Source organism: Schistocerca gregaria, chromosome 4 (genome assembly GCF_023897955.1).
Source record: "Schistocerca gregaria isolate iqSchGreg1 chromosome 4, iqSchGreg1.2, whole genome shotgun sequence".
Classification (NCBI taxonomy): domain Eukaryota; kingdom Metazoa; phylum Arthropoda; class Insecta; order Orthoptera; family Acrididae; genus Schistocerca; species Schistocerca gregaria.
This window is the reverse complement of record NC_064923.1, coordinates 721,744,353-721,816,441: the sequence shown is the minus strand read 5'-3', so window position 1 is coordinate 721,816,441 and position 72,089 is coordinate 721,744,353. Positions and strand designations below refer to the sequence as shown.

The following is a 72,089-nucleotide window of genomic DNA, read 5'->3' as shown; positions in this document are numbered from 1 at the left end:
CTCTCCCCTCAGGGACTGGGTGTTATGCTGTCCTCATCATCATTTCATCCCCATTGTCAACGCACAAGTTGCCCAATGTGGTGTCGCACTCAATAAGACTTGCACTTGGCAGCCAAACTTTCCGACTGGGAACTTCCGGCCACTGATGCCATATGATCATTTCCATTTGTTTCCACCTAGATACAAGACCTGTCCTACACATTCTCCCATCACCACCTACTCCATTCTGGTCACAAGCATCACTAGTCCCATCAGAGGCAGGACTACTTGTGAAACCAGTCACATGGTCCACAAGGTAACCTTCAATCACTGCGCTGCATTCTATGTGGGCATGACAACTAATAAGCTGTCTGTCTGCATGAATGGCCACCGACAAACTGTGGCCATGAAACAGCTGGACACTCATTGCTGAGCTTCCGCCTAACAGAACATTCTTCATTTCAATGACTGCTTCACAGTCTGTGCCATCTGGAACCCTTCCCACCAACACCAGCTTTTCTGAATTGCACAGGTGGGAACTCTGCCTGGAATATAGCCTACGTTTCCGTAACCCTCCTGGCCTCAACCTTCAATAGTCTTTGTCCTATTCTCTAGCCCCTTCCCTGTTCCCATTCCAGCACCACACAGTCCTCTATTCCACCAATGTACCCACACTCTTTTTACCTCTCTCCTTTTCCACCAACCCTCCCCCCTCCCCCCCCCCCCCCCTCCGTCCTACTGTACTTAGCTCCTCTTCTCTCTCTCTCTCTCTCTCTCTCTCTCTCTCTCTCTCTCTCTCTCTCTCTCCACCTCATCCCTGTATGCTCCCATAAGCGGCACTCTGCTGTCCCCCACGACATCCTGCTCGCCCTCCACCTCCTCCTTACCCCCACCACCCATTTGTGTCTCCCAGAATGCGCAGCTGCTTGCAGGGTGGCCTAAGCAGCCAGAGACTGTGGTCATGTGTGTGTGTGTGTGTGTGTGTGTGTGTGTGTGTGTGTGTGTGTGTGTGTGCGCGCGTGTGTGCGTGTGCGTGTTTTCTATCTCTGACGAAGAACTTGTTGGCCAAAGCTCTCTTTCTGACAGCCTTTTTATTGTGTCTGTCTGTGACTCAGCTTCTCCGCTGTATGGTGAGTAGCAACTGTTGTTGTTCTTGTTGTCGTCTTCAGTCCTGAGACTGGTTTGATGCAGCTCTCCATGCTAAGCTATCCTGTGCAAGCTCCTTCATCTCCCAGTACCTACTGCAACCTACATCCTTTTGAATTTGCTTAGTGTATTCATCTCTTGGTCTCCCTCTACGATTTTTACCCTCCACACTGCCCGCCAATGCTAAATTTGTGATCCCTTGATGCCTCGAGACATGTCCTACAAACCGATCCCTTCTTCTAGTCAAGTTGTGCCACAAACTTCTCTTCTCCCCAATCCTATTCAATACCTCCTCATTAGTTACGTGATCTACCCACCTAACTTCAACATTCTCCTGTAGCACCACATTTTGAAAGCTTCTATTCTATTCTTGCAAAACTATTTATTGTCCATGTTTCACTTCCATACATGGCTACACTCCATACAAATACTTTCAGAAACGACTTCCTGGCACTTAAATCTATACTCGATGTTAACAAATTTCTCTTCTTCAGAAACGCTTTCCTTGCCATTGCCAGTCTACATTTTATATCCTCTCTACTCCGACTATCATCAGTTATTTTGCTCCCCAAATAGCAAAACTCCTTTACTACTTTAAGTGTCTCATTTCCTAATTTAATTCCCTCAGCATCACCCGACTTAATTCAACTACATTCCATTATCCTTGTTTTGCTTTGTTGATGTTCATCTTATATCCTCCTTTCAAGACACTGTCCATTCCATTCAACTGGTCTTCCAAGTCCTTTGCTGTCTCTGATAGAATTACAATGTCACCGGTGAACCTCAAAGTTTTTATTTCTTCTCCCTGGATTTTAATACCTACTCCGATTTTTTCCTTTTGTTTCCTTTACTGCTTGCTTAATATACAGATTAAATAACATCGGGGAGAGGCTACAACCCTGTCTCACTCCCTTCCCAACAACTGCTTCCCTTTCATGCCCCTCGACTCATAACTGCCATCTGGTTTCTGTACAAATTGTAAATAGCCTTTCACTCCCTGTATTTTACCCCTGCTACCTTTACAATTTGAAAGAGAGTATTCCAGTCAACATTGTCAAAAGCTTTCTCTAAGTCTACAAATGCTAGAAACATAGATTTGCCTTTTCTTAATCTTTCTTCTGAGATAAGTCGTAAGGTCAGTATTACCTCATGTGTTCCAACATTTCTATAGAATCCAAACTGATCTTCCCCTAGGTCAGCTTCTGCCAGTTTTTCCATTCGTCTGTAAATAATTCGCATTAGCATTTTGCAGCTGTGACTTATTAAACTGATGGTTCGGTAATTTTCACATCTGTCAACACCTGCTTTCTTTGGGATTGGAATTATTATATTCTTCTTGAAGTCGGAGGGTATTTCACCTGTCTCATACATCCTGCTCATCAGATGGTAGAGTTTTGTCAGGACTGGCTCTCCTGAGGCCGTCAGTAGTTCTAATGGAATGTTGTCTACTCCCGGGGCCTTGTTTCGACTCAGGTCTTTCAGTGCTCTGTCAAACTCTTCACGCAGTAAAGTACCTCCCATTTCATCTTCATCTACATCCTCTTCCATTTCCATAATATTGTCCTCAAGTACATTCCCCATGTATCGACCCTCTATACACTCCTTCCACCTTTCTGCTTTCCCCTCTTTGCTTAGAACTGGGTTTCCATCTGAGCTCTTGATATTCATGCAAGTGGCTCTCTTCTCTCCAAAGTTCTCTTTAATTTTCCTGTAGGCTGTATCTATCTTACCCATATGCCACTTCCTTACATTTATCCTCTAGCCATGCCTGCTTAGCCATTTTGCACTTCCTGTCGATCTCATTTTTGAGACGTTTGTATTCCTTTTTTCCTGCTTCATTTACTGCATTTTTATATTTTCCCCTTTCATCAATAAATTCAATATTTCTTCTGTTACTCAAGGATTTCTACTAGCCCTAGTCTTTTTACCTAGTTGATCCTCTGCTGCCTTCACTACTTCATCCCTCAGAGCTACCCATTCGTCTTCTACTGTATTTCTTTCCCGCATTCCTGTCAATTATTCCCTTATGCTCTCCCTGGAACTCTGTACAACCTCTGGTTTAGTCAGTTTATTCCAGGTCCCATCACCTTAAAGTCACACCTTTTTGCAATTTCTTCATTTTTAATCTACAGTTCATAACCAATACATTGTTGTCAGAGTCCACATCTGCCCCTGGAAATGACCTACAGTTTAAAACCTTGTTCCTAAATCTCTGTCTTACCATTATATAATCTCTCTGATACCTTTTAGTATCTACAGGATTCTTCCATGTATACAACCTTCTTTTATGATTCTTGAACCAAGTGTTAGCTATGATTAAGTTATGCTCTGTGCAAAATTCTAACAGACGGCTTCCTCTTTCATTTCTTAGCCCCAATCCATATTCACCTACTATGTTTCCTTCTCTCCCTTTTCCTACTGTTGAATTCCAGTCACCCATGACTATTAAATTTTCGTCTCCCTTCACTACCTGAATAATTTCTTTTATCTCATCATACATTTCTTCAATTTCTTCGTCATCTGCAGAGCAACTATCCTTTTCATAATATTGTTACATTCAATCCTGGATTTTCCTTTGTTGAATGTTGGCTGTTTGTGAGATGGTAACACATCTTGTGTAAGGAGGAGAAATGTCTACCAGCATGTGTCAGAATTTGGCAGTGAGAGGATCATGGTCTATTTAGGATATGGTTTATTGCTCCACAATATTGTTGTTTACATTGATCATGATTGCACAACTGTCATGCGAATATGGGATTGGTGGTTTAGGTGGGCCAAACTGTACATTGGGGATAGCCAAGAATTTGGCTCGCAGACCATGCTCTTGCACGAGTGCCATAGCACTCAGCCTGGCTAGCACATTTGCTTCTCCGCCACACCACACTGATCATGGGGAGAGGAAAGTGCAAACGTGTAGCATTTAAATGGCATTGCAGTCACACTTTGTATGACTTGGTTTTATATTTCACATACCTCAACAGCGTAGTTAAAAAAAAATCAGTATTATTTACTTAATTTTTATCTTGTACGAACTGTCGGCACAGGGGACAGAGAGAACAATTTCACAAATTTGCACACTCAAGTTGTGATGTAATCAGGTCTTATTTAGTTTCACAATTGGTAAAAAAAAAACATTATTCATACACATATGTTGGTTTTCTCAACTTTTGCAACCTCATTATGGAGATGTAGAAACTCTACCTGAGGAAAACAATGTAGACATCCTGACACCTTTAACATTAAAGAAATTTGTTTTCAAAAATGGGAATTACCTTGAAATTCAATCAGTTCCATCTGCACATGCACAGGGGCACTTTCAACTGAAATGGGAAATGGCCTCGAAAACAGGTCGAAATCAGATGCAATACTTGTAGTGCCCTCAAAACATTTACAAAACTAACCTCACAATTCCTTCAAGGGCATAATGAATTCTTCCAACCTCACATTTTCTTTGAAGTTGGTGATCTTAGGGAACTGGACTCTGTCCCAATTTGTTTCTTCTAGAATGCAATTTTATTTTTTAATGTAACCCCATCAAATCAGAAATAAATTATTTCTCAGTTTGCAATGTCTTGCTGTGGACAGCCAGATCCACCAAAATGTGAGGTCTGCACTCCTTTTTCCTTCATGAATTCAACAATATAGAGTTTAAAATAAAAAAATCATTCCAAGTATGCCCCTCACTTTAACCAACATACTTTGCAGTAATATATGAAGTGCCAGTACTCTTCAGTTACATCAAAACCTATTGCAAGTGACAGTGGAATAATGTGTGTGATGTCAGAAATTTTACTAATCATACCACCATTTTCTTCACGTCCTCCATGCCTGTAAATTTAGCACAAAGTTCTTCGTGATGTACTGATCAATGAATTTCATCTGTCAATTGTTGTAATTTTTCACTCTTTCCTTGCCAGTCAAATCTTTAAATTCTTTCTGTGTGGTGCTGTAATATCATTTGCTAGCAAATTTGCAGGACCGTTGCTTATGCGACTGCGTAATACTGGTATCTATTGAGAACTATCATACCTCCCTTGTGTCATTCATTTTTAAAGGTTTGTGATGACAGATCACTAGATTGTACCTTTTAGTGCAAACAGCCACTGGACTTGCGAACCTCCTCCATACCGCGAACAAGTAGCACTCACTGACACTTCAATTCTGCCATAATGAGGTGTGTTGTGCCGATCATAGAATGCCACACCGCAATACTCAATGAAGTGTCATAATGCACCAGGTACTTTCAAGAAGGACCAAACAAAGCCGAGATAGGCCAGGACTTGGCCCACCTGTGAACCGCACCCTCTGCATGTGTGAAGTTTTGCATGCCAACACTTTTCCTGCCCTAGATCTAGCAGGATCTGAATGACTCCATGCGACTACTGCCCAAGAGGACAGACACACTGTTTGTTTGGCCGGATGGGATTGTGCATTCACATCACGTACCTTGAGTTAGAAAATGAGCTTGTTTGCAGCAAGACAAGTATCCATGTCATGCATGACGGACTGCCAGCACGGTGACCACTGTCACAGGCTCCCGCAAAATGGCAACAGAGGTGTGTATGGTGGTGGTGTTTGTGACAATGTTGATCACAGAAGTGGCACCATTTTGTATTTTTAGATGAATCCCAGTGCCTTGTACAGCATCATGATAGACGGTCCTGTGCGTGGAGACTCCAAGGAGAATGAACACTGCCATATTGTACTTGTCATCATTGCATGGGCTCAGCAACTGGTACGATGGTAGAGAGTGCTACTGGGTACACAACATCACCTATGGTTTGAGTGGTTGGTAATTTGGACAACCACCATAACATTTCTGATGTGTTAAGACCAGTGGCTGTGCTCTATTTTTGATGTGTTTGTGATGATATCTTTAAACATCGTAATGCAGGATCGCATGCTCATACTGGTAATGCAGGATCGCATGCTCATACTGCCCTGACTTACTTAGATAGAGAGGGTGTTCGACTGTTTCCCTGGCCAGCATGTTTTCCTGGTCTCTCATCCACTGAAAATGTCTGGTCATGGGTTGCCAAAAACTGGGATGCCACTACTCACCAGCCACTATGATAAACTCTGGCGTAAGGTTGAAGCAGATAGATGACATCCCTGTATCTATAGTTCAAGATCTTCGCTGCGCTGTTTAATATAAAATGTCCAATCAAAACACTTTCAACTTTTTAAATTTCCAGTTGTTGTTTTACCTGAGCAACTAGTTTCAGCATTACATTACACCATCTTCAGACACCATGACCTACGTATAGGAAGAACTGCAACTCTGGTCCAATCAAAACAGGGGTCATCATTCAGTGATTGATATCCATAGATTTCTACTTGACACAGCGAAACGTTCAAACATCATTTGAGTCAGCTAGTAATGATCGAAGGGATCACTGTATCAATTTGGAATCTACAGATACTAATCACTGAATGCTGCCCCTATTTTGACTGGACTAGAGTTGGGATTCTTCCTGATGTCAGTCATGGTGCCTGAAGATGGCATAATGTAGCACTGAAACTGGTTGCTTGAATAACATAATAACTGGAAATTTAAGACAGCTGAAGGTATTTTGATTCGATATTTTACATCCCTGTATCTGTCATGCAAGTTCAGTTCAACATGATACCCAGCTGGACTAGGGATGCTGATGCGGCTAGAGATGACAGTTCTGTGTACACCCAAATCACCTATAAATTTTTTCATGTATTCTTGCTAATCTACTGTACACACAGAATAAGTAAACTTTCATTATTTTCTTGCTCCTTGGTGTTGCATTCTTATTGGTGGGCAGTGTATGTTAACACATGCTCTTTTAGACGAACCCTTGGTCTTCTTCAATGAAACTTATTCCACCCACGGGTGCCTAATAGACTGAGGAGCAGCACAGCAGCCAAATACATATTCAACCGCTCACCTTTAGCTGCAGAGCATCTCTTAAGGTCATCTTATTGTCATTCCATTTCTTCTTCATATCTATTGCTGATAGGGATCGATGGCCTTTGCAGTCTGATGCCTTCAATCCCCACAAACCAACCTATTGCTGATGCAGGGATACCATTGATGAACTGCTTACAGCAGGAAAAGGATTGTGGCACTCTACACCTAAATTATATCAACAGTATTTGCCAGAACTTATTTATTTTAGATCTTACTATTGAAGTATTTACAGTTCTTACTGTACATCAGGCACCAAGCCAAGAAAGCCACTGCAGTCAACAAAGACTCCAGAGTTGTATACCTTTGTGATACAATCCTAAATGATATTGTAACCATGAAACATACCTGTTTTCAAGTGAGTTCTGTGGCTACAGTGTAAAATGTGTGTACTGTTCCATTCCACTGTGTTTTAATCATCTTACTGAAACTCCAGTGACAAATGAGGTATGAATGTACAAAGTCTTGGTGAAGGACATAACTTTGACTGTCATCATGCTCGGAAGGACGTCCTATCCATGATACTCCTCACCCCTCCCAAAGTGCTATCTGCTGTTCCCACCCCCCCTTCCCCAACCAACATAACATCCTGTATCAAACCTACATTGCTTTCATTCCCAATCCTTTCTGCATGGTTCATATCCCTGTGAAAGACCACATTGCAAGACCTGCCCAATTAACTTTCCCAGCACAACCTACTCCAGTCCTGTCACAGGCTTATTCTACCCCATCACAGGCCACTTGTGAAAGCATCCATGTCATATACCAGCACTCCTGTGATTTCTGCATTTTAAATGTGTACAACCACCAACCAGCTACCTTCTGTCCACCAGACTGAATGGTCACCACCAAACTGTGACCAAGCACAGAATTGACTACCCACAAGCAGAATGTGCTGCTAAGTGCAACAGGCTCAAGTTCAACAGCTGCTTACAACCCGTGCAACCTTGGTATTCCTCCCCTCTCCTCTCAGCAGCACCTTTTCTGATCGGAATTATGCTTGCAACACATCCTTTATTCCCATAAGCCTCCTGGCTTCAGTCTCTGCTAATCCATTGCACCCACACCGTCTACACAACTGCCTTCCTTTGCTTCACCCTGTCACCTCATCCAAACCCACTCCTTCCTATCATCATCATCATCGTGTGCCACACGAATTAACTGGCTCCAGTGTCTTTGTGTTGCATTCCTATCCTGTGCAACGGATGTCCTGAGCTCTCCCTCTCACATACCTATCCATCCTACACACCTGTTGCCTCTCTTCAAGCTGTCAGTCACTCTTCGCAACTCCTCCTCTCACTTCCTGTCCCTTTTTCCTTTTAATCACCCTAGACACCTTTTGCCTCCCTTAGAGACCACAGTCTCCCTGCTAAACTGCATTCCCAGCATCATGTCCTCTGTCAGCATAAAGTAGCTGCAGAGGGAGGACGAGGGGTCACACGCCGCTCTTGGGCTCATAAATGATTAGTCCTAAAGCTAGCAAAGTTTTCATTCTTTTTTCTGTGCCTGCATACAAACGTGCATCCAAACTATTCCATGAGTGGTCTCCTTTAGTCAGAAATTCTATATAATAAATACACTGAAGTGCCAAAGAAACTGGCAATGCATGTATATTCAAGGACAGAGATATGTAAAGAGGAAGAGTACAGCACTGTGGTCTGCAACGCCTGTATCAAACAACAAATGTCTGGCGCAGCTGTTAGATTGATTACTGCTGCTACAATGGCAGGTTATAAAGGTTTAGGTGAGTTTCAATGTGGTGTTACAGTTGGCACACAAGTGATGGGGCACGGCATTTCCGACTTAGTCATGAAGTGGGGATTTGCCCGTATGACCATTTCACGAGTGTACCATGAGTATCAGAAACCCAATGAAACATCAAAACTCCGACATCGCTGTGGGCGGAAGAAGATCCTGCAAGAACAGGATCAGAGATGCCTGAAAAGAACCATTCAATGTGACACAAGCGCAACCCTTCTGCAAACTGCTGCAGATTTCAATGCTGGGTCAACAACAAGTGTGAGCGTGTGAATCATTCAAAGAAACATCATCGATATGGGATTTTGGAGCTGAAGGCCCATTTGTGTACCCTTGATGACTGCATGACACAAAGCTTTTTTAACATTACTATCATTTATTCTTTTTTAGTTAGCTCATTGTTACTTGAAGTTTGGGTGTGAGGTTTACTGGTTATTGTGGGACGCCCTGAATATTGTGATAGTATTTTGATAGACACACAAGTTGTTCCTCTTAGATCCATTTAATCCTTGAGCGAGCACATCTATGTATAAAACACATCAGCTACAGATAACATTGTCTTGAACCATTCCATTGTTGTTCCACAACAGCAAGCCCATAACTATTCCTTCATTATTGCTTCAGCTAACTCAGTGGAAAGCTGTGCTGTCATACATCCAAGTGAGCAGTAGTAATATAAAATAAACAGTGAGCTTGGTGAGAAAAAAAATGATCTGTGCAAGAAAATTATCCAGATTCTGAGCTGGCAGTGCAATCCCACAATGAGGCAGATAATTAGCAATCGAATAAGTGGCTGGCTGGGATCTAATGCAACTGTGCTATTTAATGCTACGCTGGACTCACATTCAGGAGGACAATGGTTCAAACCCGTGCCTGATTATCCTGATTTAGGTTTTCCACGATTTCCCTAAATCGCTTAAGACAAATGTCGGGATTGTTCCTTTGAAAGGGCATGCCAGTTTTTCCTACGCCATCCTCTCTAATCAGAGCTTGTGCTCCATCTCTAATGATGTTGTTGTCAACTGGAAATTAAACCCTAATCTCTTCCTCTTTAATGTTTTGAGTGGGTCATTACTGTGAGGCAACAGAGTGATACAATGAATGTTTATTTTGTTACTGTTTAATCAAGCAGTAATAATGTAAGTTTATTTTATTGTTGTTTAATTAAAATAAGAATAAACTGTGATTTTGCTCATACATGTTTACCTTGGTAACATAAAGGCAGGTATTCTTTACATGCATACAAAGTACACTATGTACCCACTCTTGTCATGAAAAATGGCATCCCCGCGTGAGTGTATACACAAAGTTATGAGCAAAAATTTCCTGAACAGCAATGCCCTTTTCACTTAACTTTCTCTTATCTATCAAAATATAACTATTGTTCTGCTGTAAAGGAACTAACTTTATTTATTTATCTTAGTTTCTTGAATTTCTTCTAAACAAATTCTCTCCCATTCATCATGAATTTTCGTGTACTGTTTTAGATTTCTATTGCTGATTTATATTCCATTAACTAGTTTCTACCTAAAATTATAGGAATACTGAGTCTCTTAACTACTGGCAATGATAGCTCCATTTTGAAATCATCCAATTTCAAATTTATTAAAACTGCTACTTCTACTACTACATATGTTGCCCCCTGTAATTCCCTCTATTTGTACACCAATTATTGGGAATCCTTTAAACTTTCACCTTTCACAAAACAATTATGTTTAATAATGTTGCATCATTTCCCACATGCAATATAATGTCTACTGACTGTGCACTTTTACTTGGCCCTTGAGTGGAGAATACTGGGAGGGAAAAAAAAGAGGAGAGAGAGAGAGAGAGAGAGAGAGAGAGAGAGAGAGAGAGAGAGAGAGAGAGAGAGAATTTGTAATGGATTAATGCACCACAAAAGTGACATTAAAGTTGATGATGACTCACTAGAAGGACCAGACACAGCCTCTTCACTCATTTCTGTAAATAATATTAACAATCACTAAGCACAACACCGCACACAGATCAACACTGCACTGACAATGGCTACTTATTGTAATGGTACACAATATTTTACATAGCTAATGCTGACAATAAGCGTAAACTTTCCAGAGAAGGATGAAGTCCGGTGACTTCCAATGAGCACAGAGGCACTAAGTAACAGTGTGTGACCAGTAATGTTTCATTGTCTAATCGCCCTTCAACCAAAAGCTTGCTCCATTTTATAGTAGGTTCTTCAAACAATTAATCCTGAAGTGGGAATGTTTGGGTATTGCCGATTACATGTCAGTCACGCAGGGAACCAGCTTTATTATCGCACTCACACACTATGTTCAGGATACAGCTTATGATGATGGTGTGATGGCGAGTACACTTTTCCATAAATATATTTATGCTATAACAAAAGAGTCAATGAACAACTGACAAAATAAATTCTGATTGCAATGTCCATCAACTGGCCATTGTGATAATGGTGTCACACGGTAGTTCCACTCGAACATTGTCCTGGACGGTACACACTCCTCAGTGATGAGCATGTAAACCAATTGCTTGACTGTGAGACAACAATGGGCAAGCAATGAAGCAAAATTTCTTAACAATTGTGAGACACCGTGAATTTTGTGGACACAGTGAAACAAAAGAGAAAAATGAATGGAGTGTGCCAAACAAACTTCTGTGTGTGTTGGTGAGGAGTTTCCATTAAGTTCATCCCACGCGGTCTGTGGCTTGCAGAAATATGTGTATCATATGATGGCTCAGCTTGCATTACTTGTTACTTCTACCTGACATGTATACGTGTGTGCCCACAAAAGCTGCCGGACTTTTGCCTAATGATGGAGTGTGTGTGCGGGCAGATATTTGACACAGCTAACTTGTGCAGTCTGGTCCATTCACACATTTTTGTAGCCCGACTGCCATAATTTCTTAAATTTGCAGGCTCTTAGCACCTAATCGAATGTATATTGCACTCTTGACTTGGAATATTTATAATGTCTTCTTGTTATGTTCTATGATAATGCTAACTAGATGAATTCTTTCTCTATCTTGGATGTTTGACATATGAAACCTGTTGATGTGAAAATCCAAGAGTGGTGTCACCTATATCATTACTAACCACACGGCTGTGTCTACATTTCTTTCCCATTCTTTATGTATCAAAGCACCTTTCTTATTTTTACTCCCTAATTTCCCCGATGTACCTAATTGTTATACATATTCCAGTAATGAAGAAACTTTTTCCCTAATCTCTTGCCAAATGTTTTTCCCATAATCAAAATGATAATCTGTTAGGAACTATTTCAAGAAGGTTCTCCCCCTGATTTCGATTTATTAAGATTTTATTTGATAAAATTGGGAAACCTTACTATTTTTTTAAAGTAAGGCATTGAAATTAAAATTATAATTGTAGATTGTGTTATACACCATCGGTATCTTTTAAATTAGTTTTTGAAATCATTGTTTTGTGGTCTTTGGTCTGAAGACTAGTTTGATGCAGCTCTTCACACTACTCTATCGTGTGCAAGTCTCTTTATCTCCGATAACTATTACAACCTACATAAATTTAAACTTGCTTATTGTATTCAGCTCTTTGACTCTGGGCACTGACAACATCTGCGTTGAGCACCCGTAAGCTCCACACACACTCTCTTAATCCCCCACCTCTACAATTTTTATTCCTCAAACTTCCCTCCAATAGTAACTGATGATTCCTTGCTGTATCTCAGTGTGTCATATCAACCAATCCCTTCTTTTAGTCAAGTTGTGCCACAAAATCTCCCCCCCCCCCCTTCCCCTCCCCAATTCCATTCTGTTCCTCCTCATTATTTACCCATCTAATATTCAGTATTCTTCTGTAGCAGTTATAAAAAAACACTGTGTTCTACAGACAAATGTCCTTGATGGGTGACTGAACAGACATCTCCACATTTTTAAATTATTTTTATTCGGTTTTAACGTTTTGAACTCAGGTGCCACCCTTGTGAATACTTGCTACAACCCATGGGTCTTTTTCGATACTCCCACCCAACACTAGGTTCCCTGGATTCCAGAGATGTGAACTGGCTGTCCAAGAAATTCTTACATCTTGTTAGGCTCATGGACTCCATTAGGAAATTCCCTCTCCCAATTATTTGTTTATTTGGTAGTATTTCTGTATTTACTTAACATTATTGTTATGATATTATGTCGGGGATAAACACTGGAACTACTAAACCAATCTTGATGAAATTTTGCAACCATGTGTAAGTTGGTCCAACTTAGAAGATTGGATAGTTTTTATCTTGATTATTGACCTCAATATTTGTTACTGCAAATTAAATGTTTATTATATGACAATACTTTGTATTTATTTGTAAATTTTATGATTCCTAACAGACGACATCACAGTGTCGCGCATGCACAAAAAAACCAATCAGCTCTGCCACAGACATTTGCAGCTTGGCCTAAGACTCTATCCCCAGAAGCAATGAGTGCACATACACTTTTCAGGGCCATTTTGAAACACTTGTTGGCTCATAGCGGTGGATTCTTTTAGCAAGTTCCCATTTGCTGTGCCTATGCCTTCTACCACATCACATAGCGCCATTCAAGCATTGTCCTCCATATTTTGCATAGCAGATCTTCCAGAAATATTTGTGTCAAACATTGAACCATAGTTCACTTCACGTGATTTTGAACAGTTTTGTGAATGAAATGGCATTCGTCACCTAACAAGTGCTCCATTTCACCCCCAGTCCAATGGAGAAGCAGAATGCTTCATACACACTTTTAAACAACAGATGGCCAAGCTTCACGCCACCCACACACAGGAACAGGTGCTGCAACTCTTGCTCACCTCCTATTGCTGCATCCACAAGACGGACTATAAAAGGTGAAACTTCCGCATGGCCGTTACCATCGGATGCTGCTACACTTGCTACACCCACTGCAGCATCCTGCGTCTCCAATGATCTGTAAGTATTTTGTTGTGCCATACGATCTTGTTCTTTTCAGAGATATTAATAAATGGTTTAAAGCCAACTCACTGACATTAAACTTGGAAAAGACTCACTATATGCAATTCAGAACCTGTAAGAGGTTTTCACCCAGCATATGCATAAAGTATGAAGAAGAGCAGATAGAAGAGGTTGATAGTCTTACATTCCTGGGATTACAACTTGATAATAAATTCGGTTGGGAGGAGCACACCACAGAACTGCCTTAACAAAACTGTATTTGCAATTCAAGTGTTAGCATACATAGACGACATAAAAATGAAAAAGCTTGCATACTTTGCCTACTTTCATTCCATAACGTCAGATGGAATAATATTTTGGGGTAACTCTTCAAGTCAAACAAAAGTTTTCAGAGTCCAAAAGCGTGTAATACATATTATTTGTGAAGCAAATTCACGGATGTCCTGTAGAAACCTCTTCAAAGCACTGGGTATACTAACCACTGCCTCTCAGTATATTTACTCCTTAATGAAATTTGTCCAAAATAATATCTCTCTTTTTCCAACAAACAGCTCAACTCATACATACAATATCAGGAACAAAAATGATTTGCACAAGGACTTAAAAGCACTTACTTTTGTTCAAAACGGGGTCCACTACTCAGGAATACTCATCTTCAATAATTTGCAAGCAAACATTAAAAATTTATTCATGCTTTCCTGGCGATCTGTTGACATCTTGGATATTCGGGAATCCAGCCGGATGTTCGCGTTGTTCTCGCACGATATTTCAACAGCGTACCTCGCTGTCTTCTTCAGGTGCTACCTGAGACTGGTCCTTGGGTCGATCGAGTCCAGTATTTATGCCTGGGAGGAGCTGGGCGTTCCCTAATCGGTCCGCGCCGAGTCGAGTGTTCCATCTGTGGTCCGCGCCCGCCAGACTCGGCTTCAACGGACCCCTCCAATCGCGGATGTTCCGACTGCCGTCGGCGCCGGTTTTGGCCGTCCTCAACGGTTGTGGTTGTCATTTGAGGTGTGTCAGACCCAATCTGAGATGTTGGGTACTCTATCTCGTGACTGTTACTACGGTTTCCACTTCTGTTGTGTGCTGGGTGCTCCCTAATCGGTCTGCACCGCGTCATGTGTTCCATCTGAGGTCCGCACCCGCCAGATGCGGCTACATTGTCCCTCTCTGGTCGTCGGTGTTCCCTCCGCCGTCCGTGCCCGGCCTGGACGTCTTCTGAAGTCGAGTTCATGATCTGGGGGTGTGTCAGATCTGGTCTCTAATGTCCATCACCTTGTCTCACGGCTGTTTCCTTGGTCTCCACTTATATTTCTTACAGAATCCCGGAGTGTCCTGCGTTGAGTTTTCACAAGCTCAAGCGCAGGATTCCAGGTGGTGCTGATTTGGTATCCCGAGTCACGGTTGATTAGATTGTCTGTGACCTTAATCTCAATTGCTTCTTTAATGACACTGTCCCAAAAATCTTGAGGTCTGTGTCACAATCTTGATGTCACTGTAATCCATTGAATGACCAAGTTCCAGACAATGCTCTGCTATGGCTGATTTAGTTGCCTGCCTGAGTCTGGTATGTCTCTGGTGTTCTTTACACCTGATGTCCACAGTTCTGGTGGTCTGGCCAATGTATGAATCCCACACTGGCATGGTATGTTGTAAATACCTGGCTTGCGTAGCCCCAGGTCATCTTTTACATTCCCCAGCATAGCCCCAATTTTGGTGGGTGGGCAAAATATGCTCTTGATGTCATATTTCTGGAGAATCCTGCTGATCTTGGTAGAGATAGGTCCGGCATATGGTAAGTATGCCATCTTCTTTGCCTCTTCTGGTTCTTCTTCTGGATCCTTTGGCCGGTTGGCAGGTTGAAGTGCCTTCTGGATATCTCTAGAGGAATACCCATTCCTGCTGAACACTGACTGTAAGTGTTCTATTTCTGTGGCCAGACTATCAGGATCTGACAGAGTTTGTGCTCTGTGGACCAGTGTTTTGAGCACTCCATTCTTCTGTGCCGGATGGTGGCAACTGCTGGCTTGAAGGTATAAGTCAGTGTGCGTAGGTTTGTGGTACACACTGTGTCCAAATGTGCCATCTCCCTTTCTCTTCACCAGAACATCCAAGAATGGAAGTATTCCATCCTTCTCCATTTCCATTGTGAACTTAATGTTCGGATGGCAAGAGTTCAGTGCAGTTGAGCAAGTGGCCAACACGCTTCCTTCTAGTGGGGCCGAAGAGATCCGAAGAGAGACCTGCAGGGCGCTCACCAAGACCAAACCACCCAAATCCAACATTTCAGGTGATGAAAGGGTGCACACTGAGGCGACTCTGTGAGGATGACAGCATTGTGGTGTTGCCCGCAGACAAGGGGAACTCCACAGTCATCCTACGAAAAACAGAATATGACAGAAAGGTGCAACAACTTCTGGAGGATCCTGCATACAGGTCAATAGCTAGTGACCCTACAGAGAAGTGGACAAAAAGACCAGGGCTCTGTTGAAGGAGACAGACCTGCCTGAACAAGTCATCAAGAAGCTGCATCCCAAAGCAGCAACACCACCTAGACTTTATGGACTCCCCAAGATTCACAAGGATGGGGTTCCACTGCGACCTATTGTCAGCGACATTGGTGCAGCAACTTACCCTACTGCGAAATACCTGAAGAAGATGTTGACACCACATGTGGGTAAATGTGCACATCACATCCGGAACTCAGAGGATTCCCTACAACGACTGGTCCAGCAACACATCACAGACACAGACATCATTGATAGTTTCGATGTGGTGTCTCCCTTTACACGTGTACCACAGAAGGAGTCACTTGAGCTTATTGGAGAGAAGTTCGATGGGGCTCTCCTTGACCTGTTCAGGCATGTACTGACATCGATGTACTTCCTATATGGGGGTCAATTTTATGAACAAACAGAAGGGGTGGCGATGGGCAGCCCTGTATCACCAGTGGTGGCCAACCTATTTATGGAAAGGTTTGAAGAGGAAGCCCTCTCTTCAGCCACATATCAACCCAAGTGCTTTTTTAGGTATGTGGATCATACCTTTGTCATCTGGCCCCATGGTAGAGGGAAGTTAGATGAGTTCCTGCTACATCTGAACTCTTGCCATCCGAACATTAAGTTCACAATGGAAATGGAGAAGGATGGAATACTTCCATTCTTGGATGTTCTGGTGAAGAGAAAGGGAGATGGCACATTTGGACACAGTGTGTACCACAAACCTACGCACACTGACTTATACCTTCAAGCCAGCAGTTGCCACCATCCGGCACAGAAGAATGGAGTGCTCAAAACACTGGTCCACAGAGCACAAACTCTGTCAGATCCTGATAGTCTGGCCACAGAAATAGAACACTTACAATCAGTGTTCAACAGGAATGGGTACTCCTCTAGAGATATCCAGAAGGCACTTCAACCTGCCAACCAGCCAAAGGATCCAGAAGAAGAACCTGAAGAAGACAACGAGGTACGCTGTTGAAATATCGTGCGAGAACGACGCGAACATCCGGCTGGATTCCCGAATATCCAAGATGTCATTAAAAATTTAGTTACAAATAAAGATCAGTTTAAAAGGAGCCTGAAAGACTTACTAGTGGCCAACTCCTCCTACTCCATTGATGAATTTTTAATAGAAACAAATGATGTATTGTATATATATTCAGATTATTCTACTCCATAAAGAATTTTTAATAGAAACAAATGATGTATATTTACCCATACTATTAGTATTGTTATTTCAGTTTTTTATAAAAAAAAATTGACATGTTTCACTTCCACGAGGATCTCCTCAGCATGGATTTATGGAACGAAAATCTAATCTAATCTAATGGCAACTGTGGGCGTTGGGAAAGAGGTGTGATCCAGGAATACACTGGCTCTTTTATGTACTTGATTGCAGCCCCGATGGTTTGCAGTGCTGCCACCAGAACCAAATCCATGTGTGTCATGTGCTCCATGATTCTGTTGCTTTTCTTCCTCCAGATTTGTGGGCTCACAGCACGGCATATCCTTCGCAGCCGCCTGCAGGTGACAACAGAGCACCCCAGGAGGAGCAGATGGATGACGTGCCCTCATCCCCACCTTCCCTGCTCGCCGACCAAATGGACCTGGACCCGCCACCACCATCACTGTCATCACCCCAGGACGTGCCCTCAGGCAGCAGTTTTCCAAAGGATGTTTCTGTTGCCTCACAAGCCAGATGATGGGATACAGTTGGGAATACACTGTCCTCCAAAGTCATAGCTCCTGGCTCACCTCTACATCCAGTTTCCCCTCCATTGTCATTCGCATCCTCCCTACACAACAACAGTGCAAAATTTTGAGGGGGGAGGGGGGGGGGAGAGGAATTTTCTGGCCCAGCACATTGGTCGCCAAAGATGTAGCGCAAAGATCGATAGTAGGCACTGGATCAAGCGTGCCTATCACGAAAGAGACACATCCACAAGCAACACGCCACCAACACTCTCTCGACAGCAAGTATTTAGGCCATCGCCACTGACCGGAAGGTGTCACTGACTCACTCATCCGAGTTGGCATCTGACAGTATATCGCTGAGCGGGCTCAGTACACATAATAGGCTACGGCAGTACACAGCGACCCGGTGACTATAGCAAGAGGACTATTACTGATGAGCCTGTACCACAACACATGTACTCTATTCAAGTTAAATATCCTGTTCATGTAAATATAGAACAGTATTAATACACATGTACATTTGTATTGTAGAAAGAGGATATCAGCCACCCATAACAACATCCTCCCCTTTACTTCCTTGCAGTACTAAACTGAATTTTTCACGTGTCAAAAATCTGATGTGTTCGGCTGATTCACAAAAAACATTATTATATGCCGATGATCCACGCCGCTATTTTACATGAAATAAATTAGGGAAAATATGGGAGCCATGTAAACAAGGGCCGACCACGGTGATCTCGCGGTTCTAGGCGCGCAGTCCGGAACCGCGCGACTGCTACGGTCGCGAGTTCGAATCCTGCCTCGGGCATGGATGTGTGTGATGTCCTTAGGTTAGTTAGGTTTAAGAAGTTCTAGGGGACTGATGACCAAAGATGTTAAGTCCCATAGTGCTCAGAGCCATTTGTAAACAAGGAAAACTGCATGCATCAATCTTAGGCATATTTAAAGCCCAGACATTGGGACACCTTTACACAGTACATCCAAAACAATGTGAATGCCCTTTTTTTTCTTTTTTGTGAATATTCCTGGACCAACATCTTTCAAATTTTTGGGAACAGTTAATGGTCGAGTGTTCAATGGATATCAAGATGCCAGGAGTCACAATTACTGGAAGAAGACAATCATTGGGACTCGACACTTGCTGATGCAGCACTGACATCCACACAGAATAGTATTTGTCATCTGTTTGCAATTATGTTGACGACATGTTATCCAACACAATCATAGACTTTGTGGGAAAAATATAAAAACTATAGGACCAAAGACGTCTTGCATCAAGTAAAAAAAAAAAAAAAAAAAAAAAAAAAAAAAAAAAAAAAAAAAAAAAAAAAAAAAAAACACCAATGTCCAAATTTAGATTTTGCACCAGAAATGTATAATGAAGCATCAGAGTGGATCAAAGATTATGTATTTTAATTTCAAATTTGCCACTTAGTCATTATGGTATGCCATCACCTGATCGCCCAACCACCGATTTAGATTTAGTTAACTGTGATTTGCAATGATAAAAACAGTATAATGACATTGACTTAACTACAATTATTGTGAAGAATGAGCCAATACTGACAGCTGCAGAAAAAAATATTTATTACGGATTATGCTGACAGTTGATGCTGAACCAGGTAGTATATATACATATATATATATATATATATATATATACAACATGGAAACGTTGTGACATTTTTAATATCATTAATCCTTGCGAAGATATGGTCGCAACAGAAAACTGCATTGGCAATTGCATCATCAGGCACTACTGTCACTTTGTTAGATGGTGGACAAACAGCACATTCAGCATTTATGTTGCCATTAGACACTGCCACATTAAAAAAAAGTGGAATTGTTGCAGTGTTGCAAAAGAGTTCAATTATAATTTGGGATAAGTGTACTATGAATCATAGAGATCTACTCGAAGTATTTCATAAAAGCAACAATAAATTTTTATGTAGTACTGTCTTACTACTGTCTGGTTACTTCTGGCACACATTACCAGTCATTCCTCGCTCTACTTTTGCCAATGAAATTACCGCATGTTTAAAACAATTGTTTTTATAAAGAAGTGTCAAGACACTTTGACTAACCACGAACATGCGAGTAGGCATAAGTATTTCCTATCCAATTGCTGGATATTGGAAACAGTGAAAGTGAAATGCAGCAAAATACGAAATACACAAGAGTGGCAAAATACGAAATACAAAAGAGTGCAAGACAATTTCTGTACTGTTGTTGAGACAAAAACTGAACTAATTGAGTTTGTCTTCCTAGGTATATTGAATAATTACTTAGATCATAATTGGCTCAGTAATCGTGTTATTTTGGCAGCAAGAAATGTTGATGTTGACGAAATTAATTTCCAGATACAACAGTTGTTGCCCAGTGATTTGATGTCTTTTAAATCAATCAACACAATAGTTGATGAAAACGAAGCCATAAATTATCCAACAGAATTTTTAAATTCTCTGGATATACTAGGAATGCCACCACATAATCTTCAGTTGAAGACTGGTTCACCAATTATTGTTCTCCGCAATTTAAACCCACCTAGATTATGCAACGGTACACATCTGGTCATTAAAAGGATTACCAGAAATGTTCTCAAAGCAACCATTTTGGCGGGAAAATTTAAAAGAGAAATCGTCCTGCTGACCGTATTCCAATAATACTGTCAGAATCTCCAATACCATTTAGAAGGCTTCAATTTCTGATTCGTTTGGCTTTTGCAGTGACCATCAATAAGTCTCTAGACCAAACAATGTTTACTTGTGGCTTAGACTTGGAAAGTACATTATCTCCATGGGCAACCTTGTCACCAGCTCACATATGTTGGCGAAAGAAAGGTTAACCAAAGATATTGTGCACCAATTAGTACTTAAATAACTGAAAATTTTAAATTGTGATGACTTAAAATAATGGAAATAATAGTTAAAAATCAATGTTATCTACCTCATTTATAAAATACAATTTTTATATGTTATTACTTTATTAAGTATTTTGTAAATACATCATTGATTACAAACTGTAGTTGAATATGAGATGAATAAAATGTAAAATTAAAAACTGTATGTTGGTTTGTTGTTAATTTCAACATTCCAATACATTACCAATCACTTTTAGATTTTGGCATACCATTTCATTCTAAATCCCCTACATTTTAAAATCAGCTAAACTATTTTCAGTTTTATTAGTGAATATTAGTTTCATTATATTGTAAAGATGAGTAGAAAATGAATTCGACCTATTATAACTATTGAGCCACAGCAACACAGGGCTAGGTCAGCTAATGTGTGTGTGATATGTCTCCCCCCTTCTTTTCTGCTTTCCTCTTAGTTCTTCATTGCACTTATCATCCTGTCAACCTGTCTTTAGTTATCGCTCTGTCCTCCAATTATCTCTGGAAAGCACCTGGCATGGTGCTTACTAAAATGTCCTTTGATCTCCTCTCTCATTCTTCTTGGCCGCACACCAGAAGGGGCCCCTCAACCTGCAGTCTGGAGTGTCCTACTTCCCTTCCGGAAGCTATGAATACACATGCACAGAGTGAGTGAATGAGGGAGTAAGTAAGTAAAAGAGACAGAGAGAGAGAGAGAGAGAGAGAGAGAGAGAGAGAGAGAGAGAGAGAGAGAGGGGGGGGGGGGTCTGTCAGAAGTATAGAAGTAGGGATGGGGTGGGGGAAGTTTCTGTCAGAAGGATTCGATGTAGTGTCTGCAAACAACATTTTTTTAATGCACCTTTGTGCTTCAGAGTGATTAGAAGGATAAATATGTTTCGTTTATTTCTATATTTTAATATCATTTTAATAGAACCTCCCAAATACATAACACTGAAATTTACAAAATACATTATGTAAGACGCTGACACGACCACAAATGTGTGGTAATGTTTACTGTCCAATTACAAATGAAACAATAATATCAGATAAAGTACTTGTGCAAGAAGAATTTACAAATTGCTGTATACATCAACATACCTGCTCTTCTGTATGACACAAAGTATACCTGCACAATATCAGCCATCAAATGACCACCTCATTCATTTACTATTTGTCTTTTATGGCAACATTGTAAATAAACTGACTCAGGAACTGCAATTTGTTACCTGCATTTGCTGTTGAGCTATCTCCAATGAAATGACAGCCTCCTCCAGCCCTAATCAGCTTTGATTGGCACTTCCTAAAATAACATTGGGTAGATCTGGAGGGAAAGCATTAGTCAGAAACTATGATTTATTCAACTTTTAACCAGCTTTGTTGATCAAACATAATTACAGTTGAATGCTAGGTCTCTTTCTAACTCAGTATTATAGAAAAAGTAAGCAACTCCTTTTTTATTATTTTTATTATAAAATGAAAACAATACTTTTCCCACACAAAAGTTTGGAATGTCAACAACAAAATTACTATGTTACTAAAGTTTGTCCTTTATTTAATAAATATTCATTCACCCACGCTAAAAAGTACTCAACTTTCTTTTTTAAAAGAAAGAGCTTTTCCTTTGTTATGTCATGGCCATCATACAGAGATTCCTTAAAGCATTTGCTAAATTCACCAGTTTTTCTCTTCAAACCTGAAATCAAATAAAAATAGTAGCATGTACAGCAATTAGCTAAATGGAATTACAAGAATGACCATACCAACCTGATTTTTTTATTTTATAGGCAAGAGTAAACAGTTGATGGATATCACTCAAGCCAGCCTGTACATAGAAATAAGGTCTGCTTTCCTCAGGTCCACAAAGCACTTTCATTACATCATCATAAATAGTTTCTTCAGTATGTCCAAAGCACTGTAATGCACACATAAAATAATGCAGTAACAGCATAATCCACTGTAGACAATATGAATTAATGACAACTATTAAGGTTCTCCTCGAGGATCCTATAACATCAATGACATCGGAAATAGACTGCTGGCTAATTTGAACATGCTTGTAGAAAGAAATCAGCTGTGACCATGCTGAATGATCCGTCATGCAAACTGAATCCCATTCCTCACAAATACAAAGCCTATGTCTTAAATTGTTGCACTGCATCACCTGGAGGATACCATCCACTTGTCATTTCCGTTGCCCCTGTACCATGATATACAAGGTTTTTCACTCAGTGGCCCTTGAGTGATACAGCTAACTCCAAACAACTGAAACATACCTGATGGACTCAAATTCTGCAACTTCCAATACGTCTAAATTTTTAAGAATATATAGTTCAAAGTGTGAACCAGACAAGGCATAGGCAAGATATGGTCAAAGAACAGAAGTGGAAGCTATGAAAGTGGCATGTGGAGCACAGTAAGGTAGGAGGGCAGATTAGAGGGAGAGCACTGGGAAAATAATGTGAGGAGGTAAGATGACTGAAACTGAGGTCCATGAGGATAGGGAGATGAGGAGGAAAAGGAGAGGAGGGGGTTGGGAGAAGAGTCTGAAATTGCTACAATTCTTATTATATATAAATTTTTAATAGCTTTTTGAATATGTACATAATTTCCAGAGAAAATACTATAAAACAAAGAAACAGAACTGTGATGTAGTAGTTAGTTTCATAATTAACCATGGCAGTGGTTGTGCTTGGTATGCTAGACATGGCAACAACAAGGGTGATAGTACTTTTTTAAATTATAATAAAAAGATGTTATCTTTTTCTTAGCTTAAATGTGACACACAAAAGGGAACACAGCAATAATAAAAAATAGTCTGCTTTGAAACCATGATAAGAATCCTTCAGAATTGTAAATAAACCAAGAAACATCTACTGCTTTTCTATGTCATCCACTGTACCTTCTTTGGATTCAGCAAATCATGAGCCGAAACAGATCAATTTGTCTTTTGACTGGCTTCATAAAACCTTTACTCCATAAATGAGTTACTTTCTGCAATATTTTAAAATGCAAAAGTAAACAACGCGGAACTCAAACCTAACTGTTACATTCAGTACATCATCATCGACTTTTAAGCACTTTGATACTCTCACTTGACACAGAGTTTTCAATGATTCCTTTCTCTTTCCACAGTTTTTCCCTCTTTTTGTTTAGCTCTTCACCATCTGCCTAACTCTCCACAGTTTCTCTCTCTCTCTGTTTAACTCTTCACCATTTTTTAATTATCTTTCATTTGTAATGAAGAACTGGTTCTCTCAAACACTCACATAACTTTTCTCCTCCTTTCTGACTGTACCTTCTTTGAACATCACAAATGGATTAAGCACACAGAGGTCACCCACACCATTATTCCTTCTTCATCTGCATTTACTTAAAAACTAATTTCACATTTTGTCTTATTTTGTTTACAGGAATCACATTATTTTTAAATTGTCAGTACAGACCCTCTTCTGTAATACCACAATTGAACAGTAAAAAAGAAACCAGCAGACAAAATACAAACAAATCTCAATTAAATGTAACATAAGACTGAAGAGTGTGTTCAGGAATGAATATGTTAACAAAGAACAGTACCATATAACACTATGTGGTACAAACAACTGGACATCGTTTTATTTAAGGAAGCCTGTCCACTATACTCTACAGCACTTATATGGATCTCTTTACTTACAGAAAGAATATCCTGAACTACAGCATCAACTGCTATTTCTGTCGACTTGTAACTAAAGTTTGCACGTAGAACACCAGAGAGCCGTTCCAGTAGACAAGCAGCTTGGAGAGGTTGTTCTTTATGATCTCCATTGAAATACCTTGCTACATAACAATATGCCGCCAGAACGTTTATAATGTTCCATTTCACATCAGGAGCTGGAGGATGTTTCTGGAAAAAAAAAATAAATAAATAAATAAAAAAAATGTAGATATAAAACACCTGGAGCTATAGGAGTTTTTATCTATTAGTATTAAAAAATAAAACAAACTTATGAAACAATAACTTAAGTCCTATAATTAGCTTGCTGCCAATGTGAGGCTCAGTGTTTAATAGCCAGAAAGGATGACTATCAAAAAACCATCAGTGTGAGGTCGAAGTCATGCAGTTTTGATAGTCATACTTCTGAATCAAGTTGCTGGAAAATTTGACCATCCGCTGCTGACAGAGAGGTTTGTAGCTAAAATGTATAAGCAAAGATGCACTCATTGCAGTGTGTAGGAAATGAGTCTGTTACCCAAAGTAAGCTTGCACATGTCAATCCAACACAAGGCACTGATGATTGTATTATCCATTAGAAAGATGATGTACATAACAAGTTCCAAGTTCGTTCCATGTAGCCATGCAATAAACAATAAATTGTATCTAAGCTTTTAATATGTTAGCATAGGAAGATTGCTGAACTGTAAGAAGACTAATTTGGGAATGTCACAGAATAAAGAAGCATTGACTCTTGCATCACTTACTTACCTGGAAAACATCACACAAATGTTGTACCCCACCAACACTATTGTCACGACATAAAATTCTTCTTATTCTTGATATTTAAAAGTAAACTGAAAGAATATCATTTTCAAAGCATTGATGAGATCCAAAAAATTGCATGTGATAATTTAATGCCTTTAATGGAATGCACTTCAATATGTGTCCTCTGAAAGAAAACATCTTTCAGACCAATTTGTCAAAATAGTAAGGGACTTCCTTGAAGGGCACAGCACTAAAATACTGTACAATAAACAATAAAAGGAAGATTAGGGTCTAATGTCCTACTGATGAAAACATCATCTGTAATGGAGTAAAGGCTCAAATAGGGAAAGTATGGCAAAGGAAATCAGCTGTGTCATTTCAAAGTAACTATGCCATCGTTTGCCCTAAGTTGTTTTGGAAAACTATAGAAAATATAAAATTGGGTGGCCAGATGGGGATTCAAACTGCTATCTTCCTGAAATAAGTCCAGTCTTCAGACAATAAAATGTTTATGGCATAATTTCAGTCCTTTTAAACATCCCTTTATCTAAAGCTTACTGGCAGACTAAAACTAAATGCCAGACCAGGATCTGAACCCAGAACAACAACAAGGCTCTGGGTAAGGTGCTTCTCTGTAGTATTCTTTCTTTCCTGAGTAAGGTACGAAGGAGTGCTTTTGTAAGGTTTGGAGAGTAGGAGAGAGATTTCCTGGAAAAGGCAAGGTTCTGTATTCAAGTTCCTGACCAAAATACAGTTTTACCTGGCATGAAGTTTCAAAAACAGCACACAATCCTCTGCAAAGTAAAAGGTTCATTGTGGGTTCCTTCTATTTATCTGTTCATAAATACGATTCTTTATATATTTATTTTCCAAGGTAGGAGATGAGGTACTGGCGGAATTAAATCTGTGAGGACAGGGTGCGAGTCATGCTTGGGTAGCTCAGTTGGTAGCGTACTTGCCCGCAAAAGGCAAAGGTCCCGAGTTCGAGCCTCGGTCTGGCACACAGTTTTAATCTGCCAGGAAGTTTCATATCAGCGCACACTCTGCTGTAAAGTGAAAATTCCATTCAATTTCATTTTTATTCTGTCAAAGAAAGAAAGGAAAGACATATAATGTATTCTATACATTCTGCAAGAGGAGAGACACAATCACTATATATTGTTGACCAAAAGTAAATGAGGTATTACCTAAACTTTCAACAGGTGTGGTAGCATATTATTCCCATCAACTAAAAAGCTGAACCATTTCACAACTGTTACAGGCAGTTGAAAGAGTACTAGGCCCAGGTGAAAAGTATAACTGCATATCTGAGCAGAGAGGCAATGACTAAAAATAAAAAGAAATGATATCTGTTACGTATTATGACCCAGTAACACTAAGTCTACATGGGTAAATTTAATAAAAATCTTTCTTAATTAATACTCTGGCCAATAAAAAAAATTTGCCCTGCAGACAAAATGACAAGGGAGGGAGGGAGGGAGGGAGGGAGGGAGGGAGGGAGGGAGGGAGGGAGGGAGGGAGGGAGGGAGGGAGGGAGGGAGGGAGGGAGGGAGGGAGGGAGGGAGGGAGGGAGGGAGGGAGGGAGGGAGGGAGGGAGGGAGGGAGGGAGGGAGGGAGGGAGGGAGGGAGGGAGGGAGGGAGGGAGGGAGGGAGGGAGGGAGGGAGGGAGGGAGGGAGGGAGGGAGGGAGGGAGGGAGGGAGGGAGGGAGGGAGGGAGGGAGGGAGGGAGGGAGGGAGGGAGGGAGGGAGGGAGGGAGGGAGGGAGGGAGGGAGGGAGGGAGGGAGGGAGGGAGGGAGGGAGGGAGGGAGGGAGGGAGGGAGGGGAGGGAGGGAGGGAGGGAGGGAGGGAGGGAGGGAGGGAGGGAGGGAGGGAGGGAGGGAGGGAGGGAGGGAGGGAGGGAGGGAGGGAGGGAGGGAGGGAGGGAGGGAGGGAGGGAGGGAGGGAGGGAGGGAGGGAGGGAGGGAGGGAGGGAGGGAGGGAGGGAGGGAGGGAGGGAGGGAGGGAGGGAGGGAGGGAGGGAGGGAGGGAGGGAGGGAGGGAGGGAGGGAGGGAGGGAGGGAGGGAGGGAGGGAGGGAGGGAGGGAGGGAGGGAGGGAGGGAGGGAGGGAGGGAGGGAGGGAGGGAGGGAGGGAGGGAGGGAGGGAGGGAGGGAGGGAGGGAGGGAGGGAGGGAGGGAGGGAGGGAGGGAGGGAGGGAGGGAGGGAGGGAGGGAGGGAGGGAGGGAGGGAGGGAGGGAGGGAGGGAGGGAGGGAGGGAGGGAGGGAGGGAGGGAGGGAGGGAGGGAGGGAGGGAGGGAGGGAGGGAGGGAGGGAGGGAGGGAGGGAGGGAGGGAGGGAGGGAGGGAGGGAGGGAGGGAGGGAGGGAGGGAGGGAGGGAGGGAGGGAGGGAGGGAGGGAGGGAGGGAGGAGGGAGGGAGGGAGGGAGGGAGGGAGGGAGGGAGGGAGGGAGGGAGGGAGGGAGGGAGGGAGGGAGGGAGGGAGGGAGGGAGGGAGGGAGGGAGGGAGGGAGGGAGGGAGGGAGGGAGGGAGGGAGGGAGGGAGGGAGGGAGGGAGGGAGGGAGGGAGGGAGGGAGGGAGGGAGGGAGGGAGGGAGGGAGGGAGGGAGGGAGGGAGGGAGGGAGGAGGGAGGGAGGGAGGGAGATGTGAGACAGTTGAAATACCTTCAAGTTTCAAGAAAAATGTAATAATTACAGTACCAAAGAGGGTGGGTGCTGACATGTGCGAGTATTTCTGAACTATCAGTTTAATTAGTCACACTCATAAAAAACCCTAATAATAATTATCTATAAAAGGATGAAATGACTGACAGAATACAACCTGGGGGAAAGAGCTTTTTGACAGAAATTGACTGAGACTGTCGGTTGATGGAACACGTCCCGAGGCATCAAGGAAAAGTTCATTTGAAAATAGAGGGAGGTGTAGAGGTTAAAACTGTTGAGAGAGATCAAGATTTGAATAATGTGAACAGGTTCAAAAGGACATACGATGCAATAGTTATGTGGATACAAAAAAAGTTACACAATGTAGACTAGCACACACAGCAATATCAAATTGTTTTCGGACTGACAACGATGAAAATAATTAGTGTTCAGACTTTTATTTTTTAAATTATTCTTGCTGCTCATGTAACTAAATTATAGTGTAACTTAGCTATATTTTAAGTAACATAGTAATTAATGGATTCAGCCTTTGTATTAAGCAAATGGGCAATTCAGAACATGCAGCACCAGAACTGATTTATAATGGGCAAAAGAGATTGTGTTTGCAAAATATATTGTTGCAAAAAAATCATGGTGTAATGTTACTCAAAACCTTTGTTACAAATTGAAGTTAAAAAGAAATGACCAGTAAAAAGTATAAACTGAATTACCACAAAATATTCAGAAAGAGAAGTATCTATAATTCACCGATAAATGTGAAAAATGAGGGATGCCAGTCTTTAGCGGAGGGCAAGTTTTTATGTATGGCTCCTCTTCAGTACAACATGCTTCATCTAGTTCCTGCACAAGAGCTCTCTCTTTTCTGTAACAAACAAACAGATTACCTGGAGTTTCCATTGTTTGATTTTGACAGACAAATAGATTAGGTATATAAACATGTATATCACATTCGAAAATCAGGAAACATTCAAAAGTTAAAAAAGGTAATGTTAGAGTCATAAGAAGTTTTGTAAAAATATGAAGAGTAAATAGAATAACAATCATGCCATCTATATTTTAATTATGTTTATCATGATACATGACACAAATAATTGGAGTAGCTGTTGAGGAAAAATGGCTACTAAAGTAAACAATTGACATATTTTATTTAAAAAGAACATGACAGGGAGGAAATTCAGATGTAGGCTTTATTGTAAACAAGAAAATTAAAAACAACATTACAGTACAGAATATAGGACTCGTTTGAGGAAAAAAATCATTCAAACCTGCTCATCAATGTGATCACATTCTGATACAGAGGCAGAAACTCCTACAGAGACTGAAAGAAACTGATAAATGACAAAGAAACCCACTTCAAGATGAAAACAGAATATTTTAATTCAAAAATTCAGTAACAACAAGAATAGTTCTTCAGAGGGAAACTGTATGACAACACAGAACCTAACAATTATGTAAGCATTATAGGAACAAATTCAATGCTTAGTGTAGTTAAAGAGAACTATCACATACACACTGTTAATAATGAAAATAAAATTTCAAAAATCTACATTCCTAGTGGAGTCACCCAAGAGTCAGTCTTCCTACATATAGCTCACAAGAAAGCCCATGAAAGTAAAATTAAAGAGATTTAAACTCATAAAGATACTTACAAACAATTGCGCTTCCTGTGGACGATTCGTGACTGGAAAAGGAAAACGGGAGGGGTGGGTGGGGGAGAGTGACAATGGTACACAAAGTTACTCCCTACCCTGCACCATAAGGTGACTTGGGCATCACAGATGTAGATGTAGCTCTAAAAATTAAATTCCAGAAGTAGTGCCACATGAAATGTTTACAGCCGTTCAAGGTTTGAGCAGCGGAAAGGCACCAGGAGGTCACAGTGTTTCAACAGAAAAGGTTAATGCTAGATGCAAAGCAATACAAAAGTAGCTGACAAAACTAACATACAGAACTTCTGTAGAGGAAGAGGACAATATGCAAAACATTTGTTTTTAATCAATGAAAGGAACAAGCTGCTTTTGGAACTGGGTACAGACAAAAGTCATGGACAAAACCGCAAAAAAAGAGCAATATGTGTGAATTAATATTTTTTTACATCAGTTCAAATGTTTTGAGAAAGCTTTTGAATCAATTTCGATAATAACTGAAGTAAAAGCCCTTCAAAAACTATGCATTCACTCAACCTATATTATTATTGAATGTTGAAACATGTTTTGATCACCAAAATAATTTTATTTATCAACACATAATGCATTTTGGGAGAACCCTTCAGATCTGAGGCATGAAACATGAAATGCATGACAATACATTTGCAAGAACACAGTGAAGCTGGGAAACTGCCTTTAAAATAAATATTTCCGTAACACTAACAGAACCCAAGTGATGACATCTGGACAGTTCAAAATGGTACAAGATAAGAATTTTACCAGTAGGAGGAATTAGTGACAGTGATGCCTCTGATAACAGGCATAATTGTTATACAAAATACACTTATTAAAAAGTATAAACACACACACACACACACACACACACACACACACACACACACACACACGAAACCAGCTCAATAATTGCTGAAGTATTGACCGGTGTTATGTCTCCTGTCTAAATTCTGAAGACAAACTAATCATCACTGTATTACTGGAGTCAAAAAATGTGGGAAGATCACATCTTCTATGTGTTGGGTTCATTATTTGAAATTTGTCACTACATCAAGTTGTAGCAGGAAGCCATACAACGAAGAGAAGCAGTACTACTACTGAGGTAAAATCTAGGTCAGTACCTTGAAATTGGTGCCTGTCAGTTGAGAATGGGTTTCCACCTTGGCACCACAAAATAATCATGACTGTAGGACTACCTGGACTGAATGTGGCAGTGAAAAATGTATTGACAGTGATATTAAGCTTTTACAAAGATTTAACGGCAGATGCTGAAGTGAGGAGCAGTTACTTATGGTTGTATCACACAATCAGTGGAAACAAGTCAAGATTTTGAAGCTATGCAAGTGTTCAATATACAAAGTGGGTATATTTGTGATAAGACTGAACAGTGCACTGACAAATATAACAGAGGAAACAAGTGTAAATTTGATGCCTCACAGATAAGCTATACAAAGATTTTCAACTGACAAGCAGAAGGAATTTACCAACCAAAGGAAAGCCACCATATTGTAAGGAGCTCCAGCCAACAGCAAGACAAGGAGATCATCACCATATTTAGAGAGCAGCAACTAACAGAGAGATGATTTGATGTCAAAAATAAGCTTGCCAGGAGGAGAAAATACATTGTATCAACAACCAACACAGAGAAAAGTATAAAGCAAAAGTGTTTGATTTTTTGTTAAGCGTACATTAGCTATTCCCAAAATGAGTGACAAAGTTCAGAATAATGCAAAAATTTGAATCATATTGGCGGGATACATCCAGTTGATTGTCATGCTGTCCAGACAGTTGCCATAGTTGCTGGTGCCATGCTCCCCTGTGTTTGTTTGAAATGGGCCTGACTGCCACACATTTATATTCCCACAATCATATGCTCACCCCTGACCGATGAAGCTTTACATTTCAAAACTGGTTGTAGCCTAAATTAACAAAATTACTAGCAACTGAAGTGGATTTTTATTCTATAAATAGAAAGGCAAATAGTTAGGACTGATGCAAGTAAAGCTGAGAAAATGTAAGCCATTAGGGAATGAAAACATTGAAGTAGTATTATGTGATGGTGATGAAATTACCAGCAGTAAATGTATTCAGAATTTCTGACTGTACAGAAGGCATATGTGATGTTTAATGGAATGGTATTTGTGAAATCGGAAATATTCGAAGACTTCTATGTGTTCGTATTACACTTAGATGTAGATTATTAATAAATGTAGAGTTCACTTATTGCTTTAAAACTAGGTTGGGGAGCACGGACTGATGAATTTTGAGCAAATGAATAGTATGAGGTTTGCTGATCTGTAGTGAATAAACTACTTGGTAAATAGTGCCTTCCGAGCTGGGTGAAGTCATTCTTCCTTTTTTAGTTCACTCTCTTCTTCTACTATTCATCAGCTGATCATAAGAGAATGTACTGTAATAATATTTTCAATCAGAATAAGTACTAGAATGTAAATGTAATTTTTGTGTGTTGATAAGCAATGAAAGTTTTCAACAGATAGAAGTAAAAAATTTTTAAATGTTATGTCAGTTAAATGTTGTGAAAAATGTTTTATTTTATTTCGTCTTTGCGTCCAATAATAATGAAATAATGAGTCCCTTTCAGCCAAAAAGTATGGTAAAATATGAGGTAAGTCACAATATGAAAGAATGAGAAATTTAACAAAATATAATATGGGGAAATTGAACATAATTTTGAGTGTACAAAGTTGTCTGAAAGTATTATTAGCAAATCAAAGAAAACGGTAAATATGAAAAAGTGACAAGGAATTTGCACAGCATGTAAGGATTCGCATATGTGCTTGGTGGTAAATGAGACTTGGTGATATGCATCCTTACTACTGAATTGAGACTGCGACATTGTGTGTGTGTGTGTGTGTGTGTGTGTGTGTGTTCACAGAAATCTATGTAAGGCTGAGATTTGAACTGCGAAATACCACATTTAAGTAATAATAGTTATAGGCAAAACGAAATTATCTTATGTTTGGATTGGTGTGGTGGTTTTATGTGGGAGATATTGTTGGGGCACTAGACAGCTGCACGTGGTGTTAAGAGTGGGCAGGGGCTCAGAGTCTGCAGAGCAGGGCAGTGTGCCATGGACCTCCATCCATGGAGAAGTTCCACGATCATGGGACTTGGTAATTGGGGAGACATATGTATAACACACAACTAAATGCGACTCAGAACCATAAGGAGAGTTTGTTCTTGTTATTAGCTAGTTGTACAAAGTTACTATCAATAGACTGGAATAATAAACCCTATCTATGAACCTACCAGTCCCTCTTACTATGTACTAGTAGTGATCTCACAGGAAAAGGTGGGGTCCATCCAAAATGAGTAAGAAGATCACATCAAAAAAAGAGAACCCTCAAAAGCAGCAGTAATTTCAGTTGCCTATATGAAAATGTATTTTGAGTAACATGCCCTTCAGGCAAGAGTGAAGAAAAATATATTGTTTACAGTGAAATAATGGTTGGGTTACATTCTATTTTGTCAGTTATGTAAAGAAATGTGAGGTTTATCAGTAATATTCTTTTTTGTTGCTGTGCAGTCATTTTTGTGAGCAAAGCAAAGCAGCAATTTGAAGTTCAATGATGAAGTAAATGATGTACTGAAGTAGCTTCTGAAATAGTAAAGTACATAAAGCAACAAGATATAATTGAGTATCTGAAGTAACAAGGCATATGAATTATGCAGAGTAATGATGTGTTGTGCCATGCCTTGTCTGGAGAACTGAACTGCCTGGTACCAATGCAGCAAAACGACATCATAGTGGGTGACGCGCCATTACTATGGTGACTGTGAAGTAAAAACCCAATGCAGAAAAACAACGCCATAGTGGGTGAGGTCATTATGCTGACTGTGTACTGTGAAGTAAAAAGAGATACTCCGAATATGAGGATACATAAGTACACCAATGCTACAAAATATGCCCACCACAACCACTGAAAAGCGAAGCTGAACCACCTTCCAGCCACAACAGAGCACCTGGGAAAGCTGACCGGCCAAGAAAAGCATGCCAAGTGAAGTCACTATTGCTTCACGGTGGCAAGTGACTGTTGTAACTTGTTACGGTTTCCTGGCTAAAGCACAGACAAGAGGAAAGCACTAGCTGGTCTGGTTTGCATAATCAGATACCTGAATCAGACCCTCCCACTCTCTGACTGTCCCCAAAGGTTCTCATCCAGGTGTGTAGGTGATGCTGACCTATGCTGCTAGCACCAACCTCTAACTTTGAGATGAAGTCTGTTTACAGTACACGGTGCTGCAGCCACTAACCAAATATGGACTTACACTTTGGAAGTTGCCGGCATTCACCTGAACAAAAGAGTGTACACTAGCTGCATGTCATCTTCTCACTGCCGAGTCACCTACTGGATGACTACCTCCTGAGGACACCCCCACACCTGTGGGCTATGTGTTCGAGTCCAGACTGGTAGCTGCCTTGCTAACTTGGCATTGCACTCCAGTCCTTGTGGACCACCTCATTTCTGACCGCAAACCAGTGCGGGCACACGTCTTCGATGTTGATCATGCTGCAGGCGATGGTTTGAATACCTATGCTGTAGTCTAATGGTTTGAAGTGGGCAAGCAGTCTGGACGTGGCTGACACAATCGGCTGCAGTGCACATTACCTGTCACTTCTGCTGACATCAGTGGGTGATACCTATGCACATCACCATACAGATAGACCTGCGGATGGTGACTCGCCGAGCTTCTGTGTCTCATTGCATTATCCCCAGGCCAAAAGCCTCTGAACACATGTAAAGCATACCAGCAGAAGACACAACCAATATCTTCCCCACATGATAAAAATGGTGATGTCACTGATGTCAAGTGCCACTAAAGCAGAGTAACTAAATACAGTTTTCCAAAACTCCTTTACCAAAGAATATGAAGCAAATATTCCAAAATTAGAGTGTAAATTAACTGACAACATGAGTAACTTAGCAACAGATATCCTCACCATAGTGAAGCTGCTTAAATCATTTAATAAAGACAAGGCCTCCAGTGTGCACTGTACACCAGTCAGGTGCCTTTCAAAGTATGCCGATACAACAGCTCAATACTTAGCAATAATATACAACTGCTTGCTCATCGAAAGTTTTGTACCTAAAGATTGGAAAGCTTCACAAGTCATACCAATGCCCAAAGAAGGAAATAGGAGTAATCCACTGAATTACAGAACCACATGACTAACACTGATTTGCAGTATGGTTTTGAATGTATACTGTGTTCACACATTATGAATTATCTCAAAGATAACAATTTATTGACAAACAGTCAGCACAGACTCAGAAAATATTCTTGTGAGACAGAAGCAGCTCTTTATTCTCATGAAGTAATGAGTGCTATTGATGGGGGATGTCAAATTGAGTCCATATTTTTAGATTTTGAACCCATTACTCAGAAACATCTTCTAATCAAATTGCATGAGTACGGAACATGGCCTCAATTGTGCAACTGGATTTATGAGTTCCTGTCAGAAAGGTCACAGTTTGGAGTATTTGATGGAAAGTCTTTGAGAAAAACAAAAGTAATATACAGTATTCCCCTTGGAAGTGTTATAAGCCCTCTGCTGTTCCTGATCCATAAAAATGACATAGGAGACAATCTGAGCAGCCATGATGCTGTCATTTACCATATTGTAAAGTCATCAGATGATCAAAACCAGTTGCAAAAGGATTTAGACAAGATATCTGTATGATGTAGAAACTGCAATTAACTCTAAATGATGAAAAGTGTGAAGCTGTCTGCATGAGTACTAAAAGAAATCCACTAAATTTCTGTTACACGATAACCATAAAGGCTGTAAATTCAATTAAGAACTTACAGATTACAATTACGAATAACTTAAATAGGAAAAATCACTTTATGTTGTGTGTAAAGCAAACCAAAGACTGTGATTTGTTGGCAGAACACTTAGAAAGTGCAACAGGTCTACTAAAGAGACTGCTTACACAACACTTATGTCCTCTTTCAGGGTACTGCTATGCGTTGTGGGATCCGCATCAGATACGATTGATGGAAGACACTGAAAAAGTTCAAAGAAGGGTAGCTCATTTTTGTATTAGTGTTGAAACAGGGCAGAGAGTGCCACAAACATGAGGTATGAATTGGAGTGGCAGTTATTAAAAAATAGCATTTTTTGTTGCAACAGGATCTTCTCATGAAATTTCAATCACCAACTTTCTCCTCTGATCGCATAAATATTCTTATGGCATCCACTTACACACGGAGAAATGATCATTGTGATAAAATAAGAGAAATCAGACCTCACACAGGAAGATTTAAGTGCTCATTTTTTCTGTGCACCATTTGAGAGTGGAACGGTTGAGAAAGAGCTTGAAGATGGTTTGATGAACCCTCTGCCAGGCACTTAACTGTGAACCACAGATTCATCATGTAGTTGTAGATATTCTTAGAGTCATCATTTAATGCCAGTTCATGAAACTTTCTAACAAGACTTTCTCGGGATGGTTTCAGGACAAACAAATTTGTGATCATCCATGCTGACCTTTTCTGTATATGTTCAGTATTCCCTGTTAGTCTATTTGGTAAGGGGGCAACACACTTGAGCAATATTCTAGAATGTGCTGCATGACTGATTTTTAAGCAATCTCCTTTGTAGACTGGCTGCATCTTCCCACTATTCTCCCAAGAAACAGAGGTATACCACCTGCTTTACATGACTGAGCCTATGTGATTATTCCATTTCATATCCCTGTTAAGTGTAAGACTCATGTATTTGTATGAGCTGGTCTGTTCCAACTGTGACTCACTGATATTATAGTCATAGTATACAATGCTTTTTTTGTTTGTTTTGTGAAGTGCACAATTTTACATTTCTGAAAATTTAAAGCAAGTTGCCAATCTTTGCAGCACTTTCAAATCTTATCAAGATGTGACTGAATACTTATGCAGCTTCTTTCAGACAGTTCTTGATTATAGATATCTGCATCATATGTAAAAAGTCCGAGGTTACTGTTAATATTGTTCACAAGGTCATTAATGTACAATGTGAACAACAAATGTCCCAACACACTTCCCTGGAGCACTTCTACATCTAACAAAGATTCTCCATCCAAAATAACCTGCTGTGTCCTCCCCAACCAAAAAATACTCACTCCAGTCAAAAGTTTTGCTTGATAAACCATATGATCATACTTTTGATTATAAGCAGAGATGTGGTGCCAAGTCAAATGTTTCTCAGAAATCAAGAAATACTGCATATAACTTGCTGGGCTCTGTGAATATCTATGGAAGTAGAAATAATTTACCTACAATAATACCCACATTTTAGCACTTTTTCTGGTAATACATGTCATAATTAGAAAGACATGCTCATTATAATTTTGTTTCTTTAGATTTTGCTCTCTTTTATGTTAATAATTAATGTGTAACACCAAATTTGGATTTTTGTTCTTATGTGTGTCTATAAGTTACTGTGTAGGAAAATAATTCAGTCAGTTGGAGGATATCATTTTTTACATTAACATCTTGTGGTTGGTTTCAAGTTAAAGTGTATACAGACATGCTGTGGTTCACTGTTGAAATGTAAGTTTTTTTGTGGATCAGACATGTGTTTGCATGAATATATAATCAGTACTAATGTCAGCCTGCACCCTATAACCACGTGATAAACATCTCTGTGTCACTATCAGTCATCAAAACGTGCAGTTACTAAGTTTAGTCAATAATACAAATTGAATAGTACTACAAGCAGTGATTATACAGGACGATCCCAATGACCTTTCATGGATGATGGAGAAGCTTAAATGTATTAATTTGAGGTAAGGGACGCTGGTCTGGAAATGTAACAGTACTGTTGTTGCTAAGATTGTAGGATAAGTAACTTTTAGAAGTAGCTCTTAAGGTATGCATTTACAGCACATATTTACTGGACTTTTTTCTTCTTTTGGTCCATACTACCTCCTCCAAAAATATGAGTATGGAAATCAAAGATCAGGTTCATTATTTAAAAACTATCTAAATCAAATTATAACAGGAAGCCAGACAAGAAAGAGAAGCTGCACTATTACCAAGGTAAAATCCACACAAGCAACCTTACAAATCCATGCTGAAAAGCTGGTACATTGGAATAGAGCATAAAGCTGGTACATTGGAATAGAGCATATTTTTATCAATTTTATTGCTGCTTCTTTCATTAATAAAGACTTTTTGCCCTTATTTATCATATCACTATCAAAGTTTCTCACTCTTTAAAAATATCTTTTTACTCACAGTCATCTCTTCTCCTCTCTTTTCTTTTTGAATAGCCTTTTCCTATTTCGTTCACAATGTTGACTTCGTTATACAATAACTTGCAGCACTGACTTCCTATCTCATCTTGTACATTTAAGTGGTTTATTTGTTTCATATTTTATTCACTTATTTGTTATCCTACTTGTGATTTTTAAGATCTCTCTCTCTCTCTCTCTCTCTCTCTCTCTCTCTCTCTCCCTCCCTCCCTCTAGTATCAGTAATTATTTCAATGACTACAGATCTTCTCATCTTTGGTGAACTCTCATGCTGAGTATCATTTTATGCTGTTGCTCAATCTACTGCTTGCAGTCTTTGAGAACTTAAAACTTTCACCACAGCACATTTAACTGATAAGTGCCCCTACCTCTCTGTGCCACGTTTTCTATTTAGTCTTTTACATTAAATATACCTCCAAATGACTAGTAGATTATAATCTGATTCCATATCTGAATGTGGACATCTCTGGAAGTGTGGCGTGATCATGCCACAGCTTAGATTATTATTACATGTTTAGTCTGTATTTTCTTTATTAGCACTAGCACCACTGTGGAGGGGTGGGGGAGGGGGAGGGGGGGGGGGCAAAACTTGCCTGCAGCATTTCTTTTATTTGTGTAATATATCTAGTTGTTGGAGTGAATAAGCAAGAATTTTAGTAATTGTAGAAAAATATCTATAGTATGTGCTGCAATGGTTTTATAATTTTTGTAATTATTTAAATCTGCCTATTATATTTAACTTAAGTGTGGGCAGTTTTTTCCCAAAATGCAGTTTCTTACTGTTGTCACTGTTGTATTGTGTTGCCATTGTTGTTTTGAAATAAATCTCCTTCGTTGTTTAAGCAGTTGTGCATTACTCGGAGTTCTAATAAAATGTCTCGTCATTATCAGAGGTTTCTCACAGATGAAGGGGCGAAAGCTATAATAAATGACACAAGTGAAAGTGATGAAAGTGATCCAGAAGAAGATGATACAGTTGTGACATACGATAGTGACACAGCAATTGAAAATGAGTCAAGTTCATGGAGTTCATCCCCTGATGAACAGCATGCAGCTGCTTCCAGCATCACTTTTACAGCAGGTAGGGAATATATTACTGCACCTCCAAGGCAAGTATGCAGTTCAGTACAAAATATAGTGAATTTTCGTGAAGGTTTGACTCATGAAGGCTTGACCTCTAGTGTGTCAGAATCTTTCAAAAAGTTTATAACTCCCAAAATAATTAAGATTATCATGGACTATGCAAACCAAGAAGCTCGTGATAAACTTACAACCATAGAAGAAATGTATGCCTTCATTTGTATTTTGATACTCATGGGCACAAATAATGATGCTAGACTGCCTCTTGAGGACTTATGGGGGAAAGTACTGGGAAAGAATATCTGCATAACTACAATGAGTCGTATTCAATGTGGAGAACTTCTGTCCCTGATTAAATTTGATGATAAAGAAACAAGAACCACAAGACGAAAGCAGGATAAGTTTTGCCCCCTTCATGAAGTTTTCGACAAAATTGACGAAATGTTTGTGAAATACTACATACCAAGTGCATATCTAACGATCGATGAAATGCTCTTCCTATTGCGAGGAATATGTCCCTTTAAGGTCTTTGTGAAAGACAAGCCTGGGAAGTATGTCACAATGATTAGGATGTTATCAGATGCACACACCTGGTATGTTCTAAGAATGGAGGTCTACACAGGGATGGATGAAAGACCTGCCAAGGAACAGAGTGCAAAGACAGTTGTTAAATGCCTAATGAATCTGCTGTCAGGAAGTGGAAGAAATATAACACCAGATCGTTATTATACATCCATAGGCCTAGACGAGGAGCTTTACAATGATGACAAGTTAACTTTGGTGGGAACATTGAAGAATAACAGAAAACACATACCAGAACAGCTAAAGAAAACGCAGGGTCGAGAGCTATATTCCTCTAAGTTCTTATTCACAGATCCGAAAACAGGCAACACACCAGATATCTTGGTTTCATACATCTCCAAACTGAAGCCTACTAAGAACCTACTTTTTTCCACATAACACAATGATAACAAGGTGGACGAGTTGACACAGAAAAAAAAAAAAAAAGACAAACATCAATTCCTACTGCAATGAAACCCAAGGGGACATAGGCAGCATTGATCAAATGATGTGACATCATTCAGTAAACGAGTAATGACAAGTGGCCATTATCTCTCTTTTTCCACCTTGGTAGATACTTCCTGTATCAATGCTGTAACAAGTTTCATGATAAACAACCCAAACTGGAATAAGAAGAATTATAATGTAAGAAGGCTGTATCTGCTAGAACCAAGTCAACTACTCTTTAGGCCAACTGTGGAAGAGAGAGCAAAGAATATCATGGGTTTACAAAAGCCTATCATCTCTGCAATGAAAAGTGTTCCTATGGAAAACACTACCCAGCATTACTGCAACTGTTCAATCTATTGAATTTTATTCAAGAGGAAGATGTCACATCTGTCCGAAGAGTAAAAACTCTAAGGAGGAAAAAGACAAGATGACGAAAGTGCCTACAGTTTGTTGCAGGTGTTTCTGTGTTCCACTCATTCTGCAAAGACAGTCATATGCAAAGGTTGTGATATTGAAAGTGAGTAGGAAAGAAAAACTCAATTGTAATTTCTGACTTTGATTTTCTGTTTTCTTATTAGTGGTTTGCTATTGTATGTTCTCATATGATTTCTTTATATAAGTCTGATGTATGTGAAAGTGTTAGTTTCATGATAAAAATATAATAATATTTCTCATATACATTACTTTATTTATTGCTTTTGTATATGTTATAATGTTCCTGATAACTATGGAAAGTGTGTTGCAAACCTAGTAAATAAATTCCTAGTTCATTAAATAATGAAAACAAAACAAACAAACAAAGTTAAAAGAACTTGAGGGCAATTTTTGCCCCCCCCTTAGACATCTATATGACAGATCCAAGCTTAGTGGTGCTAGAGTTAATAACAGTATTCGTGACAATTTTTGCAGAAAATTTATGGTCTGTAACCGATTTCTTTTTTCTGCCCTCCATAGGCGACATGCCTTGATAATCCAGCTTTCATTTCCCTTCTCCAGTACAGTATTCCAGTCTCTCATAATGCAACATTCCTCCCTTTCACACATATTGCTGATCTATGCATATCACTTCTGCCTGTATGTGTTAACCCATAAACTTGTAAAATGGTTATTAATGTAACTTCAGTTTCAATTTTGAGAAAAATAGCCTTTCGTAACTGACTCTGGTTATATAATATTGTAATACTCACTTCTCATTACTGTTAAAGATTAGCACCTTTTATATACTTAATAAAAAATATTTCTCCTGCTTTCATTTACCTGTGCTATGCTCAGTCTTAAAATCTGTCACAACAGATTTTCTGACATCATCACAGGATAGAGGTTATGCTATTACTTACATGTTTTACGGAGTGACATTGGTAAAGGTTGTCACGGGGTATGACAGGAATGCCACAAAGTGCATCAAATGCTGGTTGCACCTATTCAACGAAAGAGCAACAACCAGAAAATGTATTTCATATCAAACAGTTGAAGTAATTGTGACAAATCCTGACATGAATATGACCAAAAGAACAGAAACTGTAATTGCAAATAGTCATACGAGTTTTGCCATAACAATAAAAACAATAGTGTGAGCACATGATATGTAGTCAAAATCAATATTTCACATGTTCTGTTAACCGTGGCTGATTGTCTGTTACAGACAGACTCTGTAGCTGAGCTGCTTCTCCTGGCATCATTAACTGTAGCAGAGTTTTTCTCACAAAATCAGTAACTATGACCAAGCTCTTTATTATAAGATCACATTCTTTGGCTCTGCCAATGAGCAACCAAACTAATATCTTCCAACTTAATGTATACATTAAGATACACACTACAGATTAACCTCTCACCACAACTTTCATTCCAAAAAGTAGAAGAAATATGACAGTTGTGGGAGCAGCAATTTAAGGCAATATTTTATGCCAAATGCAGTCACAAATAATCTGCATAAAATATTGAATGGTTTCAGTTTTGTGACTCAAAATATGCTGTCTTTGTTTTCCCTTTATCCAGCATCAGGCTGGGTTGGGACAGTTATGATACTTGTCCACTTTCCCCTATCTTCCACCAGTCTTCTTCTTAAACTTGTCTTTATTGAGTCAATCCAACTTAGCCTCTGTCATTCATTTTGGTATTCTTCCATTCTCTTGGCACATCCAAACCATTATAACCTGTTGTTCTCAATTCTCTCATTCAACTTTTCTACTCAAATTTCATCCATAACATCTTCATTTCTCACTCTGTCTTGCCTTGTATTCCATAACACATTTTTTAGGTGTTTCATTTCACATGCTTTGTTTCTACTGTCCTCTCTTCTTGTCACTGTTCAGGTCTCCGATGTCTTGTACAGGTATTCCTTACACTTCATTGGCATCTCCCTTCACCAGACTAAGCCCCTCACACATTGGCAAAATGGATTGCTCTTCTGTAACCTTCTTGATAACTTCTGCCGCCATTCTTGCATTCTTCATTATCACATTTCTTGGATATTTAATGCCATCCACAATTTCAATATCCTGTCCTTAAATATTAATTCACCCCTTGCCTTTTTTCTCTCCAGTGGTTACCACCACCTTGCTTTTCTCCACACTGTATTTCATTCACAGTTTCTTTATTGTTTTTCCTTTAGGATGTCTATTTGCTCTTGTACTTCCTTGCTGTTGGTTCTCCACACCACAATGACATCAACAAATAGCAATAACTTCATCTCCCTTCCTCTGTGTGCTTCATTTGTCCCTCTTATGATTTCATCCATCCTCAATATACACAATAATGGTGACACCGTACTTCCTTGTCTCAACCCCATAACATTCCTAAACTAATTAGTTCTCCGAACTTGCATCTGGGTACAGCTGAAGCTTTTATCATACATTGATTCAAGAATTTCAATCATTTGTTTTCCAACTCGAGGTTCCCCATACCTTTTCTCTTGAGACATAGTGGTATGCCTTCACCAGGTCAGAAAATGTTATCACCAGGTCTTTTCCATACTCCCTACGCCTTTCCATCAACTGTCTCGTACCAAAGCTTGGATCCACTGTTTATCTTTGTTGAAAGAGACACTGCTTCTCTACTACCCACTTTTCAACTTTTTCCACCTATCTTTTTTCCACTACCCTCTCCATTATTTCTGCTGCTTGTGCTATGAGTGCGATCCCTCGGTAATTATCACATACTTTTCTGTCTCCATTCTTGAACACTGGAATTATTATTCCCATTCCACATTCTTCAGGCACACATTTCTGAGTCCATATGCATATTTGCAGTCTTCGTAACCATTGTAGTCTGGTAGGTACAGCTGCCTTTATCATCTCTGCACCCACTTCATCTATCCCAGGTGCTTTCCCGTTTTTACTCTTCTCAGTGCCAGTTCTACTTCTAACACTGTAATATCATATTTTTTCTCTTCTTCCAGCCCCAGGTCTCCCTGCCATACTTCTATCCCAATTCTCTACTGTTTCTCACATTTAGTAGTTTGTCAAAGTACTCTTTCCATCTTTTCTTTATCACCTCCAGTTGCATTATTAGCTGTTCATCTAGTAACATACTTTTCCAATTTGCATGTGAATTTCTCCCAGCTTTTCCTCTTTTCTTCCACTACCACTTTCTTACACTTCTTTTTACTTTCCTGGTATTTCATTTTTCTTTCTTCCTTTCTACCTCTGTTCCATTTATACCATGCTTTCCCCTTTTTTTATTGATTCCTTCACCTACTCATTCTATCAACGTGTCTCCTTGCCCTCCAGACATTCTGCCACTACTGTTCTCCACAGAGCTTACAAATACATCTTTGAACTTACCACACTCATCTCCCACATTCAGTGGTTCTTACTTTAAACTTAATTAACATTGAACTTTTCTTGTACCTTCCTATATTTTAGTTTCCACACTTTTATTTTCTACTGCCTTCCTGCTTTTATTCCTTCTATTTTCCCCATCCTCATCTTTGCACCATTACCTGATGGTCTCCATCTAAAGCTTCTCCCAGTAGTACAGTTACATCTATCAGCTGTCTACGATTTTGATTTTCCGCCAGGAAGTAGTCAATGAGCATCTTTGTGCTTCTCTCTTCCCACCCATACCCTGTTAACTTCTGGTTGTTTTTCTGCCTGAATCACGCACTGCCCTCAATCAAACCCCGTTTTTCAGAAAAATTGACCAATTTCTCTCCTTCCTCGTTTTCCCTTGTCTTTCCTTCCCCAAATAGGCACTTAAGCCATTCGTCACTATCGTTTCCACATCTGTAATTTCAGTCTTTAATTTTTTTTAGGAATTTCTCGATGGTCTCCACTTTATTTCCTGTCCATGTTCACTTACTTGGATGAAGTCCTTCGCCCCACTACTTGTGCTCATCCGTATCATCATCATCCTGCCATTTGTATATTCTACAGCTTCCACATATTCTTCTAAGGATGGTGTTTCTATTATAATCATTCCATTTTTGGCTTCTTGTCTGCCACGCCAAGAAAGTGTGTATCCTTTCCTTATTTTCCTCCTTCTTCTTCCCTTCCATTTGACTTCACTAAGTCCCAAATTTCTAAACTCCTCAAAGCTTATTTGCTCCTCTCCTCTCCCATGCAGCATCACAATATTAATGATGCTAACCTTCAACGTGTTGATGACTAGTCGCCCACTTCTCACAAGTTTCTCAACACAACCTGTGTGTCGCCTGCAGTGAACACCCTGACTGGAATGGTACTCAACTCAAAATCCATCACCTCTATTTTCATCTCTATTTGAAACTATCTCTCCATTAGCTATGCAAAACTGATGAAATGCCAATCCATGTACTGTAGACGAAAATTCCCTAGCTGGCGCAACCCTTTACCCCAGTTTCTGACTTGAACCCTCCATATACACATGCGTAAATTTTTAACAATGAGTTAGTAATATTTTAGCTTTATGTGTCTCTCTTTTCATATTGAATTCTCTTAAAGCCACTGATCTACAATTGAAGACTAGTTTATCACTGGACTCCATTTGTGGAGAGAAATCACTATGTCCCACTATTTCTAGTCCCATTTTGTGTCTTTCATTGTACTAATTACATTTTATTCTGTGTTTTTAATGAAGCAGTTCCACTGGGAAAAGAAATGAAAATAATGGCTTAATGTCCAATCAACTATAAGGTCATTAGAGATGAAGCACGAGCTCAGATAGGGCAAAGATGGGAAGGATATCAGCTATCTCTTCCTCAAAATAACCACCCAGAATGAATCTTCATTAATTCAGCTGACAATGTTTATTGTAAATATGATCAACGAAACATTAGATAATGAACTGTATAATCTGATCCATGGTACAAGCATAGGTAACTGCAGGGCATCCTCACCTTCCTAGCCACACAAAATCATAAACCTGTCATCTGGTTCAGATTAACTGATAATATATTCCTGGTTCAGACCATGAGCCTAGACACACTAACCTCATTTCATAATGTCAAGATTATCTCTCCTATCTGTTTCACCCGGTTCTATGTGGTGGCCTCCCCCATTCTGGTGATTCCATAACCGCCATATCATATATCAACTTCTGTAATAATTGCATACATTTTATACAAGTATGACCGTGACACACTAACCATCTGCCTACTCTCATGAATTTCCACTACAGAACTGTGGTCAGGAACAATGTGGCATACCCAGTCACAGCTTACTACTCAATACAAACGGGCTGATTTCAATAGCTGTTTTGCAACCCAAACTACCTGGGTCATATCACCTGTCACCTTTTCTAAAGCGCTCAACAGGACAGACAGAAAACCCCACATATCTCTCTCTCTCTCTCTCTCTCTCTCTCTCTCTCTCTCTCTCTCTCTCTCTCTCTCTCTCTCTCTCTCTCTCTCTGAGGTACAGTGTTAAACTACATTTTATATGTGACTAGTCACTACTCATCACCTCTTCTATATCACAGGTATTTGACTTTACTCAAGATTTTACATTAGAGACTTAAGAATTTCTTTTATACACAGAGGTTACCATTTTTCCCAACTGTAAAAGACTTACCTGTAAGTCCACCAAGGTTCCCAGAGTGGCAAGACATCTGTAATATCACCTTCTCTTACAAGAGCTTCAAATTCTTGTCGCTCGTAATCTGTGAGACTCTTCCACACAGAATCAGCATCATCTAAGTCCACACCTTCAAGTCGTTCACTGAGATCATGTTCATCATCCGAGTCTGTACACACACACCCAGAACAGATGATGAGAAATGCATAGCCTCACTCAATAAAGTAAATTAGCTGTTATGTATAGGATGTATATCAAAAATAAAGTTTATTAGCCCACCAGCAAGTTTCCATGCAGTTGGCTACATCAGTGGAAGTTTTACATTTACGTAAATGCATTTGCACACAAATACACACACTTACAAGTAACTCTAATTATATGCCTACTTACATATACAGGATGTTACAAAAAGGTACGGCCAAACTTTCAGGAAAAATTCCTCACACACAAATAAAGAAAAGATGTTATGTGGACATGTGTCCGGAAACGCTTAATTTCCATGTTAGAGCTCATTTTAGTTTCGTCAGTATGTACTGCACTTCCTCGATTCACTGCCAGTTGGCCCAAATGAAGGAAGGTAATGTTGACATCGGTGCTTGTGTTGACATGCGACTTATTGCTCTACAGTACTAGCATCAATCACATCAGTATGTTGCATCAACAGGTTAGTGTTCATCACGAACGTGGTTTTGCAGTCAGTGCAATGTTTACAAATGCGGAGCTGGCAGATGCCCATTTGATGTATGGATTAGCACAGGGCTATAGCTGTGGCACAGTATGTTTGTATCGAGACAGATTTCCAGAACGAAGGTGTCCCGACAGGAAGAAGTTCAAAGCAATTGCTCGGCATCTTAGGGAGCATGGTACATTCCAGCCTATGACTCGAGAGTGGGGAAGACCTAGAACGACGAGGACACCAGCAATGGACGAGGCAATTCTTCGTGCAGTTGACGATAACCCTAATGTCAGCGTCAGAGAAGTTGCTGCTGTACAAGGTAATGTTGACCACGTCACTGTATGGAGAGTGCTACGGGAGAACCAGTTGTTTCCGTACCATGTGCAGCGTGTGCAGGCACTATCAGCAGCTGATTGGCCTCCACAGGTACACTACTGCGAATGGTTCATCGAACAATGTGTCAATCCTCATTTCAGTGCAAATGTTCTCTTTACGGACGAGGCTTCATTCCAACGTAATCAAATTGTAAATTTTCACAATCAACATGTGTAGGCAGACGAGAATCTGCACGCAATTGTGCAATCATGTCATCAACACAGATTTTCTGTGAATGTTTGGGCACGCATTGTTGGTGATGTCTTGATTGGGCCCCACGTTCTTCCTTCTACACTCAATGGAGCACGTTGTCATGATTTCATACGGGATACACTACCTGTGGTGCTAGAACATGTGCTATTACAAGTACGACACAACATGTGGTTCATGCACGATGGAGCTCCTGTACATTTCAGTTGAAGTGTTCGTACGCTTCTCAACAACAGATTCGGTGACTGATGGATTGGTAGAGGCGGACCAATTCCATGGCCTCCACGCTCTCCTGACCTCAACCCTCTTGACTTTCATTTATGGGAGCATTTGAAAGCTCTTGTCTACACAACACCGGTACCAAATGTGGAGACTCTTCGTGCTCGTATGGTGGACGGCTGTGATACAACGCCATTCTCCAGGGCTGCATCAGCGCATCAGGGATTCCATGCGACGGAGGGTGGATGCACATGTATCCTCGCTAACGAAGGACATTTTGAACATTTCCTGTAACAGTGTTTGAAGTGACACTGGTACGTTCTGTTGCTGCGTGTTTCCATTCCATGATTAATGTGATTTGAAGAGAAGTAATAATATGAGCTCTAGCTTGAAAAGTAAGCTTTTCCGGACACATGTCCACTTAACATATTTTCTTTCTTTGTGTGTGAGGAATGTTTCCTGAAAGTTTGGCCACACCTTTTTGTAACACCCTGTATGAACAAATACTCCACAACCCTTTCAAGATTCACATTAGGCTACATATCTACATATTGTTTTAGTAAGTACATTATGTATGTACATTTTACATGACTAAGAAATCAGTGTAGAATACACATATCTGCTAGTTACTGCAGCCCTTTTATCCACATTTGTATCTTTTCAATTACATTAAAAGAATTCTTCAGCTGAACAGCGTACTTTACTTTTAATTCAGCAATCAATACACGATTAATTTTATCTAGGTGTATGCTTCTCACTGTTCGTGGCAGTTTGCTGTATAACTTGAAGCTCAGACATTTATTATTTATGTGTATTACTGACAGCCTTCAAAATTGCACATCTAGCTTCCAGTTGTTTCTCGCATTTAGCAAATATATGGTCAATCTCAAGGTAAATTTTTCTGCCCACAGCATTCAAAGCCTGATCCTCACGAATTTTCTCAGAACAGAAACCAATATTGCAACTGAAAAACAAAGGAGACAATAGAAAGTCAGAAACAATATTTTTTTACTACCAGAGTTTCTTATTTTAAATGATAGAAAATGTGTGTGTGCAAGTGTACTACTTGGATATATTGTACTTCATCCCACTATGTCCTGTTATGAAATCCAGATTTTTAGACTTTGATGTTTTGTTTTCATATGTTTGTGCAATTAAATGAAATAAATTTCCTCTGTTTTTGACTCATTTACACATAGCTTGTTAGCTTTACACCTGCTGCTGCTACTCTCAACAAGTCTCTGTTTTTATATCATCAGCATAGAAGGCCATATTCTTTAAGCAGCCATTAACATGTAAAATATAGAGGACAAGACCGAGAACAGAACCCTGTTGTATTCTTCTCTTTATTTGGACTTCTTCTTAATCAATAACTGTTACTTGTTGTTTAGATAAGAACTAATTAAATGCAGCAACTTAACTGCAGTACGATAATACATATCTTCTCTGCAACAATATCATGTGACACAGTGTCAAATATGCTACTTACGCCTGTAAAATTAGCATAAGTAGTTGACCTCCTTTCGCAAGAATTATGGATTGTAGTTATCAGGCTTTCAATTGTGTTTATGATTAATAGTTTTATTTGAAAATCACGCTGGTTTCATTATTATTTTCAAAAAGGCTGTAAATCTGCTGATGTACACGATTCAACTTTATTTTTGATACGATAGGGAAAACTGATAGGCCTGTAGTTATCTGGTATGTCACTATGACCCACTGGAAGTGTAAATGTAATTTCAAGACATTCTGGGAAAGTGTTATCATCAAGATGGACAACAAGCTTTCGCAGTTTTTAACATAGCTGCTGAAGTAATAATAGTCCTCTGATCTGGAGCTGCTCCAATTATTCAGAAATTTAGTAATAACTCTTGGAGGGATTCTGGTCCAAATGCATCATTCTTTTGTTGCACATCATGCTTGTGAAAAGAGAGCTTCACCATCAGTTGTACCATTACTGTGTGGTACAAAAGAGTTTGTAAAGTTTATAAAATACTCACTTAGAGCATTACAGTCAATTGCAATAGTGGTTTGTGTCTTACTCATGTTTATTTCATTTTTTACAAAGTTCTAACACACAATGCATTTAATTTTGGAATTTAAGATGCAGTTCTCATTTGCTTCGGATTTTGCTGATTTAATTTCAGACAAAGTTTTTTTAAGGCCTTAAATTATTCTTATTTTCACCCCAGTTAAGCATTCACAAGTAAAAGTATCCTAATTTGATTTGAGTCATGGGGAGTACCATTTTTTGCTTGTGGTGGTTTGTGTATACTGCTATTGTTGCACATTTTAATAGCAAGAGGGCAGTTATTATTAAAGTTAAGTGTCATGGTAGATATGAATGCAGAGAAGCATTAATTAAACTTCTCCCAATGGTCAATATATTGAGCCAGTCTATTATTACCATATCATTTCCCATCGTTTCAATGCTCACTTTGTTTAGAGCTCTTATACCGCTAGCCTTTCGAAATTCTCATTAGCTACGGTACAACTATTTAGCTATATGGTATCATCGTCAGATATTCATAATTTAATGACATAATACTTCATTGCAGATTTCTCACCCTCTTCTATCAGGTTGAAAAATGTTGGATCCCTCTTAATGCATCAGGAGTGTGTTACATACCATTAGTGGCTACTAGAAATCCACAGTAAGTAGTGCACTACAGACAGCAAGTGGCCATTCGAATAACAGAATGTGTGTGGCAAGTAAATGTTCTTTAAAGTTTGTTTTAGGATAGAGGAATCCCTCCATAGGCTTGAAAAATATTCTGAATTCAGAGAAGGAAGAACAGAAGCACCCCTAATTAGAGATGTACTCTTCATAGCAGACTGGAAGAAGTTAATGTGATTATAGTCTTAACTAATTGTGGAGTGTTCATGAAAAGGTTTCAGCATTTGTATCACTTACAAAAGGTAATGCCTGTATAGTGTCAGGAACAGAAAGCTTGATGAAATCATGTGATAAAAGCAAAGAAATTCTAAATTCTGATTGGATAGTATATCGTAAAGATAGACTACATGCAGGTAGTGGAAGCATTTTTACAGCTGCATATAATATGGTAATATTTAGTGAAGTTTACTAACTTCATTTCCAAATATGAAATTCTGTGGGTGAAGATAATGATTACAGGTGTATCAAACATGGTAGGTGGTTGCTTTTATTGGCTTCTGGCCTCAAGAGCAATAGTCATAGAACATTTCAGAGAAAAAGCTGGAGAAGGTTGCACATAAATTTCCTGCCCATTTTATATAATTAGTGGGAGATTTCAACTTACCAGCCATGCATTAGGAGATTCAAGGGATTATGGTGGGTACTCAGGACAGGGTGTCATGTGAAGCCGTTCTAAATGCCAAAAATTACCTTAAGCTGTTAATCAGAGAACCCATTCTAGATGGTAACATCTTAGATTTTTAGATTACAAATGGTCTAAACTTTTTGACTCAGCATGGAGAAGGGAATCAGTGATCATGTGGCCATTATAGCACCGTTCACTATATGTGTGAAGAGCATCTAACAGCCAACACCAAACATTCACTCTTGACACTGAAAATATTGAGTATAAATCATCAACATTCAAGAGTATTGTGCAACACACCTTAAATATATATGTGCTGGCCAAAGTTATAAAGGATATGAATGACCTGCTCTGTATCAACAGCCAAGTAAAAAAAAAATTTTTAGTCAAATAAAAAAAACTAACTTTGCTGTATATCTAAACATAGCCAAAGTCTTGTTGACAAAGAACAACTGATCAAAGGAAGTCAGTGTACCTAAAGCCACATGTGAAGTATTTATAAATTCAAAAGTAAAATTCTATCCAACAATATGACAGAAAATCCCAGTAAGTTTGGGTCCTATGCTAAATCACTAAACAGGTCAAAGCCATCTATCTTCACACGAAGAGACCATAATGATATTGAAACAAAGACTGTAAGAGAGATGGCTTTAACACGAAATTCTAGTTTCCAAAATTATTTCATTAAGATGTTGATACATGTGACTATGGTATAGGAAGAAAAGTAAAATCACTTCTCAGAAGAAAGGCAATTTGGCCTGATGAATTCCTATAGGACTACGAGTGTGAAAGAAATTGCACTTCCTTTAGCAGCCAAAGGTCACTGGAGGAGCAAAGTATCCCAAGTGATTGAAAAATTCATCTGTCATCACAGTTTTGGTGACATGTTATTGCACAAATGCACAATATTATAGATGAATTTGCTGACATCAGTTAGTCAGTCAGTAAGTTAGTTAGTTTCTTGTCCTATGAATCATTTTCCACACTAGATTGTAATGATTTGGAATGAGTCATTTTACATTCACACTGCAAATTAATTTGAACATATGGTTACATTTTTCAAAAAGAAAAAAAGATATAGATGCTGTGGTTCAGCAAGGCCTATGCACCACCTTTCACACATTGCAGTAAAAGGAATTCTTCTATGGAATACAAGGTTTTGTCAAAGAGAAACTTTCTCAGTTTTTTTTCAAACTGTACTTCACTGTCTATCACACTTTTTATATCACAAGTGATAAAATTTTTTGTCGTAGCATTGTGTACCCCTTTGTGTCCTAAAGACAACCTCAATGTGGACTAATGAAGGTCATTTCTCCTTCCATACAGCGGAGATGCTGAGTCGCAGTCAGGAACAACAAAAAGACTGTCACAAATAATAGCTTTTGGCCGGTAAGGCCTTTGTCAGAAGTAGACAGCAAACACACTCATACACACTTAAGCAAACGCAACACACACACACACACACACACGACCATAGTCTTTGGCAAATGAGGCCTCAGTTGTGTGTGTGAGTTGCATTTGTGTGAGTGTGTTTGTGTATGTTTGCCATCTAATTCTAACGAAGACTTACTGGCAAAAGCTATTATTTGTGACAGTCTTTTTGTTGTGCCTATCTGTGACTCAGCATCTCTACTAAATGGTGATTCTGTCCTGGATTTTCCATTGTTTCATTTCTCCTTCCAGTATTGTAATTATGTGCATCACTGTTCCTTTTGAACTGTATTGGATTCTTTACAACAAACTTCATGATGGATATAACTATAGTGTGACGCAGTAGTCAGAATGCTAAATTCCTTGAACAGATGTCTACAAGATGATCATTGATGGGCACCACATAGTTCTCTTACAGAACATTTATGCACAATGAAAACTTTCTTTCTTAAAGATGAGTTACCCGAGAAAATTACTCCATAGGACATTACTGAATGAAGATATTTCAACTTACTCTTCAAGATTTGCAATGATTCTAAGTGCAAATGTGGCTGAACTAAGTTGTTTTAGAAGTTCCAGAATGTGCATTTTCCAATTTAAGTTCTCATCAATATGGATACTAAAGAATTTTGAAGTTTCCATCCTATTTATTATTCCCTCAGTATTTGTTACACTTATGATTAGTGGAGCATCCCTAGATGTGCAGAACGGAATACATTCTGTCTTTTTAAAATTAAAGGTGAGACCATTCACAGAAAACAAGTCAGTGATACTTTTAAGGACTTCCTTTAGTATTTCTTCAAAAATGTTCAAATGTGTGTGAAATCTTATGGGACTTGACTGCTAAAGTCATCAGTCCCTAAGCTTACACACACACACACACACACACACACACACACACACACACACACACACACACCCGAGGGAGGACTCGAGCCTCCGCCGGGACCAGCCACACAGTCCATGACTGCAGCGCCTTAGACAGCTCGGCTAATCCCACGCGGCTACTATTTCTTCTTTTTCTGTATTTATGCTTGGATTGATAACAGTACTAGTTACAGGAAAGCTGGCAGAGGATGAACATTTGGTGCAGAGATCAGCAGTTTACCTTCAACATAAACAAAAGTATTATACTGCACATAAACAGATAAAAAGACCCATTACTGTATGACTATAAAGTATTTAGTGAAAAAATGTAACATGAGGCTGCGGTTGTATTAACAATGACTTAAACAGATATCTATACGATGTAAGGTGTGTGAATCCTATTCATTTTAAACAGTGAAAGCTTTTTATCTAAGGGAAGGGTTGCCTCAGAATATATTGGTGTGCAAAACTTAAGGACAAAAACAATGTTTGCATGATGTGTCACTGCTAAATAATACAGCTCAATGAAACTTGGACCATGTGTAGAAAGAACTGCTACAATGTAGAACAGAAGGTAAATGAAAGAAATATGTAATGAGACAAACAGAAATGACACTTTTATTCAGAGACAATAGTTACACTGAAGTCATTGTGATTCAGGATGGTCCCCTGGACACTGCAAAGAGAGGACATCGTTCTTAATAGTGTGTGTGATCACCATGGCCAACAATGCATGCTTTGCAACCTGCTTTCATGCTGGCCACAACGCTGACAACTGCTGAATACTTGTTGGAGCATGTGGATGTGCTGTGATACATCTCCTCAATGCTTCCCTTATGTGCTCGATACGATTTAAGTCGGCGGAATGATAAGGCCAGACCATTCGAAGGATATCATCTCGTTCCAATAGCTGCTCCACCTGCACTGTTTGATGCAGTTGCACATTGTTATTCATTAAAATGAAGTCAGGGTGGAATGCACATCTGAAAAGAAGCACATGGGTAATGACTATGGTGTCGCAATATTAATATCATTGATAGGTGAATGTACCACATTCAAAGATCTTGAGGTCAATATGCCCATGTACCATTATGCCTCCCCATTTGCCATTGGGGCCAACAATGATTGTGCTCCTGGGTGCATCACATTATCCCACCTCTTTCCATATGCGGGTATATAATGTACCCAAGAAAATTGTCAAGCATAACAGTTTTGATGATCCAGGGGTTACGGTGTGTCGACAAACAATGCTGCACGGGCATACTGACCTCTAAATCTTTGAACACAATATGCTCACCAGTCAACATTATTGAGACACTGTAGTCCTTCCCCATGTACATCTTTTCAGGGATACATTCGGTCCTGACTTCATTTTAATGGATGACAATGTGCAAATGCATCCAATAGTGCAGGTGGAAAAGCTCTTGGAACAAGAGGATATTCAGAAATTGGACTGGCCTGCTGCCCATTCCCCTAACTTAAATCCCATCAAGCACATTTTGGATGCGTTGGGGAGATGTACTGCAGCATGTCCACATGCAACAACAACAACGCAGAAGTTGTCAATGATGCTGATCAATGAATGGAACACCCTGTCACCAAAAGTCCTTACCGTGGCCAACATGAAAACATGTAGCAGAGAATTCACTGGCATCCTAGGTGGTTACACACCTTATTAAGAATGATGTCCTGCCTTTTGTTATGTCTAAGGGACCATCCGAATTACACAGATTACAGTGTAATTACTGGCTTTGGATAAAAATGTCATTTCTGTTCCTCTCATACCATATTTATTTCGGTTGCCTTCGGTATCATACTTTATCAGTATGTATAGTAGAGATGCCGAGTTCATTATTCCATCCTGGATTTTCAGTTATTTAAAGATGGCCATAATTCAGACCTAGTGAACAATGCATGCCACTGGTATAGTCTTAGAAGGTTATGTCATATGTTATGTACATGAAGTTGGTTGGTTGGTTGGTTGGTTTGTGGGGGGTTAAAGGGGCCAGACTACTTAGGTCATCGGTCCCTTGTTCCACGACCATAATAATACACGAAGAAAAGTCCAACAAGCAATAAACACATAACGGAGACGACAAGGGACGACACAGTACAAGAAAGACATAGACGAAGACCAGAGAAAAGAGATTAAAAGACACACAGAGTGCGACGGTCATTGGCCGACCATGAAAATAAAACTGGAAAGGCCAACAACCAAGGGACACATTAAAACACCACAAACTAAAACCCCAGGCCAAAAGCCACAGTCGACACTAAAAAAAAAAATAAAAAGGGACTCTCATATTGAATGATAAAAACCCCCTGCTCGAATAAAACGGAGAACTAAGTCAGCCATAGTAGAGTCATCGGTTAAAAGAGCAGGGAGTGTATCAGGCAGCGCGAACGTCTGCCTGAGGGCAGTTAAAAGTGGGCAGTCTAGTAAGACGTGTACCACGGTCAGGGCCAATCCGCAGCGACAGAGAGGCGGGTCGTCACGGCACAAGAGATACGCGTGCGTGAGCCGGGTATGTCCTATGCGGAGCCGGCAGAGGACGACAGCGTCCTTGCGAGACCCCCGCATGGAGGAGCGCCACACACTGGTTGTCTCCTTGACTGCCCGAAGTTTGTTGGGAGAGGGCAGGGTGCGCCACTCATCACGCCAAGCAGCAAGGACCTTCTGCCGCAATACGGATCGGACGTCACTCTCTAAAAGACCGATCTCCATGGCCGGGGAACTGACCGCCTGTTTCGCCAGTTCGTCAACCCGCTCGTTACCCGGGATGCCGACGTGACCCGGGGACCAAACAAAGGTGACAGAGCGGCCGCAACGGACGAGAGTATGGAGGGACTCCTGGATGGCCATCACCAGACGGGAACGAGGGAAACACTGGTCAAGAGCTCGTAAACCGCTCAGGGAGTCACTACAGATGACAAAGGACTCACCTGAGCGGGAGCGGAGAAACTCTAGGGCACGATAGATGGCAACCAACTCGGCAGTGTATACACTGGAGCCAGCTGCCAATGACCGTTGCTCACAATAATCCCGTAGAGTGAGAGCGTAACCAGTGTGACCAGAGACCACCGAACCGTCGGTGTAGGCCACCGCCGCGTTCGGAAACTCGGCCAGGATGGAAAGAAAGCGGCGGCGGAGGGCCTCCGGAGGCACTGAGACCTTCGGACCCTGTGCCAAGTCGAGCCGAAGGCACGGTCGGGGCACACTCCACAGGGGCAGACGGAGATTGGCCCGGAAAACAGGCGGCAGAGGAAAAAAGTCAAGGCCACGGAGAAGGTCCCGGAGGCGAACCGCAATGGGACACCCTGACCGGGGCCGCCTGTCTGGAACATGGACGATCGAGCGCGGGAACAGGAGACGGTAGTTTGGATGCCCTGGCATGCTATAAACGTGCGCGGCATAGGCGGCCAGAAGGCGGTCACGCCGGAACCGCAATGGAGGGACACCAGCCTCCACAAGTATGCTGTCGACGGGGCTTGTCCGGAATGCTCCCGGGGCGAGGCGGATCCCGCAGTGGTGTATGGGATCCAGCAATCGCAATGCTGAAGGCGAGGCAGAACCGTACGCCACACACCCATAATCAAGGCGGGACTGGATCAGCGCTTGATATAGGTGGAGGAGGGTGGACCGGTCGGCACCCCACCTGGTGTGGCTTAAGCAACGGAGAGCGTTTAAGTGCCGCCAGCATGTTTGCTTCAGCTGCCTAATATGGGGCAGCCAAGTCAACCGGGTATCGAACACCAGTCCCAAGAACCGATGCGTCGCGACCACAGCAAGAGGTTCACCGTCAAGGTAAAGGCGCGGCTCAGGGTGAACCGTGCGACGCCGGCAGAAATGCATAATGCAGGTCTTCGCGGCCGAAAACTGGAAGCCGTGCGCTACAGCCCATGACTGCGCCTTGCGGATGGCACCTTGCAGCTGCCGTTCAGCAGCGGCGATGCCACTGGAGCTGTAATATAGGCAGAAGTCGTCCGCATATAAAGAAGCCGCGACGGACGACCCCAACGCCTCAACGAGCCCATTGATGGCAATTAAAAACAGGGACACACTGAGGACAGACCCCTGTGGGACCCCGTTCTCCTGGACCCGGGAGGAACTATGCGACGCAGCTACTTGCACGCGGAAGGAACGATACGAAAGAAAATTCTGAATAAAAATCGGGAGCGGGCCCCTAAGGCCCCACCCATGAAGTGTGGCCAGGATGTGATGGCGCCAAGTCGTATCGTATGCCTTCCGCATGTCGAAGAAGACGGCAACCAGATGTTGGCGGCGCGCAAAGGCTGTACGGATGGCAGACTCCAGGGAGACCAGATTATCGACGGCAGAGCGGCCTTTACGGAACCCACCCTGAGACGGAGCCAGAAGGCCCCGAGACTCGAGGAGCCAACTCAACCTCCGGCTCACCATACGTTCCAGCAACTTGCAAGGAACGTTGGTGAGGCTTATGGGGCGATAGCTGTCCACCTCCAGCGGGTTCTTGCCAGGTTTCAATACGGGGAGGACTATGTTTTCCCGCCATTGAGACGGGAAAACACCCTCGACCCAGACGCGATTGAAAAGATCTAGGAGGCGTCGCTGGCAAGGCACTGAGAGGTGTTTCAGCATCTGGCTGTGAATGCGGTCTGGTCCAGGAGCCGTATCAGGGCAAGCAGAAAGTGCGCTCTGGAATTCCCATTCGCTGAAAGGAGCATTGTACGACTCCGCGTGGCGCGTGTGAAAGGAAAGCCTCCGACTTTCCAACCGCTCTTTCCGGGAGCGGAAGGCCAACGGGTAGTTCGTTGACGCGGAACACTGAGCAAAATGCTCTGCTAACCGGTCCGCAATCGTGTCGGAGTCGGTGCACACTGCTCCATTCAGCGAAAGCCCAGGGACAGAGACAGGTGGCCGATAGCCTTGGAGTCGCCGAATCTTGGCCCAAACCTGCGATGCAGAGGTACGGACGCCAATGGTGGAAACATAACGTTCCCAGCACTCCTGCTTCCGTTGGCGAATAAGGCGTCGGGCTCGGGCGCGGAACTGTTTAAAAGCAATGAGGGTCTCCAACGACGGGTGCCGCTTATGGCGCTGAAGAGCCCGCCGGCGATCTCGAATCGCCTCTGCGATCTCGGGCGACCACCACGGCACAGTCCTCCGCCGAGGTGACCCGGATGTACAGGGAATCGCAGATGCCGCCGCAGAAACGATGCTGGTGGTGACCGACTGAACCACCGCATCAATCGGATCAGTGGAAGGAGGTGCGATCACTGCGACAGATGTAAATAAGTCCCAATCAGCCTTATTCAGAGCCCATCTGGAGGGGCGTTCAGAAGAGTGACGCTGTGGCAGTGACAGAAAGATGGGGAAATGGTCACTACCACATAAGTCGTCATGGACCCTCCAGTGGATGGATGGCGAAAGTCCGGGGCTGCAAATAGAAAGGTCAATGGCCGAAAACGAGCCATGGACCGCACTAAAGTGGGTCGCCTCTCCCGTGTTTAAAAGGCAGAGGTCAAGCTGTGACAGAAGAGTCTCGGCATCTCTGCCCCGGCCAGTAATCGCGGCGCTACCCCACAAGGGGTTATGGGCGTTAAAGTCACCCAGCAACACAAAGGGAGGCGGCAGTTGTCCTATCAATGCAGCCAACACATGACGAGAGACATCACCATCCGGCGGAAGGTACAAACTGCAGACAGTAATAGGCTGAGGCGTCCACATCCTTACAGCGACAGCCTCTAAGGGTGTATGAAGAGGCACACACTCGCTGTAGATAGAGTTAAGGACGTAGACGCAGACTCCACCAGACACCCTCTCATAAGCTGCCCGGTTCTTATAATAACCCCGATACCCTCGTAGGGCAGGGGTCCGCATTGCCGGAAACCACGTTTCCTGGAGGGCAATGCAGAAGAAAGGGTGACTGCTGACGAGTTGGCGGAGCTCAGCAAGGTGGTGGAAAAAACCGCTGCAGTTCCACTGGAGAATCACTTTGTCCATGGGCGAAATAGGCGTGAAGGGACCGAGGAGGCAGATCACGTCACTGGGTCACCTGCTGTCACCGATCGAGGACCAGTACAATCGGCGTCCTTGGCATCTGAGGGTATGGCGAGATCCAGGTCCTCAGCGGACGCCAGGATCTCCACCTCATCCCCAGACGCAGAGCCTGTATGGAGCGGTGGGGTGGATGCCACCGCGCGTTCCTTGGCCTTAGAGGCCTTCTTCTTCTTCGTCTTCTCTCTCTGCTCCTTGGGCTTTACTGGCTGGGAGGGCTCCACCGAGTCAGTCTCCGGGACGGAGGAGGAGCGGGAAGCCCTGCGACCAGCTGCTGGCCTGCTTTTCAGCCATTGGCTGACGTCACCCTTCCCAGAGGTGGAAACCTGGGAAGGGAGGGACCCGAGGGATCCCTTGCGAGAGAGAGTCGCCGAAGAAGTCGGACGCTTCTCCGGCTTAGAGTTGGGGACTTGTGTCCCCGATGGTTGGGGGGTCGTTGCTCCTGAGGTAGGTGGTGCAGGAGCAACAGATGGGGAAGTGCCCCCCACCATCAAGGGGGCAGGTGTAGTATTCCGGCTCAGAGTGTTCAGTGGAATCGGTGCAGCAGATGACAAAACTACTGTTTTGGCAGCGGTGGCATAGGAGCTGGTCAGAGCCACAGGATGTAGCCTCTCGTATTTCCGCTTAGCCTCAGTATAGGTCATGCGGTCCAGGGCCTTATATTCCATGATCCTTCGTTCTTTCAGTAGAACCTTGCAGTCTGGCGAGCAAGGGGAATGGTGTTCGCCGCAGTTCACACAGATGGGAGGCGGCGCACATGCAGTATTAGGATGTGAAGGGCGTCCACAATCTCTGCATGTCATGCTGGAAGTACACCGAGATGACATGTGGCCGAACTTCCAGCATTTGAAACACCTCATCGGGGGAGGGATATAGGGCTTCACATCACATCGGTAGACCATCACCTTGACCTTTTCGGGTAGGACGTCACCCTCGAAGGCCAAGATGAAGGCACCGGTGGCTACCTGATTATCCCTCGGACCCCGATGGACGCGCCGGACGAAGTGAACACCCCGCCGTTCTAAATTGGCGCGTAGCTCGTCGTCTGACTGCAAGAGTAGGTCCCTATGGAATATAATGCCCTGGACCATGTTGAGACTCTTATGGGGTGTGATCGTGACGGAAACATCCCCCAACTTGTCACAAGCGAGTAACCGCCGTGACTGTGCAGAGGATGCCGTTTTGATCAATACTGCCCCAGAGCGCATTTTGGACAAGCCCTCCACCTCCCCAAACTTGTCCTCCAAGTGCTCGACAAAAAACTGAGGCTTGGTCGCCATAAACGATTCCCCATCGACTCGTGTACAGACTAAATAGCGAGGTGAATAAGGTTCGCTGCCAACCGTAGCCTTTCGTTCCTCCCATGGTGTGGCCAGGGAGGGGAACGATTGTGGATCATATGCCTGAGCGTTGTATTGAGGCCGAGAACGCTTAGAGACTGCTGGCGGCTGGCCGCCAGCAAGAGATGATGTACCACGCTTCATCGCGGGTCATCCGCCCTGATGCCACCTACTCCGACCAAGGGCCCTCCCCACGGGCGCCACCCAGCCTCAGCAACGACCACCTGGCGGGATGGCCATTGCCGGGAGTCCCGATGCCCCAAGGAGACAGGCATCTACTCCTTGGCATACGCGGGGAGTTAACGGCGCAGGCATCAGTAGAGCGATCCCTGTGTTGTCAGGGGGCTACAACCGACAGGGTACATGGCGGCCCCACCACAACGGACTGGCTACCGTGCTGGATTTCAGGTGAAATGTAGCCCATGATCGTCATTGGCGCATAAAGCGACACAGCAGAGCAGACTGCAAAAACCGCACCCAAGAACAAAGCCACGCCCTAAAGATGGTGAGTGGGCGGGACAGCTATGCGACGACGACCAACCAAGCTAGAGACGGTAATGAGCGATGGACACATTGCACCTTGTAAGGCACCCTTCCCCAATCAGCTCGCTCTTCGGAAGAATTTAGAAGATGGAGGTCAAACCCGGTAGGGGACCATCACATAAGGCCGAAACGTTTGAGACTCCTTTTAGTCGCCTCTTACGACAGGCAGGAATACCGTGGGCCTATTCTTACCCCCGAACCCACAGGGGGATGTACATGAAGTCTTGGATGTTTTTATTTATATGTTTCAGTAGTGAATGCCTATATACATTTTGTTTGTAACGTACCATCTATTTCTTGTGGATGGTGGCTTAGATCAAGTTGTTAGCTAGAATTACTAGAGGAGATGGTGATCCATTGAGGAGAGCAGTGTTTTGGATTATGTTGTAGACTAGACCTTGAGGTAGAGGTAGATTTTTTACGCGATTGCAGTCACGCAAATGAACTGTAGCATAACCTGAGGAGTAGGTTACATTGGAATGCGACAGTTGGATGAGGGTTAATGAAGGTAACACGTGTCATAACAATGATAAGAAGATATTTTCGTTATTTAAGTTTGTGGTGAGTGATCTGTAGTGTGATGCTGGAAGATGACAATTTGGTTCTTAGTTGGCGAAGCTAACGAATGTGTCATGACAATTTTTTATTTACACTACTATGATCAAAACCTATATTATTCTAATAATAAGTGAAAGGTGCTAGTTTGATTTTGTTCTCCAGTATTTCTTTTATTGGGTTAACTTGCTTTCGGCTTACAGAGCCATCTTCAGACATTTACTGACTATGGTCACCAAAGAAGTTAGAATGCTTGTAAATAAAATAGAAAAAGAAGTTACATATCTAGATTGAAGCACAAATGTACAGTACATAACATCTGGCAGTTTGGTGGCAATGCAATGTAAAAAGTTGGACAGTAAATAAATTTAAAGAGAGTAAACAGGAAGAACTTTAATACAAAACTGGAAGAGCAAGCCTACATAACTGTTTATGCAGGGTGTACATAAAGTCCAGGAACAATTTCAATTACCAAGTGGGGCGGCGCACTTGTTAGCACACTGGATTCACATTCGGGAGGATGACGGTTCAATCCCGCGTCCACCATTCTGGTTTAGGTTTTCTGTTATTTCCTTAATACGCTCATGCCGGGATGGTTCCTTTGAAAGGCCATCGCCGACATCCTTCCCTAATCTGATGTGACCGATGACTACACTGTCTAGTCTGCTCCCCCAAACAACCCAACCCCACTTTCAATTATTTATTGCACAAGAACGAAACATTATACAGATATCTTGCATATGTCATTTTGAAGAGAAACCCTGAAAGTTGTTTTTCATGTATACAAACACAGTGTAGTTTGGTAATTTGCCGACAGTCAGCTCTAGTCGCAAACATGGTGAATTCAGGTGCAGCATGAGGTTGCTTTCATGAAATGGCCTCCCTGATCACCAGATCTCATTCCGTGTGACTTTTTTCTGTGGGGACACATTAAAGATCTAGTGTATGCACCGCCTCTACCACGTGATGTAGCAGAGGTCTGGGAGAGAATACAGGAAGTGACTGCCACAGTCGACAATGCAGTGCTGGGATGGGTATGGCAAGAATTCGATTACTGTGTTGACATCTGTCAGGTCACTCATGGTTTGCGTATCAAATGTTTGAAAGAAGGGGAAAAAAAGTCAGAGTTTCTCTTCAAAATGCGTTATGTATGACATCTGTACAATATTTAGTTCTTGTGCAATAAATAATTGAAAGTGTTCCAGGACTTTATATACACCCTGTACTCATAAACAAAATCAATAAAATAATATAAAATTAGTAATTGTCAAGGCTACTTCAGGAGGTATAAAATACGAAGAGTGATACAAAAACCAATTAAAAGAAAGAAATATCAATTTGACTAAAGAGTATATCAGGAACTTATGCAACATCAATAAGATAGACAGAAATGAATAAATGCAGGGAAATGGAAGAGTGTAAAGGAACATTCAGTAAATACTATCTTTGAGAGTGTGGTGATACTGCATTTAAAAAAGTAAAATGTTGAACAATATACAAATTAAAACAGAGCAGGCAGGAAAAACATTAAAACTATACTCAAAATTATGCCTCCGTAACAGTTTGCATTAAATAAATGAAACAAGTAATATTAAAACAGTACCTGATAACACAACTTCAAGAGGTATTAAACATGGAAAATTCTACAGGTACCAGTTAAAGGAAGACTTACAATTGTAACTACAGTCTACATGGATTACAGAGACCATTTCAATAAAATAAAAGAACTCAATGAATAAACGAAAATGGGGGAGTATGTAGCAACAGACAGTGTGGGAAATAATGAAAAATTAAGAGGATTATTTGAAGTTTAGGAAAGGAGAACTGTTAAGCTGTGTCTGGTTATTCAAGATTAGATCTGAACTGTGAGCCACACGATTTCCACAGGTTCTAGCAGACTGAGTTTTTGGCCTTTGTTTGCTAAGTGAATGGCTTGGGACTCTAGCTGGTAGTTGGAGCCCTCATTCAGTACATCTTCAGCAAATGCAGAGTCAGAATTCTGCAACCTCTAGCTATGTTCATGTTAAGCCAGCATAGATGCTATGTGTCTGCCAGACTGGCCAATGTATAAAACTTGTCACAATCAGAACATGTAATTTTGTATACCCCACTGTTGGCTAATTACAGGATCTTATCTTCACTATTGAAAATATACTGGGCTCTAGTGTTCTTAACATTGTGGGAAAGCCTATGCTACTGTGGTTTGCTATTTTAAAGTTTTTAATATGTTTGAAACTGTTAAACACAAGAACATTCCTGTTCAAAATTCCTTATTCCCTTTGGGGGCCCATTAGTTTGTAAGATTTTATTTTTCTAGTGTTTTTGTGTTGATAGTGACATCCCTTTGGTTGATTTGTAAGGCTTATAACTTTGCCAAGTAAACAATCAATCTACCGAGGCAAATTACGCAGTAATTAACCTCTGTTATTCTTGCATCAAAAATAATTGTACCCAAACATTTTAGCAGGGCTATATTTCTCTTTCAATTGAAGATTCTGCCAGAGCTTAGAACTTTCTATACTTTACATCAAAAATTACATTCACTGAAAATGCAGTACTTTCGAGGGCATTAAAGGGGACAAGCTGTTTTCTTTAAAGTTTAAAGATAACTCACTTGTAAAAAACTAGTTAATTTCTTTCACAAATGATTTATTATACAGTTCTGTTGATGCTTTGTTACTCTGACAACAATAACTGCACCACCTGCAAAAAGAAGCACATAATACTGCATTATGACTCACATTAAGCAGCAATAACTGAGCATAGAGAGATGTCTGCATCACATTTTTCACATAATTTAGAAAAAGTAGGACTTAGTTATTGAAAATACCTGTTCCGCATGAAGTCTTTCACAATGCTCTCATTACCTTTAAAAGAAACAGCTTTATCCTCTAAGCATTTTGCTTTGCCTTTTATTGGCAGTGTTCCACACTTTATGTCTATACCACACAAGGCACAAATATACTTTTGGAGCTATTTTTACAGATTTTTGCATTACTTTAACAAGCTGAAATTAATGATAAACACAACATCTGTGCTATGTTGTAATTTCAGTCTTGGACCAAATCACCAAAACCCTAAAAATGTAGCCAGAATATCGTCCACCTAGTCTTAAATTAGATACTTTTGGTGTACTAATGACACGGTGTTTGTTTCTAGCTCCAATGCAAGCACCAAGATTTACATTTTTACCGGTTCCCACAACGCAACGGACTTACAGTGGATTGACAATGCAAGACATTGGTGTTTTCTTAGAAGTGTGATGGCATACATCACACACCTGGTGCCAGCAGTTTTATTTACTGTTTGTGTTCAACATCATGAGGTTCAGTTGTGAGTGATATCTTAAATTGTGTTATATACTAGAATCGTTTAGGTCTAATGGACATCTTAAAGTGTACTGAAGATAGCGATATTGCCATTATGTTTTGCACACTTGTTTGGTCTAGGTTATAGTGGAAGGTAATATTTTGATTGAGAATTGGCAAAGCAAATGACAAACTTATTTTTTACATTCTCTGTATCCTATAGTTATAATTACATCTCTGGTGGAAATATCTATTTTTCCACGTTCATTTGACATTTTCAAATTTTTAATATACTTAAAAGCATTAATAACAGGAACATCCCAGTTCAAAACCACTATTACCATTGAGGTCTCCTTTCTTTTTTAAGTAAGTTTTTGATCTGTTGATAACAGTATCCCCATTGGTTGTTTCTTGAAGCATGTACCGACACTGCATTAGTAACATCATCAGTTGATCGATGCAGTTTTGCATTGTTTAATAATCCCATTAATATTTATTTCATTCTTTAAGAGTATCTTTCCAAAAATTTCACTTAGAGCAGCAAAAATAGAAAGTTATTGGGTCAGTTCTCCTTATGTAGACAGAGGATAGAGAAAAATACATCAGTGGCTCAATTTGCATCCATTGCTAGCAAACATTATTTTGCAAACTAGCAAGCTATTACATATTGAATGACGTGTTGACATGGTGGGTAATGTAATCTTACCCACAGTAATAACAGCACCTGTGGAAGCAGCATATTAAGGCAGAAATGGTACAACATAAGTAGATAATACAACAGCAAATATAATATAAGCTAATGAATAATTTGGACATGGCACTGGATCAGTGTAATGAGATTAGATTATACAAAAGGGGTGGGGAAGGGCAATGAAGTAAAAAACAGCAAGTGTGTAAAGCACAAAAAAGAAACAATGGTGTGAGATTGTTGGGTTTAAAACACCGATTGAAAACAAGTATGCCTGAAATATTCATGCCAATTATAGATTGCCAATCAGACAGATAACCGTTACAAACATGGTAGGCTATAGGTGCAGTTCAGAACTTGAGGTTTGTGAGAAACACTATAAACTGACAATTACTACAGTTGATTTCGAAATAATAGAAGAATGATTAACGTTCAGTTCAAGAGTCAACAAGCATCAAACAACAAAAACTGTTCTTTGTTTGGACTTTTCACTAATTCAAGGAAACATGATCCTTGGATGCCAAGCCGCCGTAATAGTTAATTTAAATAAATCGACGCTCTTCACAAACATTCAAAACACCTCGCTTTACATGTATTTCTGTCTTATTCGATTGCTGTGACACCTTTTCTTACATTTGATAACAAAAACATATTAACTGCGCAAAAACCTACCCAGTTCATCCTGTTCTTCCTTACGCATCCTAGAAAGTATTTCCAGCATTTTTCTTTGCCCTTCAGGATCATCATTTTCCAGTTTAAGTTCGCATAGAACACTTTCCTTATAAAATGTTTCAGAGCACACACTATGTATATCTGACTGATAACACTGGACAGAGCAAAACGAAATATTGCACCGCGGACACATGTACTTCCCTGCACAGCGATTACATCTGGAAATAAAAAGCTTTTATAGCATGTGACAAAATTAGTTACTTTTTTAAAGACGAAGTTGGAAAACAAATTTCACCAATAACACTGATGTTCCGATCCATTTGTTTACTTTAAGAAGGGCATTTCAGTAGTAATATTAATTTTCTAGGCTTAACATGCTTACATCTGACATGAATTTTGATCGATTTCCTCCATGACGAACTATAATTACATTACAGTTTCGAAGCAAACCCCGTTAACATTGCAGGACTAGCTACAACTTGGCGGCCCATAAACAATCAACAACGTAGTGCCGAACTGCGCTCGTATTCAAGGACTTCCACAAATGACATTAAGGTTGAAGTGGCATTATATTGGGTGTCTCAACTTTTATTTAAATCTCTAATGTACAATACAATTCCAATGGAATACACAACTACATTGTCAAAATAACATTTCTATTCGTCTTTCATGTAACAGTGATGCCAAAACAATTCAACCAAGTTTTCAATTCGAGTAGCCTCCACATGCATACGAAACTTGCACCACTGTCACTGTCACGTTACGTCATCAACGTAGATTATGCCCGCAAAGTTTGAGAGTCACTATGTTTTTGAAATCCAAGCTTATTTGTTGATGTGGATTTTGACGACACGGTCATTATTTGCAGAACTCATGAGACGTGTAAGCAAATATCATAAGAAAGAATAGTAGCTTAACACCACATGGAGCGACAAACTAGTAACACTGTTTCATCAACTTTGGCAATATCCGACGATTTTTTTTAATGTTTTAGTATTATTGTTAAACATTCAGACGAATTACTTTGCATTTCATCTGCAATACCATACAAAAATACTAACTTGAAATTGCCTGTCTCAGCTGAACACAAGTTTTCCCTAGCACTTCAAAATATTATTCGACCTATTTCTTGTCCTCCTTGAATTTACATATTTATTTTTGGTCAGGTGAACACACGGTTATAAATACAAAATCAAATAGGGGTAATTCAGGAGAGGGTTTACTAATGAATACAAAAATAGGAGTACGGGTAAGCTACAACAAACAGCATAGTGAACGCACTATTGTGGCCAAAATAGACATGAAGCCCACGTCTACTACAGTAGCACAAGTTTATATGCCAACTAGCTCTGCAGATGCAGAAGAAATTGATGAAATGTATGATAAGATAAAAGAAATTATTCAGAGAGTGAAGGGAGACGAATATTTAATAGTCATTGGTGACTGAAATTCGATGGTAGGAAAAGGAAGATAAGGTAACGTAGGAGGTGAATATGGATTGGGGGTAAGAAATGAAAGAGGAAGCCGCCTAGTAGAAATTTGCACAGAGCGTAACTTAATCATGGCTAACACAAGAATCACGAAAGATGGTTGCATATGTGGAAGAAGCCTGGAGACACTAGAAGGTATCAGATACATTATATAATAGTAAGACAGTGATTTAAGAACCAGGTTTTAAATTGTAAGACATTTCCAGGTGCTGATGTGGACTCTGACCACAATCTATTGGTTATGAACTGTAGATTAAAACTGAATAAACAGCAAATACGTGGAAATTTAAGGAGATGGGACCTGGAAAAATTGACTAAACCAGAAGTTGTACAGAATTTTTGGGCGAACACAAGGGAACAATTGACAGGAATGGGAGAAAGAAATACAGAAGAGGAAGAATGGGTAGCTTTGAGGGATGAAGTAGTGAAGGCAGCAGAGGATCAAATAGGTAAAAAGACGAGGGCTAGTAGAAATCCTTGGTCAACAGAAGAAATATGGAATTTAACTGATGAAAGGAGAAAATATAAAAATGCAGTAAATGAAGCAGGCAGAAGAATATAATAATTTCAATCCCAAAGAAAGCATTTGTTGACAGATGTGAAATTTACCGAAATATCAGTTTAATAAGTCACAGCTACAAAATACTAACACAAATTGTTTACAGACGAATGGAAAAACTGGTAGAAGCCAACCTTGGGGAAGATCAGTTTGGATTCCATAGAAATACTGGAACACATGAGGCAACACTGACCTTACGACTTATCTTAGAAGAAAGATTAAGGAAAGGCAAACCTACATTTCTAGCATTTGTAGACTAAGAGAAAGCTTTTGACAATGTTGATTGGAATACTCTCTTTCAAATTCTGATGGTGGCAGGGGTACAATACATGGAGCGAAAGGCTATTTACAATTTGTATAGAAACCAGATGGCAGTTATAAGAGTCGAGGGACATGAAAGGGAAGCAATGGTTAGAAAGGGAGTGAGACAGGGTTGTAGCGTCTCCCCGATGTTATTCCATCTGTATGTCGAGCAAGCAGTAAAGGAAACAAAAGAAAAATTCGGAGTAGGCATTAAAATCCATGGAGCAGGAATAAAAACTTTGAGGTTCGCCGATGACATTGTAATTCTGTCAGAGACAGAAAAGTACTTGAGAGTGCAGTTGAACGGAATGGATAGTGTCTTGAAAGGAGGATATAAGATGAACATCAACAAAAGCAAAACGGGGATAATGGAATGTAGTCGAATTAAATCAGGTGATGCTGTGGGAAGTAGATTAGGAAATGAGACACTTAAAGTGGAAAAGAAATTTTGCTATTTGGGGCCCAAAATAACTGATGATGATCGAAGTAGAGAGGATATAAAATGTAGATTGGCAACGGCAAGTAAATTGCTTCTGAAGAAGAGAAATTTGTTAACATAGCGTATAGATTTAAGTGTCAGGAAGCCGTTTCTGAAAGTATTTATAAGAAATGTAGCCATGTATGGAAGTGAAACATGGACGATAAATAGTTTGGACAAGAAGATAATAGAAGCTTTCGAAATTTGGCGCTACAGAAGAATGCTGAAGATTAGATGGGTAGATCACATAACTAATGAGGAGATATTGAGTAGAATTGGGGAGAAGAGGAGTTTGTGGCACAACTTGACTAGAAGAAGGGATTGGTTGGTAGTAAATGTTGTGAGGCATCAAGGGATCACCAATTTAGTATTGGAGGGAGATCAAGAGATGAATATATTAAGCAGATTCGGAAGGATGTAGTTTGCAGTAAGTACTGGGAGATGAAGAAGCTTGCACAGGATAGAGTAGCATGGAGAGCTGCATCAAACCAGTCTCAGGATTGAAGACCACAACAACAAGATATGTGAACAGTTCTTCAAATCTTTGTCGAAAAAGGCTGGGATTTTTTTCACTTGCTCTAGATGAATATCATTATCGCTATCGCCTTCATGCAGTCACACTTGCGAAGACGTTGATGCCATGTTTGCGTGCGGGGCCAACGAGATATATGGGCCATGCACGGAACTTGTGACATCAGCTTTTCTGCCACATTTCGCGAACGCTCGGCTCCGTGCAGCACCCACAGGAAATAAATTTCTAACTGAAAACGTATCCACTTAGGGTCTTGCTTTAGTCGTGTGCTGTCGAGAAGCTGCATGATTTGAAACATGCGGTCAAGAATTATTAAACTAGTCTGAAATAGTTACATGCTCCCCGCCAGTCACGGCTGCTGGCACTTGTAAGACCTGCAGTGTCACGTGCTGTGACATACGCTCCACGACCTATCTTTCTCGTGGCTTCCTTTGCGCGTCACTGAGTCGATAGTCGGAAAGCAAATGGGGTGTGTAGAATATACGAAGAGCAACAATTTTGTCACCATAGGGCACACAATTATCAAAATCTAGCGACGCAGGGACAGTTTTGTCATCAGCTTGTTAGCACGTTGGCAAACGAGAGTGTCGCCCAGTTGTCAAACTATAACAATCATGCATTTACGTATCTATCCACAGACTCGTGGACAAATGTGACGAAACAGTCACGATGACAAAAATTACCCGTGTGTGTTAGTCACAAGTACCAAGTTGTGTGTCCACGGGCAAAGTAAACTCGCCCGCGCAACCCCCCACAATCACACACCTGCCACCCACTTGAACTGAGGAAGCAATGAAGCACCTCCCACTTGTTCCCTGTCAAACAAGATAAAGTGACGCTAAGAATAAAAGCCGTTTAACGTAAGGCCATTTCACACTGAACGTCAACAGAACTGAAGACGACGTAAATGTAAAAGTATGGCCTATTCACAACCAAGGAGTTAAAATTTTAAATCGTAGTTCATACCAGAAATAACTTCAACACAAACGTTACTTCACTTAGTCAAGTACTGAGAGGAAAAAAATAAGCTTACAAGATACTGTCACTGATACAAAAAGCTTTAATATAGAATTAAGCTACTATCATTGTAAAAGTATTGCTTATTCAGACCTATGAGTTGAAATTTTAAACCGTTACTCACACCAGAAATAATTTCAACACAAACGTCACTTCGCTCAGTCAAGTACTGAACTAAAAAAAAAGAGCTTATGAGATACCATCAGTGATACAAAAAGTCAGAATCCAGAACTGAGCTACTGTCAATGACAAGTATATTAAAGGGCAAAGCAAAATCATAATGAAGGGCGTTCACAAAGTTTTATGGCAGCCTACTGAGATATGAAGTGATAGAAAAAACGTTGTCGTGACAGTCGTTTGCAACAGAAAATACATACATACAAACTCATCAAACAATATTTAAAAGAGACGCATGTTACATCTGTTTTTCTACTTCAACAGCGATGAATTTTTCGCTGTTAAAGAAGTTTGTAAATGAAAACTCTTTCATCATTCCTACTCTTATTTATGTATAGAGTAGGCTTCTTCTTGGTTCTAGTGTCGTAAAATGAGCGTCTCTCCATTTAAATCCTATGTGAATCTCACCATCTCTAATTAACGCTACAGAATTGTTAGTCTCATCAGAGTATCTAGTTACGTAAGACTTACTTTCATGGAGGAACACTAATACACACATCAAAAAAAGTTTTACATCAGCCTGGCTCCCAGAACTACAGAAGATAGACGTTGACTGTGGATACTGTATCACAGACACAGTCCCTTTGACTGTTCAGAGATGTCACTAAGCCCACCTAAAGATGTAGACAACTATGCATGAGCACCGCCTATTAGATGGACGGGGTCCGACAGCCAATCCATTTCAGTCATTCCACCTGGAAGGAGATACATGGCTCGTGTTGTCTGTAGTTCAGAATACCGCGGTTCGATCGCTTCCGCATTGTTACTTTGTGCCAGGAAGGGCTCTCAACAAGGGAAATGTTCAGGTGTCTCGGAATGAAACAAAGCGATGTTGTTCAGACATGGAGGAGATACAGAGGGACACGAACTGTCGATGACACTCCTCGCTCAGGCCGCCCAAGGGCTAATACTGCAGTAGATCACCGCTACCTACGGATTATGGCTCGGAGGAACCCTGTCAGCAACGCCACCATGTTGAATAATGCTTTTCTTGCAGTCACAGGACGTCGTTACTACTCAAACTATGCGCAATAGGCTGCATGATGCGCAACTTCACTCCCGACGTCCATGGCGAGTCCGTCTTTGCAGCCATGACACCATGCAGCGTGGTACAAATGGGCTCAACAACATGCCAAATGGAATGCTCAGGATTGGCATTACGTTCCCTTCTCTGATGAGTTTGGCATATGCCGTCAACCAATAGCCAGACACGTGCTTCGAGTTGACCCAGTCAGGCTCAACGCCTTAGACACACTGTCCAGCGAGTGCAGCTAGGTGGAGGTTATCTACTGTTTTGGGGTGGGATTATGTATGGTTGACATACACTGCTGGTAGTCATGGAAGGCCCAGTAACAGCTGTACGATACA

At 40.9% G+C, this 72,089-nt stretch overlaps 1 protein-coding gene across 1 annotated transcript; it reads right to left on the bottom strand.

The window, feature by feature from the left end:
* Positions 1 to 21,635: 21,635 nt before the first annotated feature.
* On the bottom strand, positions 21,636 to 67,037 carry LOC126267067 (zinc finger HIT domain-containing protein 2-like). The gene is made up of 7 exons (XM_049971916.1): positions 66,548 to 67,037; positions 66,166 to 66,383; positions 45,940 to 46,111; positions 28,690 to 28,804; positions 24,497 to 24,706; positions 22,591 to 22,738; positions 21,636 to 22,519 (listed from the first exon to the last, which is right to left on the bottom strand). The coding sequence occupies exons 1-7, from the start codon at positions 66,577 to 66,579 to the stop codon at positions 22,353 to 22,355; spliced, it is 1,062 nt and encodes a 353-aa protein (XP_049827873.1). The 5' UTR covers positions 66,580 to 67,037; the 3' UTR covers positions 21,636 to 22,352.
* Positions 67,038 to 72,089: the final 5,052 nt, after the last annotated feature.

Excerpts from the sequence above, each read along its gene's own strand:
- LOC126267067 (XM_049971916.1), bottom strand. The coding sequence starts at position 66,579 with ATGGAGGAAATCGATCAAAATTCATGTCAGAT. Across the intron at positions 66,384-66,547 it reads GATCAAAATTCATGTCAGAT|ATGTAATCGCTGTGCAGGGA; the intron begins GTAAGCATGTTA and ends TTTTATTTCCAG. Across the intron at positions 28,805-45,939 it reads GAACCTTGGTGGACTTACAG|AAAAGAGAGAGCTCTTGTGC; the intron begins GTAAGTCTTTTA and ends TGTTTGTTACAG.